General features: G+C 33.5%; 6 protein-coding genes across 11 annotated transcripts; 2 read left to right on the top strand and 4 right to left on the bottom strand.

Annotated features, from left to right (window-relative positions):
- Window positions 1-7,659: 7,659 nt before the first annotated feature.
- Window positions 7,660-28,933, bottom strand: LOC110997019 (proline-rich extensin-like protein EPR1). Of its 6 annotated transcripts, XM_022264953.2 has the most exons (9): window positions 28,809-28,933; window positions 22,608-22,785; window positions 19,794-19,925; window positions 15,382-15,561; window positions 14,044-14,303; window positions 10,407-12,726; window positions 9,640-9,846; window positions 9,176-9,300; window positions 7,660-8,647 (listed from the first exon to the last, which is right to left on the bottom strand). In XM_022264953.2, exons 2-9 carry the CDS (start codon window positions 22,711-22,713, stop codon window positions 7,970-7,972), a joined length of 4,008 nt encoding a protein of 1,335 aa, XP_022120645.2. In that variant the 5' UTR covers window positions 22,714-22,785; window positions 28,809-28,933; the 3' UTR covers window positions 7,660-7,969. The 6 variants fall into 6 exon arrangements, with proteins under 6 accessions (XP_022120645.2, XP_022120646.2, XP_045489042.1 ...); XM_022264954.2 differs by lacking the exon at window positions 15,382-15,561; XM_045633086.1 differs by lacking the exons at window positions 22,608-22,785; window positions 28,809-28,933 and adding an exon at window positions 21,264-21,337.
- A 2,531-nt stretch (window positions 28,934-31,464) lies between these two features.
- LOC110997029 lies at window positions 31,465-39,301 on the bottom strand. Its single transcript, XM_022264973.2, has 10 exons — window positions 39,182-39,301; window positions 38,912-39,103; window positions 38,356-38,460; window positions 37,851-38,106; window positions 35,501-35,628; window positions 34,115-34,309; window positions 33,227-33,555; window positions 32,446-32,515; window positions 32,072-32,239; window positions 31,465-31,632 (listed from the first exon to the last, which is right to left on the bottom strand). The coding sequence occupies exons 1-10, from the start codon at window positions 39,212-39,214 to the stop codon at window positions 31,465-31,467; spliced, it is 1,644 nt and encodes a 547-aa protein (XP_022120665.2). The 5' UTR covers window positions 39,215-39,301.
- Window positions 39,302-41,278: 1,977 nt separating this feature from the next.
- LOC110997022 (myb/SANT-like DNA-binding domain-containing protein 3) lies at window positions 41,279-42,767 on the top strand. Its single transcript, XM_022264960.2, has 5 exons — window positions 41,279-41,630; window positions 41,740-41,895; window positions 41,965-42,067; window positions 42,233-42,420; window positions 42,534-42,767. The coding sequence occupies exons 1-5, from the start codon at window positions 41,445-41,447 to the stop codon at window positions 42,657-42,659; spliced, it is 759 nt and encodes a 252-aa protein (XP_022120652.2). The 5' UTR covers window positions 41,279-41,444; the 3' UTR covers window positions 42,660-42,767.
- Window positions 42,768-42,834: 67 nt separating this feature from the next.
- Window positions 42,835-44,051, bottom strand: LOC110997021 (putative nuclease HARBI1; the record flags this gene model as incomplete). The annotated part of the gene is given in 3 exon segments (XM_022264958.2): window positions 42,835-43,480; window positions 43,576-43,712; window positions 43,794-44,051. Coding segments are annotated over 3 exon segments (1,017 nt in total), but the record flags the coding sequence as incomplete, so codon positions are not given.
- A 550-nt stretch (window positions 44,052-44,601) lies between these two features.
- LOC110997036 (proteasome maturation protein) lies at window positions 44,602-45,815 on the top strand. The gene is made up of 4 exons (XM_022264981.2): window positions 44,602-44,778; window positions 44,854-45,018; window positions 45,436-45,537; window positions 45,608-45,815. The coding sequence occupies exons 1-4, from the start codon at window positions 44,776-44,778 to the stop codon at window positions 45,767-45,769; spliced, it is 432 nt and encodes a 143-aa protein (XP_022120673.1). The 5' UTR covers window positions 44,602-44,775; the 3' UTR covers window positions 45,770-45,815.
- LOC110997035 (2-oxo-4-hydroxy-4-carboxy-5-ureidoimidazoline decarboxylase-like) lies at window positions 45,810-47,373 on the bottom strand. The gene is made up of 3 exons (XM_022264980.2): window positions 47,101-47,373; window positions 46,572-46,725; window positions 45,810-45,996 (listed from the first exon to the last, which is right to left on the bottom strand). Exons 1-3 carry the CDS (start codon window positions 47,327-47,329, stop codon window positions 45,816-45,818), a joined length of 564 nt encoding a protein of 187 aa, XP_022120672.2. The 5' UTR covers window positions 47,330-47,373; the 3' UTR covers window positions 45,810-45,815.
- Window positions 47,374-52,972: the final 5,599 nt, after the last annotated feature.

The following is a 52,972-nucleotide window of genomic DNA, read 5'->3' as shown; positions in this document are numbered from 1 at the left end:
TCGAACGGTGGAGGTAAACATCGTGAGGAAACCGACATATCTTAGACCCAAAAAGTCGACGGCATGCGTGATTTAAAAATGATCATGAAACAGATTCAGATATCTGAGGCCAAGACCTAAAGAGGTTGTAGGGCCACTGATAATTGTTGATGAAATTCAATTCATTTACAGAATCGTCTTACTGCTGTTAATTTCAAATGAAATGTTGTTTATAATTACTTTTGTGTATCGTATATTTTGCCAATCGTTGTAGCATACAATTGAGAGCAATTGAAACATAATATATCCAAAGAGTTATATTTGGATTAGTGCAGTTTCCCGGTATCATTACTGCCACGTAAACATTATACACAGAAATACATGAATTATATCGAGTCACTAGTGTTCCTTATTTTCCTATAAGGCTCTGAACATTGGCCTGCGCGAGCATCTGAAAGGAAAAGGATAGATGTTCTTGAAGTAAAGTCTTGAGAGAGTTGGAGGTTTTCCTCCCTGACAGCCAATAACAGGTGACTACCCGCATTTTTTAAAATTAGAATCTCTTCGTAGTGAATGACATATCCACTTGCGTCGCTTGATCTGCTAATTAATTCTCGACAGTGTATTAAATAAAACTTAATTCCGTGAATTTCTTTTTTAATATCGTGAGACAGATCCTTGTCTTTTCTCAGTTATTATCGATTTCGCAGTATCAGTGTAACGCAATCGTTATCAGTGATAACATTTATGGTCACACTATTCGCAAGGATTAGCCTTAAATCGAAGTTAAGTGCTGTCAGAATATTTTACACATTGTTCGTCGTGGATTTCTGCACAAATTATAATTATTATAGCCAACAAATGCTATCTTAATCAGCATCACTACTATTTGGAACTAGCTGCCCACTAAAGTAGTTACGAAACAATTCGAGTAACTAAGGGTCCTTGTATAACGTAACTCTTAAAAGGCCGGCAACGCACTTGTGATCCCTCTGGCATTGAGAGAGTCTATGGGCGGCGGTATTATTAAACATCAGTTGCGCCTCCTGCCTCTTTACCCAGTGTTCTATAAAAAAAACTTTGCTTTGACTTTGACTCGACTGGAAAGAGCCAAAAGAAAACCTGTCCAAAGCATGCCAACGAAGCAATGCAGAGATGAAAAATGCTGGTAAACTTCCATATTCTAGTGTAAAAGAGCCAGTTCACCGTCCTCCAACCTCTAATCCATTTTATTTCACATATATTTCCCTCTTTCCTCCTCCACCTACCGACTTATATAATAAATACATGTCAATGCTACTACTGATGGTAGTATTATGAATGTTTGTATGTTTATATTAATGTGCTCATAAATCAATCCGAAAAACTTTACGTGCAATTTTACTGAAATCGTTAGATTGTTAAAATAATCTAGGTTGATGACAATTTAATTATTTATTTATTGAATACAGGAATGCCAATACGACAATGACGAGAAACATTTAATAAAATATAATAAAGTACATATATAAAATTAAACACATAATATACCGCTACTGTGAATTCACTCTGCGAACATACAAATACGTCGATAGTGTCGGAGACAGCATTCAAGAGTGGCGGAGAGTTTATTGCCAGTTCTTCTCTTCCGTTCTACGCCCTTGATCTGAGAACTGGCAGTAAATTTAAAATTAGAAGCGTTTAAATACATTAAATTTCTTTATTTTGACGTTCATAAGTGTACATTATGTTACCAACATGAATAAATGATTTATGATTTGATAGGCGCAACGTCCGGGATTACGGGGATCTGTGCAACAGAATGGTTCTTTCCCTTGGTATCGCAAAAAACCTAGGCCTTCGCCGTCGCACATATCCCATAGTTCTCGGAGTACACACAATTGTAGGTACCTCACAGCCTCCGAAAATCCGCCACTGCTCGTACATAGTTATAAAATTTTAAAGTAATGTTTTGTAACCGCAATCATTATCTTAACTTTAAAATATATTCGTTAATTTTTTCGACAACTGAACCCAAGAACAAACAAGCTTTTTTAGTGCTACTGATGTTTATTGCTCCAATGACGCAAGTTCACTATTTCGTAATCAAGTCAGTTGTAATGAAGGGGGGCATGACACCCTCTGATTGACGTAACCACCTCACCTTTCTCCCATAATCAAAGTAAATATTTGCGCTAGCCAATTTCACTCCAAGGTGGTGACTGGGCGTCCAGTACTCCCTCAACACAATATTAATTCAATCCAAAATAATTCAAGTATCAGTCTTGTATAATATTTTTTTATAAAAATTAATTAAAACCATTATGTGAAAGTAGTCTCGCGCAAAATTGTCTTTGACGTTATAATAAAAAAGTTGTTTCAGTGTTATCTACTGACTTAAAAGACATTTTATCCATAAAAAAATATATTAAGGTTGGGAAAAAAGTTTCTTCGCATTTATTAAGAAAATCCACAGTAATTTTTAATTTAGTTTATTTATTTATATATTTCGTAATCCTACAGTTAACATAAATTATATATAATTACAAACAAATACACTGAAAATATAGCCAAAGATGGAATACATGATACAAGATTTACAAAAGGGAACAAACAATCAAAAAGGATTGAATACATTTAACTATGTAATTGTGATTTAATTTATTTTACTATGCCTACTTTGGTTGTGTTGTGTGATGGTGTAAAAGTGTGGGTATGTACGTGATGGTGATGGATTATTATTTAACTAAACTATGTAGGTAACATTTTGTTCGTTATGTTTTCGTTGTATGTACGGACATGATCCCATATATCAAAATAAAAATCACACATTTTCTTAATTTGAATTTGGAATTATGTTCATTAAAATCTTAACTTTTATTGTTACCAAAACCAGCCAGATACAAATAGAATAAAATTTCCCCTCAACCTAATATAATATGTACAAATATTCTGTTGACACTCAATGTATTGATAGTTCGGTGGTAATAAACCGTTTGGTTCAATTTACAGCTCTGTCATTACTTGGATAAAGCCCAAACATCGTTAACGCACTTTATAGTTACAGTGAATTATCGTAAACTAGAAACAATAATATTTTCGCTTTACTTATCTTTAAGGGGCTGATAAGAGAAATTCTGGGATAGTAACAGGACACTTCCCTGAATTGTTATTGTTTTTCAAGATAGTTTAAACGTATGTTTTTAATCATTGATATATTATAATCAAAAATAAAATAAGAAAAGATGGGGTAGCCACCAATCATTTCTTTGAAAATAAAGGTGCTATTTATTATTATTAAAAATAAAATATCTAAAAGATTGAAAGTCATGATAGCAAATTAAATAAACGAAGACACCAATGACGTAAATGTTAAATGACTTCAGTGCAAGTGCAAGTTTCCCTCAGAATCGAAGCTGTATAAAAATCCTTAAATACCGAGTTGTTAGTGTTACTGGTTGAGATTAAATATCGAAAACTAATATTACTAGGTAGCTTTTGCAAATGTATGTTATATTTTCTGATACTCCCCTGATTTTCTCTCTCCCAGGTCTGGCGTCATATCTGAGCTGTTTAGTAGGGTAACACCTGGAGTGGATTACTGAGCGGTGAGCGATCTTTTGTCCTAAGTTCTCAGTCAAATCTGTTTACCCAAGTTCTCGTCACCATCATTGTATGGTCGGTTGTCACGCAAACAGGCGAGTCTCATGAAGTTGGGTCAAGATGCATTTGTGGGTCAGGTCAGGTCAGGTCACATCCTTAGTATTCGTTTTGGATAACCCATTACTTTAAAAATTATGTTCTAAACACTACGATACGATTCAACATAAATACTTATGACCGACTCACTCGAGCATGCAACACAGCTGGTAAAACTATAGAATTGTTAAATATGTCAGATGAATAGCTAGCGGTCTCGCCAGCCAGTGGATTATCATGAGGATAATTCCAGAGTAGTTGTCGCCCGGGCCCGCCAGGAGGCGCCATGCCCACCACACATAAAGTACGCAAATAAAGAACGAAAGGGGAGGTTTGACACTTCTCTACTGTCTTCTCGGTCACATATCTGCCTGATCGAGTGCCTGATATTAAGTTAAAAAACACATATATTTTTGAAGGTTTTTAATACGTTTGATAAGGGCATTTCTAATAAAGTCAGTACGTTTGCGACATTTAACAGAACACGCGACAGGTCAAGGTTATAAACGGTGTTTACAGCGCCTTTGCGTAATAATTTTCATTTGTGGAATTAATGTCCAATGCTACATATTATCTGATTTAATTGTCGTAATGTTTTGTTAAGTAGATTAAATTTGCTAGAACCACCCGTGAGTTATTGAACGTGTTGTGACAATTGACATAAAAGGTAATTACTTTGTTACTGTAATCGATACCATATACTATGTTATGTAAACATGTTAAAAGTTAGTAATTCTTTTTTTATAGAAAAGGCGGTAAACGGGCAGGAGGTTAACCTGATGTTAAGTGATACCGCCGCCCATGGACACTCTCAATTCCAGAGGGCTCGCGAGTGCGTAGCCGGCCTTTTAAGAATTGGTATTAATTTATCCGGCTAAAGCCGAAACAGCCCGCATTAATTTAATTCAACGTCGACAGGAAGTATCAAATTATGATGAACGACGGGAATTGCGTATTAAGATGACGGAATACGAGCTACGTAGGAGTACTAACAAATGACTTGTTACGTATAGTCGTTTATATACATCGCATATATACTATATACTTGTAATAGGCACGGCACGGCATTTCTTAATATTTCGAATAAAACTCCAGTTACCGAAGACCATCCAATGGTAAAAAATAATTATAAATAAGTTCTTAAGGGCCTGTTTCACAATGTCCGAATAAGTTCCAAATAAGCTATTTGTTACTTATTTGTAGGATAAACAGTATTTTTGCGTTTCACGACTGTCAGATAGCGCTATACGTCATGAAATGTGAAGTATCTTATTTGGAACTTTTATCTTTCGAATAATTTATGTGTTGCATAGCTATTTGGCACTTTATCCATACATTGTGAAACAGGCCCTTAGAGTTGAGTTTATTTGTTAAATACAAATCTAGCTGTTTTAGATATGGACCGATATCCTTTCCGGGCTCGAAGTAGTATGAAACCACTACTACGTCCCAGCTCTGTGTGCTAAATCCGCCGTTTCCGTTTCGTTATCCAAAAAATCTGAGATCCAAAGCTGTAAGCATATTGAAATTAAATAGACTTTTCTCAATAGCAACTTACAAATCAAATTAATTGGTACTTTTTTGAAATCCGTAAATAATATTAAACGACCAAAACTGTAGATGCCATAACGATAAGCATTGATGTGCCTATTATTTTGATTGTTCCATTTTTACGTAGACCATCGTCCAATTTGTGGGCTTTTACGAAAATAAAGGCAAAATAACAAAGCCGTTAACGATCCTGCTATGAATAGGTACCTTTACCTGAAAGGCAAGTCATATTAGATGTTACAAAGAAATTCAAATTTAAAAATTTGCTTTACTTTGAATACTCTTCTAAATTTATCCTAGTAATCCCATCTCATAACTCTTCAATCTCTCAATCCTTCGCGTAGCTCCTTCTCTAACTTTAAATCTCTACTCTAATGGCACTCGCGAGCCCTCGAGCATCGAGAGTGTCCATGGACGGCGGTATCACTTAACATCAGGTGAGCCTCCTGCCCGTTTGCCCCCTGTTCTATAAAAAAAATATTTTTTTCTATGCAACGTAGTGTTAACAATTAATAAAAGCTTATAAATAAATGATTGCAATCCAGTTATGCCTCTATAGTAGTGCTTACCAACCTTCATTGTGATTATAAACTTATTATGCTTTTGATCTTCTGAAAATCAAATTCCAAATAAATTTTGAATAGCCCCCTTAATAACAAGATTGCCCCCTGTAGGACTTGGCCCCCACGTTCTGAAACCCCGTTTAGAATTAACATATCAATCGCATCTCCGATTATTCACCAAACCATAGATTATTTAGTTATTCCATAAGGAAACATGGCAGACACATCACAAATACAATATATATAAAGGAAATATACAATTTATAATTATTGACCTGTTTTACAGATAAGAAAAACAATTTACAATTTATTAATGTTTAAAGAACTTTATTTCTCATTACAAAACAGAAATATTTTATTTACATGAGAAACTTAATATTAATATGTGTATATTATATACGAGCGAGATACACGTCGCCATTAGCCGTAACAATTTTAGTCAGCTATGTTCATTCTAACATGCATCTTTAATGCCTTTTTGAATTGAATTTGTCAAACACTCCAATATTACGAATTTGAGATGGTAATTGGTTAAATAATTGCACACCTTCATACCTAATAGATTTCTTCAAATAATTTGTACGCGGCTTCGGTAAGATAAGCAAACTCGCTCGACGAGTATTGCGTGTCGTTGTGTGTTTGATTTTTTTAAACGACAATTTATTAATTACAATAATAATAAGCACTAAGTGTAAACAGAAATTTAGAGTACATACATGCAAGGCAAAACGATTACAACAATGATATTAAAGGTTGGATGAAAGCAGTATGGGCACGAAAACATATCAACGAAAACATAAAACATATGGGCACGAAAACATAAAAACGAAGAGATCTGGCTCGACCAGGAAATTTTATGAGACCAACTAGTTCCGAGGATGTCAGCTCTCTAGTGCTTTGTATAGTAGTGCAATCAATTAATATTCGGCGTTGATTTAGCGTCAGATAATTTAGACAATAACTAAACGGTAGTAAAACAAATGATGGTTATCAATCTTTTCTTTTTTTCTTTTTTTCTTTACCCCGTATATAAATAAATGATAAATAGATTTAAAACATTTAACTATCGTGAATAAGAGGAATCAATACAAATAAAAATTTATTACCTTTATTGCATTTTGGTGTCGGTAAATTTTTATAAGTTTTAATAATTCATTAATATATTTTTGAAAGTTGGTTTAGGGGTCGGCAACTAAAACAGGGATATAATTATTAGCTGTTTATGATTAACAGTTATTTTTACTGATACCACAAATACAGAACTTTATTATAATTCACTCATTGTTTATACATATAAAATAAATTATTTATTTTGACAGCCTATACTGATTGACACAAATATTGATAACATTAACACTGGCATGTGTCAAAGATAGTAGCTTTTGTTCCTATTCAAAGAATGATAAAATAACTGTGTGGGCGCACAATAGTTCAGTGACCATTTTTATCCGCCGCGAACTTCCGGTTCGAACAAAACCCCACTTAATTGTCACAAAAACATCCGTTCCCTTGACAATTAATATTTTTAATTGATAAATATATATCGAAAAGTGTTGCCTTAGTGGTTTGAACGTGCACTTCACAACCGTGAGGTCATGCGTTCAAATCCGGGCACACCAATCAAGTTTTATAAGTAGATAATTACCACTTTCTCGTACGGTGATGAGAGAAGAGAGAGATTATGAGATAAGCGACTACTATTCTACTAAGAAAATAATATATTTGTCAGACACACATTTCTAATCACCTACTTGTTTATCAGTTAAAGAAACAACCAAAGAAATTGATGCAATCTCACGCCAAGCTGTCTGTAGAGCAGGAAACTTCTTCGTTAAAAATATTTTTCTTTTAATTCAGGAAATAAAATAGGTTTTAATAAAACACATAATTAAACAATATATTTATTAAATAATTAGTAAAATTGTAAATAACGATAAATAAAAAAAACAGTTAACAAGGTAAAAAGCAGCGTTTTAATAAATTAATGTAAGCTTTAGTGGGAATGTACGTGTTGATAGGAACTGGCGGACGCACGTACTCAATGGCAAGCTCAACGTATACGCGTACAACGTATACATTGATATTTCTAGATTTTTATTTTATTTTCTGTATTAAGTAGACTTGCTTTAAGTCCGATCCATCTATACCAAAATTACATAGAAAACTCATTTTCAATATTAGGATTGTTAATTATATTATTACTTCGTCCCAACAGATGTTACAGCTGTTTTAGTGCGTGTTACAGCAGTTGAAGAGTTCGCTGTTCTAGCAGTGGTGCCCACTTTCTTCACCGTCGTTGTTGTAGTAGTCTTCGATATTCCATTTGGAAGTTGTTTAACATCAGAGTCCACGTAAACTTCTTCCGACGCCTTTTGACTCTTTTCATGCGCGTTAGCGTTGTGAACTCTTTTATCGACACTTTGTACAAATCCTTCCTTCTGAATTATTTCACTGCTGTGTTCTTCATTGGAACAGGCACCACGTTCTCCGCTGTCTGATACTCGGATAACGCCATTTTCAACTGGCATCACTTCACTATTCCCATATCGTTCATAGAAATTGTTTTCATCGGCTTTCTCAATGGTATATGAACCACGCCTTTGGGTTTGTTCGGGTACCCATACGATGTCTTGGGTCAATTTCTCTTGAACGGGCTCAGGTGTTGCTGTGTTACTTCTGATCTCGTGAGACCTCACTTGCGTAACATGACTCCGGGCACCGTCTACTGTTTCTGTTACATTTCTTTCTAATTTGTTATAATTGACGTTAGTGGTATTTCTGACTTCATTAGGACGTGGCTCAATTGGTTTCAACTGTCCGAGTAATGGTGAATGTTTTATGCCAAATGTTATTTTTGTTGACTTGTCTAACTGAACCTGAAATGTTGAATTATATTATTTACGAAGATTGTGTAAATAAGACCTTATATTAGTAATCAATTGTTGATTAATATTAAATAAAATTTTAAATGACACACAGGTCGCTGGTTCAGATCCGACTCGAAGGACCAAAATGTACAGTTTCTGCTTTAAATAATTTTATTTTAACTAATAAACTGCTAGCTATCAACAATAAAATATATTTGAAATAATTAAATGTAATTTAGCTATCAATCGAATGCTAAATTAATGTAATGTAAATATTAAAGCGAGTTCCGTCTGGCTTTATATTTTTATAGGATAGCTGTGAATATATGCTGTATATTCATCAGTATATTTTAAATGTAACGCGGAGGTTCTAAAATTAATTAACATTAATTTGATAAATGAAAAAATTAGATTTCGATTGATATGGCGAAAATTGCTCAGAAACTTGTAAAATTATAACATATACATTTTGTTCGCCTCGATTTATCAACCGATTTTCCACCATTTATTTTCATTGTTAAGCATAGTATTAGATACCTTTTCTGGTGAATATGTTCCCGGAGCTGGTACTTTAGCACGATCATCAACGGGTATCTTGTGACGACCGGCAAATGTGTACACAGGAGAATCCAGGACTGAAGGTACACGATATGTGTTGGGCGCTACAAAATATAATTAAATATAGTTTATTGATAGGCGTATTATTGCTTCTAAATAAACTCATCTATACATTTACAACATATACATTTCGGAAAATTTAACTAACGTTAGCCAGGAAGTAACTTTAATTGTGTTTTTCTTTAATATAAAAAAAATATTAAGCGCCATATTTATAAAATTAATACAATATTCTAATCACGTTTAACTACTACATAACAATTTGAGTTTCTGAACCTTAAAACATACATATTTTATGTCTGTCTTCAAGTTCGGTAATCGTTTAGATTTACAATTTCATGTTGTTTTTTTTTTTATTTAAAATTTACATGACGAGAACCGACCTGGTGTTTCTGCATATTTGTCCGTCTGTATTTTAACTCCAAAAGTGTATTGCGGTGAATACGTCAAGACGAAATTGTAACTTTTCTCTGGGTCATAACTACCAGGCGCTGGAACCTTCATACGCTCATCGATCGGCTCCTTATGCCTTCCAGATATTGTATACAATGGCGTCTTCACGGGCGTAGGGATAGTGTAACTATTGGGCGCTGAAAATTTCAAATATTGAGATTTTTTTTAAACGATATTTTATACTAGGGGGTTCTTTGATTTTCTTCTTTTGTTATTAGATATAAGTTTTGTTATTAGAATAACTTTATTTCTCATATGAATTATGTACAAAAGTAAAGTTCGCTTACTGAGAAAACAATATAAACTAAGATTAATAATTATTATTAGAACGCACAGATGTAGGTACGTATATAAAATTAATAAAACAAAAACAGCAACAAAAATGTATCTAAATGTATACATATTACCCACACATTGTCTATGCTTGAGAACAAAATACATTTTCGAGGATTCCTACAAAAAATTAATAAGTTTTTGTACTTTATATATATATGTGTATCTTTGGTAGCTTTACTTACTTTTGCTGACAAGAGGAAGGAGAATAAAATTCATTAAATCTGCTTACGTAATGCTTACTTGAACGGCCCCATAACAATTCGAAAGTATGTAATCATAATGACAATGAATTCACTCAAAAAGATACTGAATTTATAAAGTAATTGTCATTGCGGATAGATAAATGTAAAAATTAACTCACCTGGGGTATCAGGGACTTTTAAGTTATCCGATTTTATCCTAAACGTGTACTGAGGTGAGCTGTGCATCAATACTTTGTCCGCTTTATCAGGGTTGTACGAATTAGGGGCAGGAACATTGTCGGGCTTCGGAGGTTTCGTTTTAATCCTAAATGAGTATCGAGGTGAATTGTCCAATAATATTTTATCGGCTTTTTCTGGACTGTACACGTTAGGGGCAGGAAAATCACTGGTCTTAGCATCTTTCCCTTTCGGGTACAAAGAGTACATTGGTTTCTTCTCAAATATCACTGTGTTTGCAGTTTCAGGATTGTAGGCGTTGGGTGCAGGATTATTAGCAAGTTTGCTATTCTCTATTTTTGGACGAAACGTGTACGCTGGTCCTGCGTGATGTGTGATTTTATCTCCCTTTTCGTGGTCGTAACAATTAGGTGCCGGGGTATCTGCAATCTTTCCGTTTTCTGGTTTTTGACGGAAGGTAAAGGCTGGAGAATGGCCATGAATTACGTTATCCGCTTTTTCAGGGTTATAAGCGTTAGGAGATGGGTTATTTGAAGGTTTGTCGGCTGGACCTTTCACTCCGAAGCTGTACTTTGGGGCTTCGCTATGCATATTTGGATCATAGGCAGTCGGTCCAGGAGTGTCAGATATTTTATCTGGTTTACCTTTACCTGCTATTGTAAACTTAGGTGTGTTATCTAATACATGAGGGTCATAAACATTAGGGGCTGGTACATCAGATACCTTTGAATCAGGCCCTTTGCCAGACATAGTATATCTGGGGGAATTTGTAGGCAGATGCGGATCATAAGCTGCTGGCCCAGGTGTCTCTGAAGGTTTGAATGTCAATCCTTTTCCTAACATAGAAAATTTAGGTGTACCATTTGGCAAATGAGGATCATAGGCATTGGGGCCTGGAACATCAGGGAATTTCCCATCAGGGCCTTTTCCAGACATCGTATATTTTGGAGTACTACTTGGTATCTGAGGGTCGTAGTGATTGGGTCCTGGCGTAGGCATAGGCTTGCCGTCGTGGCCCTTTCCTCCTAAACTGAATTTTGGAGAATCTTCTGGTAAATGTGGATCATATTTATTGGGTGCAGGTACATCTGATGGTTTTTCAGATGGTGCCTTTCCTTGCATTGTAAACTTTGGCGATCCGTCTAAAATCCTCGGGTCATACGCGTTTGGAGCAGGTGTATCAGACGGTTTTGGATCAAGGCCTCTTCCGTATAAGCTAAATTTGGTACTTCCATCTAGTAAATGTGGATCGTATACATTAGGCGCAGGAGTGTCGCTGACTTTATCGATTATATTCCTAGGGCGAAATGTATATGCAGGTGTACTTTCCAGAAGTAATTTATCGGCTTTATCAGGAGAATACGCGTTAGGAGCTGGCAAATTATCAACTTTTGAAGGTGGCGCTTTTCCAGCAATCGTAAACTTGGGTGAACTATCCAACATATGAATTGATTTTTCTGGTGCATAGACATTTGGTGCTGGTGTATCATTGATTCTTACGATCTCTTCCTTGGTGCGAAATGTGTAAGAAGGTGATGACTCGTGCAATAGTCTATCAGCTTTTTCCAGGTTATATATATTTGGAGCCGGATTATTAGAGATTTTTTCCGATGGACCTTTTCCGCTAATCGTGAACTTAGGAGCGCCATCTAAGGCATGAATAGATTTCTCCGGTGCATAGACATTTGGTGCCGGTGATTCACTCCTAACAATGTAGTTATCTTTGGTTCTGAAGGAATATGATGGAGTACTTTCGTGCAATACTTTGTCTGCTTTCTCAGGTTTATAGCTGTTTGGAGCTGGGGTTTGTTCAATTTTTGTAGAATAACCTTTGCCCGATAAGCTGAACTTAGGCGTGCTATGAAGTACTTGAATGGACTTTTCTGGTGCGTACAAATTAGGTGCTGGCGTCTGTTCTATTTTCTCTACAACTTCTTTGGAACGCATAGTGTAAGCAGGTGATTTTTCATGCAAAACCTTGTCTGCCTTTTGGGGATCGTATGAATTGGGTGCTGGTGTCGTGTCATGTTTCTCAGCTAATCCCTTTCCAGCTAGGGTATACTTTGGTCCATTTTTAAGTGCATGAAGGGACTTTTCAGGTGAATAAATGTTTGGTGCTGGAGCATCGCCAGTTTTAACTGTCACGGATTTCGTTCGGAATGTAAAAGCTGGAGATTTTTCCCTTAAAAACCGTTCAGCTTTCTCTGGATTATAAGAATTTGGTGCGGGCAATTGCTCGCGATGCTCACTCTTCATTCTGCTCGAAAATGTATGTTTAGTTTCGATACGTTGGCACTCAACCTGAAATCCACAATTAATGTAATAAGTAAACCCAAGAAATCCTGGATAATATATTGCTAGGTCTGATTGAATTTATACCTTTTTAAACTTTCTGTTCCATCCAACCCAGAACAATTGTTTTTCCAGATACCACGTATGCATACAAAATTACAAAACAATATACCTCTTCAGCCATTTTCCGTCAAACGTGAACAAATTAAAATCAATGTAAATAAACATACTTCAATTTAATAATAATCTTAGAACTTAGCGAAAGTCTTCATTAGCTTGTTAGTAGGATGATAAGTTAGGTGATGATTTCTTCAGGCGCCGCGTAATAGGCCGACTGACCGGCGAATGGTGAATGACGAATGCCGAACGTATGCGCCGGAGCCCATGGCAAATTCACGCAGACCTGTTATTCGCACCCATATTAGTATAATGATATTGTTAATTAAGCATGGATATAAGTTAGATAATTATGTGTACTGATAATAGCCAAAGATTCATGGAGAAAAATTTATTTATAGATCAGGGGAAACCAGCAGAAGGCTCATATGATGTTAAGTGATACTGCCAATAGACACTCAATGCCAGAAGCTTCGCAAGTGCGTTGGCGACCTTTTCATAATTAGAATGCTAATATTATGTAAGTCTAGACTCTGAATCTTATTGATGTGATTAGATTTTTAATGTGACTTTATAATGTGTGAGAGTATTATATAGATTATAATATAATATTATAAGATCATAAGTTTGGACAACAATTATTAACTTTAACTGTTCTTGTTACGATGACATTATGATAATTATATAATTTTTATATGGCAAATAGTGCGGGTGTTTTTTTTAAATTATTAATCTGATTGTATCACTTTCTTTGAAAATAAATAATTTATTATTATCAGTCATCTCTATATTACGTATATAAAAAAAGTTTCGTTTTCGTTCGTTTCGTTAAGTCTTTGTTAAGGAACCCGTGAAAATCTCGTAAAAAAATAGTAATAATTGAAGGTACCCTTGTTAGCAACTGGGAAATACAATCAAAACAAAGAAATCGTACACATCAAAAGAAATTTATAACGCAAACAGTTATTCTGATTTTTTATTTAAATATAAGCCTCAGATGAAAATGAAAATTACAAGCACCTGTAACCAACTTAAGAGAAAAATCCAAAAGAAATATAAAATTAGTATAACTTTTACACACAAACCCAAAAAATATGGTGAAATAAATTAATTTACAGAAATACCAATAATTACCTTTTCTGGGTTTTACTCACAAACCCAAAAAATATGGTTAAATAAATCAATTTATAAAAAATTATAATTAATTACCTTTTCTGGGCAATAGACACCCGGGCCAGGCACAGATGCAGATGGTGGCTTAACTTCTCTTCTTGGAGCCATTGTATAAGCTGGTTGCCTCCTCGTCGTTGCAGTAGTCGCCTTGTCCGTTGTATAACTCCCAGGGCCAGGCAAAGGTGTTTTCGACTCAAAAGCTCTTCCTCTTCCGGTGATGCTGAAGGCAGGCGCTGCCCGTTTGCTTCCCTCTCGCGCCTCACCGAGCACCGGGGGCATCGAATATATATTCGGAGCTGGAAAGACATATATAAAAATCCATACAAACGCTGTGTTTTTTTTTTTAAACATCGTCACAAATAAAAACAAAAAACAAGCGATATCTTCCTGGCAACCCTAGTAAGGGAAATAAAAAAATACTAAGGGTCTGTTTCACAATGTATGGATAAAGTACCAAATGCAACATATAAATTATTCGGAGGATAAAAGTTCCGAATAGGAAAATACGCGTTTCATGACGAATAGCGCTATCTGACAGTCGTGAAACGCAAAAATACTGTTTATCCTACCAATAAGTAATAAATAGCTTATTCGGAACTTATCCGGACAGTGTGAGACAGACCCTAAGTGTAAAGTGCAAGATGTGCATAACCATATTAACATATAAAATTAAAATTCCAAGTAACACTAATAATACAATTACAAAATAACTAAGTATTAATTATTTATATATAATTTCAAAACAAACTAAAAGCAAATCTTACGGTCCAAGAATCACAATTCAAAAGCAGTACAAAAGAATAATTATATTTTTTGTTATCTACAATTCTGACAATATATTTACAAAAAATACCATCACATCGCAGCAAACAATCACTAACTTATGTATTCTATATGTCAGATGTGTTATAAAATAAGCCGATAATAAAATAAATATTTACAACCAACCCTCAATTTCATTTCGTCTTAATATTTTTCAATGAAAGTGGTTTTTCATTCTTGAAATTTTTCTCACCATAAAACATCCATCATAAAAAAACTCGAATTTGTACATATTTTGCGATTCAGATAAAAGATGTGAACATCAAAAAAAAATTTGCAAAACAATCGTTCTTAGTTACAAGGAACAATGTCAGTGCTATATCCGGAAGTAGTCACGACCTTGTCAAGCAAATCTAGCCACATCGCTAATAATACGTCATAATCTATTATGTTTACAACAAATAAAACGAACATCAAAACATGCAAAGAACATACGACAAACCAACCAGTTGCTAATGAGTGAACGAATACAAAAACAATTGACAACAACTAGTGAACGTTGCTAAGTGAATGAGAGTGAACTACAATTTGGCGAATGATGTAACCGGCCACCTGGTGTTTTACTGCCAGCTTGAGGCATACTGACGCGAAGGCCTATTGAAAACGCTGGTGCGTGGTCAAGCACCGCTTTCGCCGCCTTACTGGGCTCGTAATCACATGGGGCAGGCGTAGGTGCCAACTTCGGTGGAGGCCATCTTCCATGTAAAGATACCGCAGGGCCCAGTGCCCTTCCTATTGCACAAACAGCTCATAACTCTAAATGTTAAAAATTTCATGAAACATTTTTCATATAAAAATATATTTAATCCAAAATTAAATTTTTCATATGCTAAAAAAATGAAATATGTTTATTATGGAACATAAGATAGGCAGGTATCACTAATTCTACGTCGTTAAATTAGAAACTATAGGCATATGGATACCGATCGGCAAATAAGACAGATGATGTAGGCCGAGAGAAAAAGCCGGCGTAAATAACTCTCGGTACTCTTATAAAGAAACAATTAACAATACTTATTTTAAAACTAATATAGCAAATTAATTAGAAGTAGCTATTAAATTTTTAACCAGGTTCTTGTTTAAAAATCCCTCCTGCAAGATATACACAATTGTTCCATGCCCCTCGTACGAACACAAATTATATGCGCCAATATAAGGGTTTTAGCTCACTACAATACAATTTATAAATATGTAGCTATTTCCTACCTTACTTAAGACGGTGTGAGGAAAAATAGACGAAAAAAAATTGTTTTTCTTTATAATATTAAGTTGTCGTTTATTAGTGTTTAATTACAGTTTTCTTTTTTTACTTATATAGTTAATTGACTTTGTTTACTGTTTCGTATATATTTGTTTGTTTGCATATTGTCCAAGTAGTACTTATAAATAAATAAAAACTCACAGATATATGAAATTAGTGTATTTTTAAATTTAATTAAGATAACTATCATTTATTTATTTTTACAAAAATACACACATTATCCTTACAGATGCCAATACGATAATGTCGAGAATCATTTAATAAAATATAATGGAGTGCATATATAATATTAAACACAATATCGCCACTAATTCACTTTGCGAACATACAAATAATATGTCGATAGTGTCGGCGACAGCATTCAGTAGCATGTGATTATGTTTTTAATACGTAATGTTAGAACCGAGAAAGAGATATTCCACATACCTATATATTATGACAAGGCTTTTTATCAAGCGCCAAGATAAACCTTTCAACACAGTAACGCACAAACACTGATTATTTTTACTGAATAAAAACACAAGTTTGAAGGCTCGCGGCCACTGTATGAATGTGGATCGAACTGAATCGTCCACCTACACAGCAGTTGACTCATGCGATCACCTTCAAGTATGAGGACTTATTTGGCATCGTATGCACAGGAAATCTGCTCACTCAATGTCAACAAAAGCTCAATGTTACTTCCATTCACAAAATTCGCAATAGCACCAAAATTGTGCTATAATCTAAATATAGCATCCTGTCACGATGTTTGTCCGGGATGTACTCCTAAACTACTTAACCGATTTTAAATTAAATTAGCACACCGTGAGCAGTCTGGTCCAACTTAAGAGATAGGATAGCTCAGATCTTTAATTATAGTCGCAATTTTATTTTATTGCAAATGATTTGTTTATTATTTGATACAATTCTAACAGATGGCGCTGTGTTAAAAGTACCAACGTTTCACAGACACAGCTATCTACCTTTCATAGAAGTTCTCCTACCATTTCCCTTAAATACTACTATGTAATAACAACCTTAGCCACAGCAACGCTTGGCCGAGTCTGCTAGTAATTATATAATGATAAATCCTTTTTATTGCGGATCCGATCTGCCCATATGCAGTTTAAATTTTCATTCGCTTCCTGCTATCGATTCTATATATGTTATATTCGTCTTCTCCTTCTTCCTCTTCTCCTTTTCATATAGTTACCTTTAGTCCCTGTTCACTCATTGCCACTTCTCTCTGTTTCAGGTCATAGTGTAAGATGTGTATATTTCTTGATTTTTGTCTTTTTGTTTTTAGTACACTTTCATGATAGTTGAGTTTTTAATTTTGTATTGTCTACATAGCAGCCGTATAGGCGTAGGTAAAATAAATTGTAATAATATCTACCTTGGCGTCAGAATTTATCATCGGTTTTTTATAAATAAACTTTTTCAGCGTCTAAGGCGCCGATTTCATCGCAATGTTAACGGTTTACACCGTACGAGCAAGGATTAATTGTAGTTGATTTGCTACTCGCCTGACATACCACTCTCGCCACCCTTCATCTACCCACTTTCACTTATAACTGACGAGTTATGGGTTTTGACCTGTCCCTTCTCTAGTACCTGACTTCTGGATTTAGTCCAGGTATGTACGACCTACCCGACTGGACCTCACTGTCTACTGTTGCTTTGTAGAGCCTACTCTCTTAGTATTCTTGCCACTACTCCTCTTCGATACCACCACTTAACATAAAGATTCTACCATAGCATGTTCTCTCATAAATATATCTTATAATTGAGTAATCATTAATTTTCACTAACTATGTGGAAGTGCCCACTCAAGTATTTCCGAACCAAATCGACGTAGGTCCTTTAAGAAAAGAGCGTACAAATTCTTCAAAGGCCGGCAGCGCGCTTGCGAGCCTTCTGGCAGAGCGAGTGTCCATGGGCGGCAGTATCACTGAGCAAAGCATAGCACTTGGAAACCGGGCTTTACTTTTACGCTTTAGAATTGCATTTATATCCGGCTCCGTACGTAAAACGGAAATAAAGCACTGCAGATGTTTATGTAAATAAGACTGCAATGACCTACATACATAGGACTACACGTAAGTATTTAAAATAACATTTCACGCAATTCTTTGAATCCAAATCATATAGGCCCTGTCCTGAATTTACATGTTTACCTGATACAAATACATATTTATTTTGAAACAAAACAGATAAATCTTTACAATAAAAACAAAGTTAAAAATAAACAGATTGGATGTATCCACAAAAGGTTTCGCTAATAAAGGACATACATGATGACACAACAACTCAACAGACTATGATGTACGCGATCTTTTTTTTAAAGATTAAACCTTTTAATAGAGTTATATAATATGTCGCTGCCAGCTAGCTTATTTAGCCGTTCAATCATAGCCTAGCCTCTATGCTAAAAAGCGCTTCTCTAGCGGCCCTAAGTATAATAAGCCATAAATTATTTATTAAATATATTTACAATGAAACTAAATTTTTTTTTGCCTACTCATTACACTCTTCCATACTATTTTTTTATTAAACTTTGGAAAACATTTTTTTTTTTTTGTTGACAATTTGGAGTGGGTGGCAGAAAGTGGATTCAAATTGAAATGATATGGATAGGCAAGTTGTAACGTCATCGATTCAAGCCTTTACCAAGCCGTTAGATCAAATGCCGAGTATTCAGGCTGTTAATTGAACGGCTAATTTAGCTAATTGGCTGCGACATGCATAACATTGGTCGTATAAAGTTTTAAATCTATGTTCATTGGGACTTTGGACATAAAGTCTAAATATATATACTGCAGACAATTTGTGAGGGTAATTTCAATTATTTAATTGAACGAAATAGTTGACGTTATTGAATAATTGTTTCGTAGTTAATTGGTATCAAACAAATAATTAATAGAAGAACTATACATATAGTGTGTATACTAAAAGGCTTTGGTTAAACTAGGTTTTAAAATATTAACACCGCTATTACTTTGTAGCAGCGACGTTAGTAATTTCGATGTTGTCCTATCAACCTCCGAGTGGTGATAGAATCGCGCCACACAAATCAAGATCGCAATAGTTATTTGAAATTACAGAGTAACAACGCAGATTTGATAGTTCTTCAATAACACTAAGCAACAGTATGAGCAGCAACCTAACCTAGCGATTCCAATTACAATAGTATATGTTTTTGTACGTCCAAGTTTTTTTACCTCGTAATTTCAAGTTTATGATGTCAGCTACAACATAACTTGTGCATCAAAACTGTTTTTGCGTAGTTGCGTTATTATTTTGAAAATTATTACCTTTTTAATAAAGAAAATTTATACATTTTGACATACTTAGCGTATTGACATATTAGATTTTGACATACGTCATATCAAATCTCGCTTCTAGAGAATCCCTATACAATTACATTCTAAAACCTATAATATAAATTAACTCGTTCTTAAACTAACATTACTAAACATAAATTTCACCAACATCACCTTCTCTTCCACACTTCGTTTCACAATGCATTTTCTTTTGCGAACTAGCGAACTGTGGCATCGACTACCGAGTCTACGTCTTCCCTAAGAGACGAGAGAGAGACACCCTTAAAGACCGGCAACGCATCCACTAAACATCGGTGTCTATGGGCTGCGATGACTGCCTTATTGGGCGTCCCGCAGGCTCGTTTGTTCCCCCTATTATATAAAAAAACATGACGTACCTTTTGCGGTCATCCCCTCAGTGTTGTATGAAGCGGGGCCCGGTCCTGTCTTTTCCTTCCCTGCTGGATCCAACTTTTGCCCAAATGTGAATGCTGGTGCACGGCTCTTACGAGATTCTTGTGGTGGCTTGCCTATTTAAAGAAACTTTCATATATATTTCTATCTTACTTACAAAAGACGGCTTTTGTATTAAGAGCCGAGAATTATTCTAAATTACCTCCCAATTTAAAAACTAATATGTTCTTGACATGCGGAAGTCATACTTAACGCTAAATATCGACTGTGAGTATGACGGTCAGATACATAATATATATATGTACTGTATATCTGTCATTTGATTTTGCATTGCCATTATAGACCAGGGTCTCAAGCATACCAACTTTTTGATATATTGACGGGTGAATTATAGATTGAAAATTATTCTTATTTTTCGATATTAATTAAAAATAAGGTGAACAAATATCGTTAATTTTTCACATAAATTTTGAGGTTATATTAAAAAAAGTGTAAATTTAAATCTTTTTATTATCTACAACTTCGCCATTAGATTTTTTTCTATAGGACTTTTGGTTTTGCTTTTGGAACTTTTGTTTTTGGAATCGATATAAAACCTTAAAAACTCACCCCCTTCCCCATCCCAAACTCAGACGTAAATTTTTGCTTTCATTTTTTACATTCCCCTCCTTTTACAATTGCTTTCATCCTACTATTTTTTTAGTATAAATAATTATCGACCGTGGTCTGTTACGCTAACGTTAACGTTAAGTTTTTAGTCCTATAAATACAGGCAAATAAATTTTCTGTATTAACTAAAATTAAAAAAAAAACTTAGTGGCGAAGCCATCAATCAAGAATAAAAAAAGCGATAAGCCTCTTTTAGGTGTTCGTAGGTGTCGTTCCTTCCATTTCCGGAACGCTCTCCTTCAAACCAGATTATACCTGCCCATATTTGACCGAGTGGTTTTTAATTTAAACAATCTGACTTTCATTTCTCGCATTCATCTGTTTTATTATAATGCTTGTGAAAACAATATGGAAATAAAATTGAATTCAAATCTATTTTTATTCTATAGTCGTTCCAATAATGCGGCACAGGGCAGTTGCTAGTTTTGTACTTAAAATTTCTATTTAATCGACCATGTTTATATGAAAAATGGCTTAGGCGAATATTGGCATATTGCAAAAAACCTCCTGCCCATTGACGCCCTATTCTATAAAAAAAAATGACAGTCATGACAGCTGTCAACCTCCACGCGTTTCATTCACTACGACGTCATATGTCAAAACGTTCATTGTTTTTTAATAATGTTAATATTTAGACTTTTTACAAACCCATTTTAAAAAATGATTTTCATTTACTGTTCTATGTAAAAAAAAATATTCTAAACATTTTTTTAATGTTACTAAAACATTACTAATTACTTACTTTGTAGTTTGGTCGAACAATCAATTGATGCATATTTATTAACCTTGTATACGAAACATCACATCGCGGCGATTCGATTTATTATGAATTATTTACTTAAAAACAAGACCACGAATACAGTTCGCCGAACATAATATTATGATGTCACCTTGTTTATGAACAAGGCCAATGTTAGCCGTGTAATCTCACACAGAAAGGTGATGTCAGCGTTCAATACTATATTTAGTATTGAAAGTTGACGAAATTATCGAATCATTCAAGGAAGATATTTTTATTAGCTATATAGTTGTAGCAGTAACATCTTTATGAAATATTTCCTATCCCATTTCTTCCTTTAAATGTATTATTAATTAGGGTTGTACATAAATTGACTGTATTATAATTATTGTTGAAGTGGTCCTTAATATATATATACATAAAACCCATAATGGATACGAGCGCAGACGGAAGTAAACAACTCCCCCAACATAGTTCAAACATAATACGAAAATATATGCATATCGAACAATTAAAACGAAAAAAATACCTAACAAATGGTGCCTTGGAAACCAAAGTTTTACAATCCGACGTAGTTTATACCTCAACGCTCTGAGAACACATTGTGAATTTTAACACAGATGTAGGTGTGAATTTATGCAGACGTGTCTGCATAGTCCTATTTCACAGGTTTTAATATAAACATTCTGGCTGCCTCATATGAAAAATAAAATTTTTGAATACAACTTCGTCAACATTCGTTGAATTCTGCAAGGTTTTATGTTAATTCGCCAATATGGCAGTATTTCATGTCGCGTCATTCATCATATACCACGACATAGCAATGGAAAAATATTTTTATTTATCACATAATAGAACTGAAATTTGGCGTAAACCTGTATAGCTAACTAAATATATTTATGATCGCTTGTAATAAATCGTAAATGAGATTTATTGACCCGTAACAATCCACACTGTTCCAGAATACATGGGGCATGAAGCGGGCTACGTCATTGTTAATTATGTATTTTGTATTGTCTCGTATACAAAATCTTTATTGACTGTAATCGAACCTATTTTTATTTATTTATTAAAGACACTAAACAGAAACATCTCTATATACTACAAATTAAAAATAAACCATAAAATAAATACATTGGACATAGCACAAAAAGTTTCACTGATAATAAATATAACGCAAAACATGATAACAAAAATAGGGAAGCTATAATAAAGAAGAGAGATACAAACCTTAGGATATTAATAGTTTTATCTTATACTTAAATGAAGCAGTAGTGGAGTGCGAAAAGGGTTCGATATTAGTGGCAGAATCCAGATGGCAGAAATGGTGGTTCTGGGAGTCGGAAGGTTAAAGTGAACCTAGCTTATTAATAAACGTCATGAGGCTTACCGATAAGTGATGGCAAAGAAACAACGGCTGGACCGGGGCTGGCTGCTTCAGCTGCAATTGGACCACGTCGTTTTGTTGGTGTCCAGGGATTCTGACGAATTCCCATCAGACTGTCACAAGCAAAAACTCTCTTCGATAGAGATGTACGCGAAACACCGAAACTAGATGTATGATATGCCTGTGAAAATATTGAATATAAATTTTTGATTCCGTTATAAATTTCAACACTAAAAACACATCTTTATAAAACTCTATAGATAGGATGTGTATTGTACAGGAATTACTATTATATTTTTTCATTTATAATCAATCTGCAATCAGCCTCTTTGCTTTTATAAGATTTTATGATAAGAACGCAAATCCAATATTTTTTTATTACCTCCGTAATTCGTAAACTGTCAGACTGCGGCAAGTTTCGTCCTTTCAGCCGTAATGATTAAATATGATATTCTTTATAATATAATAAATATAGATATTCTATATTTATTATATTATATAGAATATCAATATCATATAAATTAGTGAAACTTTTACTAAGTTTATAACGTAATTTAATTATGCAACTTTCAATGCAAATGTGGTGAAAACATCGTGAGCAGTGAGCATAAATTAAGGACTAAACTCATCTAAAGAGCAGTGTTGGCCTAGTGGCTTCAGCCTGCGACTCTCATACCTGAGGTCCTAGGTTCGATCCCCGGCTGTGCACCAATGGACTTTCTAAGTGCGCATTTAACATTGCAGGTGACAACTTAACAGGTGAAGGAAAACATCCTGAGGAAACCGACATCTCTTAGACCCAAAAAGTCGACGTGTGTCACTGGAGGCTGATCACCTACTTGCCTATTAGATTTAAATATGATCATGAAACAGATTCAGAATTCTTAGGCCAAGACCTAAAGAGGTTGTAGCGCCACTGATTTATTTTTTATTTTTTAAACTCATCTAAAGATAAAACATTATTGTAAAAACTAGATGTTTAGCAATACTTAATAGTAATAATATGTTTCAAAGAAATTATTATAGAATTACCGATTTTGCCGTACTGATGGTAGATTTTGTTCTTTTCATGATTGAGGCTTTTGATTCTTTACCGCATAAATAAATAACAATTCTTACGATTATATCCAATACAAAATATCTAAAAAATTATATGATTTGGTGACAGTTTATCATAAAATGACGGATTTCATGTCAATGTCAGTTACGATTTTTTATATGTTATGTACGCTGAATTCAACGAGTTTATATAAAAAATAACCTAACCTAATATACACTAGTTTATTTTTTTTTATTTATCACTAAACATTTAGTTTAAACACTCACACTTAGTCCTGCAAGTGAAAGTTCTAATGCTAAAGTTTTTTATATAAATCTTAAGGTTTAGGTAATCTTATATTAATTTAGTATTTTTTTTATTTAGTATAAAATTATTTAGATTGGTCGCAGCGGACTGATTACATTCAAACATTTTGAAAGTTTGGAACGTATTCGCTCGTATTTTCACGCATTTGATCCTATTTAGACTAATCTTTTAGAGTGCAAAGATTTGTTTGACATGTTTATAAGGAATAAACTGAAGCGATTTCAAAACTCTTTCACTAAAACTCCTACATTATAAGTATCATTAGCTATATAGTCTCAAAATATTAAGAAAAGTGCCCATCTGAGTCCGCACCAAAGTTTAGATTTATTTATCCATCTTGGATCTTAGTTTAGCATTCAACAAGAAAACAGGTTTCATCAAGAATCTAGAATTAGAAAGCTGTATTTTCCTTGTCAATACTATGTCGATACTCTATAAAAAGTATATGTTTATGTATAATATATTGAATAATCTGCGACAATAAAAGAACGGAGAGGGCTAATGTAACCTTTTGCTGGTAACTGCTTGAACGATGTAGTTATCTACACTAATATTATAAAGAGGAAAACTTTGTTTGTTTGTAATGAATAGGCTCATAAACTACTGAACCGATTTTAAATATTCTTTCACCATTTGAAAGCTACATTATCCACGAGTAATATAGGCTATATTTAATTTTGAACAAAAATAGGGTTCCGTAAGATATTAGGGTTTTTCGGACACAAGGTGTAAAAAATCAACCAAAAAATTAAAAAAGGGGGTAGCATAGCAAAATGTTCCATGTTGGCATGTACTAAAAAGGTAGGCTAGGCATTAAGGAGAAACGAAGTTCGCGGAAGCAGATACTATTTGAATATAGCTGTATATACAATATTGTCTTTGCTTATATAAAAAGTATGTAATTGATATTCGAAACAGAAAGATTCACTTTCTTTTTATTTCGATTAATGTACCTTTGAACCCAAATACCTACCTATACTTAACAAAAATACAAACAATAGATTATTTGCTTGTTTATTTTTACTTCGTGATGTATCGTATTCGGGAGACATATTTCGTGGACAACTTTGATGACTTGTATTAATCTAAAAACGATAAACACGACATCTAAAACAATACCAATAAAATTGGATTTTAACGTATATAACAAACATTATCTACATCAATTGCACCATACTTCCAAGTATTTTTGCTACAACTGCGGAACATGACCTTGCAATGACCCCCAGAGACCAGTGCGATGAAACTAGGGTTTCGTACTAATGATCAAAAATTGAATCCCATTCATTTTAATTTTTTCAAGTTAATTTTACCGATTTTTGATTACTGAACCACACTTGCTGACGGCCTTCTTTCAGAAAAGATGCGTACCACTTCTTAGGAGGCCGGCAATGCACTTGTGAACATTCTGGCTGTAGTGTGAAGTGTGTGTGAAGTGTGTGTGTCTGTGAAGTGACTGTACCTATCACTTAATATCAGGTGAGCCACCCGTTTGCCTCTCAATTCTCCCAATACTTCGATATTATGTACTTGCAACTACCTATCGTAAGAAGCAATTAGAATTACAATTCTCAACCCACATTTTGATTCCTTTTAGCGACTTAATACGCCCACTTCATCCAGTTATGTGACGGAACTGATTAATTATTCTTTGTTTAGATCAGGGTTATAATTGAGTCAATGATACAAGTTTATTCTAGATATGATTGAATATAGACAACGTTATTTCATATGACGTACAATTTCTCTAACAAAATTAAATAAGTAAGGAAATTGTATTTTCATCGCTCAACGAATAAGTATCGTAATACAGCGATGATTTAGCATGAGATTAAACTTTTTAAATTTGTTTTTATTGTCTATTACACTGTGATCTGAGCCAAAAGGCGAGAAGCGGTATTGAGCAGTGTTGGCCTAGTGACTTCAGCGTGTGACTCTCATACCTGAGGTCGTAGTTTCGATCCCCGGTTGTGTACCAGTGGACTTTCTTTCTATGTGCGCATTTAACATTTGCTCGAACAGTGAAGGAAAACATCGTGAGGAAACCCACATGTCTTAGACACAAAAAGACGACGACGTGTGTCAGGCACTGGAGACTAATCACCTACATGCGTATTAGATTTAAATATGATCATGAAACAGATTCAGAATTCTGAGGCCAAGACCTAAAAGAGGTTGTTTTCTTTGGGCCTCTGTTTTTTTTTAACTGTCTATTATTCAATTTTTATTTTTGATTAAGTAGTATTTAGTGATATTTCTAAGTTTATGTGAGCAAAATACGTGTGTCCTTTCGAGGACTTTATAAAATATCACTTACAAAAGTTCTCAAAAGAAAGTGCGAAGAAATATATTAAAGCAAAAGCTGTGTAAAAGGCTTTCTATAAAATTAAAAACTATCTCGATGATGGAAATGGCCTGGGACTAGGCTCTTCTAATTAATTTGTGACATTTGTTTTAAAATAAGTGGTGTTTGATGAGTTGCTATTTTAAAAGAGTACCGAGAGTTTTTTATGCCGGCTTTTTCTCTCGACCTACACCTACTATTTTCGTGTGTATGAGATACCGCACTTATATTTTCTATATAGTTTTAATTAATTACTTTTTACTGTATTTGAATGAGTAATTAATTAAGACGCATTACAAAGTTAGAAATATTAAGTTTATGGCTTTGCAAATCTAGAGCGATGAAACGAATGGCCCAAATAGGATTTTATTCATTTTTCACGACAGTGACTCGTACGACCTGGCACTAAACCGTTTTTCGTGTGACGAAATTGTTCTTTTTCATATTGCGACGTCATTTTTGCTGGTAAATTTATTATTATAGTATGTCTATGAAGGACTTCACAACATATGTATACACGAGCAATATGTATACTCGAATAATTATAATCTGTTTCGTGATTAGTTTCATGTCTGATAGGCCAGTTATAACAAGGTTCGTTTCCGTTTGTTTAGGTTTTTTATATAAATTGTATTTTTTTTAATCTTTAGTTAATAAGGAATTTAAAATTTGTACTGCGTTGTAGCCCTTCAGGCACCAAGATTAATTTTACACTAAATTTTTTTAGTAAAAATTTTGTGCATATCGGTTAAGTCTGCTTATCAGACAAAATCTATTTTTCATCCCACTAAATGTTACAAGTGATCCGGTCCACCCCTAATTTTTGTTTTTTATAATTGATCCATTTTTTATTTGTTCATCATACAAAAATACGTACAACCCTTAATTTTCACCCCTCTACGATCATAAGTTTTTATTATAGTAGATATTTATTTTAAAAAAAACCTACAAATAATATGTACATGGCAAAAGAACGTCTACGCCGGATCAGCTAGTAATAATATAATAAAAAAGATATTTACTTAAAAAGGAAGTGCACTAGCCCGTTGATAGCTGATATTAGTATATCCGGGGCTAACTCCGGCCGACGTGGGCCTCTTCCATTTGACATATTATACGGTACTTAACTACATATCACTTACATTTAATAACTAAACTATTGTTGCACAATAAGATTATTTTACGTCTCAGCAGGACAGGTTGAGATGTTATTTAAGATTATAATTGAATGAATAAATTTCAATATTATTGTAATTTTAAGAAACTGGTTAAAGATGAATACATCTCCAACTTGGTTATATAGTTAACTAGATATAGATGTATAAATTAAGACTTAATTCACGATAACCTGCAAAGTTATAAATAAAGCGTCATTGCTTGGTCGTGACCTTAGCGATAAATATTGCATTTTAAAGGTCATTTTGATTGGACTCCAACCATCCAACTCCAGTGGCTCGTCTGTGTTGGATATTGGTGTATCGTTGTAATATAATAAACAAATAAAATAAAGCGCTGTAAGCGCTAGATTGTTTGGGCTATAGGTCAGGGGCTAGGCCTTCTAGACTTTATGAAAAATATCGAAATCTAGCGCTTTTTTGGATGCTTCAGCGCACTTTCGTTACTTTAAACATTGGTTATGTTTATTGTCCAGTTTGACAATTATCGGATGGTTTGGAGCTTGATAGACGCCCATAGGTCTAAGATCGATTCCTAGATAGTCTATCACTGAAACTGTAATTACGTATTCAATTATAAGCTTATGCTTATCTATGATCGAATGTACTCTATGATCCACAGATTATATCATATATATATGATTACAAGGTTTTAAGCCAATCTATCTGTTTCGGTTTTTTTGCGTCGTACTTGCAAAACATTTATCCATATTCGGCTTACAAGTTTAAAGTGGCGTAAACGAAAAGGAATGTTTGGTAATTTACGAACAGAAACGATTAACTTTAGATTTTTCTTTATAAAGCCTATTTAAGAAACAAGATTTATTCACCCATTTTATTTTAATTAGTAATTTAACCATAGACTATTTATTAGGTGTATATATTATGTAAGCCACGGATTAAAATATGTGAAAGAAAGAATCTATGTAAATAAATAAATCACGTTTTTCTCTCACAGAAAAGTAAAAACTTTTCTTATTTACTAAATTACTAGTCATTATACAACGGACATTCGAAAATCCTCATTATTTAACCTATAATATATTCTGTAAAAATGTTGCAATTGTTTTACAGAATCTATTAAATATAAAACATGATATCATTTTTATTGTCATGCCATTTGTCATGTTTTCTGACCTTCGTTTTTGATTATTATTATCTAAATAATGCACAAAAAATTTAAGAAATTTTAATACAGTACATATAATATATATGTATTATAACATATATGGTCATAACGTTAAATTGTGTAATAAAAGTATTTATATATTTAACAAGCCAAAAACCTCATAACAAAAAGCATCTCTAATAACACTTACCTTACTGATGAATGAAACAATTGATTATTATTAAATAAACGAGTTTATAGTTAATTTCGATCAGCCAAGGCTGTCGTCGTAATATCACAAAACACGCCCGATCGTCGCGTTGTACTGCGGTCGAATTATACTTTCATAGTGTATACTGTATACTGTATACCGATGTCGCGTGGGTTCTCTTCCCGCCAAAACCGGTCGCCTTGGTTACATGACGCGTACAAATAAATGTCGTCATCGCTATTAATCTTTAGATTTGCTAAGTTTTAGAGATGAACACATATTAATATTGAAAATCTAAGGTAAGATCCATATGTCGTATCTTAAAATATCTCTATTATATGAATGGACTGAGTTTGACTGTTTGTTTATTGCGAATGAGTTTTCTGAATGATTCTAGAAAAAAACAACAACAACAGAAGACTGCTTTAACTGCGTGTAAATGGAGTTTTCTTTTTAAGTTAATACATATAATATATTATTTAGTAATTATTTAAATTGTTTTTGGTTAGTATACGTAATGATTAGTTCATATTTTTTTAATAGTGCTTCAATAATAAAATTAGTAGAGTAGAAGAAGTAGCTGGCCACTACATTGCAAAGCAATTTAAGAATATGCAAAACTGATTCTATACTTATACGATTATGGGAACAATCTCTGGACCTTCTTAATTGATTCAGAAAATTCTTTTACCGATAAAAATCACGTTGTTACCTCGAAAAATGCTAATACTGTTTCGTGGTAAGTAGACAGAACATGATAAATGAGTGGGATAACTTTGACAAGCTTCATAAAAAGTTTTAAAAGCGCTCATAAGCTACTCAGTTCAGTTCCTCAATGGTACAAATTCCAACAGAACTCTGACCTTGAAGTCCAAGAAAGAGTATTAAACCTTATTCTAGAATGTTAGATGTTAGGATCTAGACCGAAACGGCGGCCCCTTCCGTTTGATTTGAATTGATCAACAGACTAATTCCTTGACACGTGACACGTCATAATATGCTTGCCGAAGTTCTGCAGTGCGGCAGATATGTTTTTAATGGCGTCACTCGGAAATAGTCCTTGAAGTGAAATAGTCCTTTGTAGTGAAATCGTGTTCGGCCTTGTCATCCTAAATGTGTTGATCACATAGAAGGATAACTTAAAATATTGGTGTTGACCATAACTATGACATTTGTTTTTTAGTGTGTAATAATTAATACTATAAGATAAGATAAGTAATAATATGAAAAAAACGTTGCTGTAGAATGATTAACTCGTATGTCCAGAGAACCGAACATTACAAGAAACGAAAAAATGTTTATTTTTGTCAATGTTCGTAAAATATTATTATCTGCTTTTGTCCATGGTTTATGATGATAAAAAGAACTAACTTATTAATAACATAAATACTATATATATCACCAGTAACATGACATATGTCTAAGAATAAAAAATACTTAAATATTTTTTTGGTCATTTTTCACTGACGAATGCAGTTATTAAAATTAAAACTATTTCTAATTCCTCGGTCTAATACAAACTATTTACGTAACTCAGTCATGTATCGTATTATACCTTCAGATTATAACAGAAATTACCAGCAAATAGGATATATTTAATGTAACTAAAAATGTTTTTAAAATTATTTAAGAATCTATATATTTTATTAAAAATGTATTTGCTATTCGAATATTAGATCTTAGAATTCAGAATTTATTATAATAATAATATATGCTTAGTTATATTTTTTGTTTAAATAGGTAAAACTGTGCTTTATTTTTATGTTTGAATGTGTATTCGGTTTTTAGCTTTTGTGTATAATGTAATTGTTTGGATATTGTTAATGAGTAGGTATTGTTGAGCAAATTATTATGTATTTAAAAAATTACGTAAGTTTCTTTAATTAACGAACCCAACGTTTCATCTTGTTGTTTCACATTCTCAGCAACCAATTTACACTGTTTTAACTAAACCACCTGTATATGGCTACAGTCACTGAGATGACGTCATACTAGCGCCAATACAGAATGATTCCGACCGTAGTATACAATTTCTCAACCTTGGCCTTCAGGCCAGTCAGTGGTAAGTCGAGGATCCTCCCTTTAGTTGAGAGGAATAGCAGCACCACGATCCACTCACTGGAACATCCGGTCCTTGATTGTTCCTTGTTGAAATTGTGGGGCTTTGGGCTTTTATGGGGAAAACCCTGCTAATAAAACAACCTCATTTAATTTTTAAAATATCAGACATTTTTATTTCAAAACATCACCTTTCGTTTCCAGTGGGGACTGGGGGCCCTTTGTATAAACGGGCTCCTTGGCTGCAGGCCAAAAAGCCTTTAAGTAGATCCGCCGTTGCTTTCTCCACATCACGAAACCAATGCGTACTTCACATAAAATCAAGATTATGACGACGACAAGCGACCTCATCGCTTTCAAGCGGGTCCTTAAAAGGCCAGCAACGCCCTCGCGAGGCCTCTTATATTGACAGTGTCCATGGGCGGCGGAAAAAAGCAATCTCCTATTAATAATATAGTTTATAGACCTATTTAATTTTGATCAATGTAAACAAACTACATATTTATTTTTATTACTACGGAGGTTTAGAATAACGTAAATACTGTATTATATTGGTGTGTTGGAAATAAAAAATATGTTTAAATATATATATATTTCTCTATATATCCAACATTTCCTCCATCCGAATGGAATATGGTACATCATGAACTGATGTCCAATTCACAGTGTTAGAACGTGCAATGACGTCATCTACTAATTCTTCTCTAAACTCCTGCCATCTTCTTTGTGATGTAAACTCCTTAAAGAGCTGCTTCTTTGTTGGTATCTGTGTAAGAAATAAATTAAATTATCAACGTATAGATAGATAACTTTCTGGTGAAGAAGTGTCAAAAATGTTTACATAAAAACATTTTTTCTGAAAAAAAACCATAATTTGGGATTGTACCATAATTTGGAATATAACAAATTCTTTAACTGTTTAAGTTGACTTTTGAATCTCGGGTTCCCTCACGATATTTTCCTTCACTCACGCTAGTGTCAAAAGCGCACAAAAAAGTCTATTTGTGCTGTCGGGGCTCAAACCTACGACCGACCTCAGGATCGCACGCTGACTTTAACTTGGAATATATCCTAGAATATTTTTTTGAATTTTTTGGTTAATTAAACGCTTTAAATCATGTAAATTGTATCTCTTCTATTAAAAAAAAAGTACCATGAGGACACATATGTATTAGTTTAAACCCGTGACGCCCTCTTGAACATACCTTTTTCTCCAAGTAATGTTCAATCCTTGTCCATATATTAGCTGTGTTTCGCTGTAAGAGCCAAATTTTTGGTAGAAGCATACAGTCAACAGGCGTAAGCGCGACAATTCTTCTATCACGCATATTCTCACCAAAACCAAAACTCGAACCTGGGTTTAGCTGGCAAACCTAACAAAACAAGACCAAATTAGGCAGAGAGTTTTCGCAAATAGCACCACCAAATGCTAAAAGTTATACAGATGTTTTTTTTCTATAGGAATTGCGATGTAATTCTTAAAATATCTTACGATACAAAGGTATAGAGAATAGAACAAAATAGTCTTAGAGACAATTACAAAATTATCCTTAAAATTATTAAGTTTTTTTAGAGTCACCTGCATAAAATATGTACGAAGATTTTGTGGTGGACGTGGTAATCCTATTTTCTCAGAAATAACACTTAACCTGTGAATTATATGTAATTATGGGTACATACATACTGTCAGTTTATTTTTTAATATCTTATATTATATAAACATGGTTTAGAAATAGTTTTCAAGATATAAAACCTTTTTATTTTTTAGTTTCCAATTTTTTTAAGCCAAAATACTTTTAAAAAAAATTGTATTTGACTCAAGTAATTATTATTTTTGCCATAAGCCAGCATTAAGTAATAACATTTTTATAATTCGTCGTGTTAATTATTTATAGATTATGAATAATAGAAAATCAAAGGAAACTAATCGCAACATAATAAAAATGATTAAAAACAAAATAAATTTACAAAACAATCAGAATTGTACACATGGGGAAAGATAAATATATAAACAAATCGAAGTAAACAATGACGGTTTTACATCTTAAAAAATAAATTTACCTTATTTTTAAGTACACAATTTAAATAAGAATTTAATATATATGACATTAATTGGTAACAAATTTTCTGTCAACTGAAACGTCATTGTCATAAATTTTTATAAACTGTTCGATTAGAAGATTCCAGACCTGGCTGTATGGACTAAAGTTCTTTGCCTTTCCCATTAGGGATAAATTAATATAATCATCATCATATAAACTGTTGGCATGAAATTATTTCAGTGGTGTCCTCGTCTTACAAAATCTATTTGACTTGGGTCATTATTACAATTAATAATTTACATTATAACAAGAAAATACCTCACTGAAGGCCTTAATACTCCCTCTCCATATCCCGACGGAGTCAGAAAATCGCGTGATTTAGTTTCAGTAGATGCACTTTCTCTGCTTGTTCTAGGTTTATCTTCTACAATTTGTACACTATCGTGTCTTTCGGAATCTTGAGATCCTCTTTTTGTAGTACTCGAATGTTTTAAAATGCTGGCTTTCGCGTCACTTTTAGCGTTTGGGTCTATGGCTTTGCTTTCAACTGAATCGCGACCTTCCGTACTCTTGCTCTCTGCTTTTAAATTCTTGTACGCCCCAAAATATTTTGTGTCGAAATCTTGTTCGCTCTCTTCTTTAGGTACCTTTTAAGAGGTTTCCGGTTAAACTCTTGTTACGTACGCTTTATTGCTATTCAGATTTCGATGAATATTGGTAAAAATCGTGGAGTAAAATTTTAGACTTGGTTTAAACGTACTAGCAGTTCAGAGTTTTTCTAGGAGACTCTTAATGAGGTCGTGGTTCGATCCCCGGCTCTGCATCAATGGATGTTTATGGGTGCATTCAAACGATGAAGGAAAACATCGCGAAGAAACCGGCATGTCTTAAACCCAAAAAGTTGACGGCGTGTGTACTGCTATACTGAAGCGTGTGATATACTGAAGACTGATCACCTACTAGCGTATTAGAAAAAAAGAATCACGAAATAGATTCATAAAATTCCCACCCAGACCTCAAAAAATGTTGCGCCACTGTTTTTTTTCTTTGTTTGACTAGACGAGTTTATATGTTTTAATATGTGCCATTTTCACATTACATACACTACATTAACTGTATCATAAATATGCCTAAGCCCCATAGATAATAAGAATAAAAAGTTCTTAGTAGTCTATAAAGTATTGTAATCTGTGCAATAATACATACATATGGATCGTATAGTGAATAATAATTGCGACCTAGACGCCTCGTAACAATCACTTGTAGAGACTCAATCATCTGACATCGGCCTGATAGGATGAAGTAGACAAAATTGGCCACACCCACGCCATCGCCGAGTAATGTCTCGTTTACTTCATAGGACTTCATCTTCGCAACTATGCAACCTTCACGACGAGCCACCTACCAAAAATAATTTAATTCAAGGAGACTCAAACTCACTATTCGCGAAATGAGTTGACAGACACAGATGACGGTTTTTTTAAATATTGTTTACAGTTCACGAAATTCCCTTGCAAACGGTATCTGTCATATTCTCGCGTTGGTCATCAATATCTCTATTAATTATTTATCAACGCTAATATTAGGGAGGATGATTCAGTTGAAATCTTTCAACAATTAGCCTACACAAACATGTAACCCAAGATGTAAATAAAATATCAATAAAATTCACTATATGGTGTACACTGTGGACACTGTTGATGATAAAGAAAACTGATGTACTAGCTTATAGTAGACATCTAAAAAATATTTAATAAAATAAATACCCAAGCGTAAAAAGCCGGGTTTGAACTCTAGTTATACATAGAGATCGAGGTATTATTTATTCTTTTTTTTTTAACAAAAAACCAGTTTATTGACAGTCCTTCTCTTCCGTTCTATGCCCTTGATTTGAGAACCAGCAGTAAATGTTAGAAGCATTTCGTGTATATTAATTTTTTGACGTTCGTTACGTCGTTCGTACGTTAAGATTTCGTAGAATTCCAGAATATATTCCAAAATACGTGAATTTATTTTCAATTAAATTATTTATTAATTGAGCATTGTTGTTTTACAGAACCTGGTAAGGAAGATAGTGGGGAAATTATGTACAAATATCTCTACAATAAAAGAAAAACTATTAAACGAAAGATTTGACTATGTATGCCACATATGCATATATAAAGATAGGTCCAGCCCAAATAAATCAAATTTTAGTCTGTGTAGCTACTTAGGGTACATCAAACATTTTTATTTTATTTATTAACACTTCGTCGCAGAAAGATAATTGACATAATTAAATGAAAAGAGAGACAACTGGCGGCCTTATCGCTTTCGAGCGATCTCTTCCAGGAAATTACTGTTGCAAAAAAATGCAAAAAAATTAGATAAGGTAAGCAAGAAGTGCAGTACATAATATTCAATTCAAATGTAAAACAATTTTAGATCAGTTTCAGGAGAGGTAATGTTTGTACATAGGATATTTAAATAGAGGAGCTAAGCTAATAGAGACAAGAAGTGAGCCTCCTGCCCGTTTGCCCCCTGTTCTATAAAAAAAAAGTGAATTGCTTACAAAAATATATACAAACAAATGAAAACACTTAGTCACCTTACCTCATCAAGGGCATCAAAATAAGTAAACGCTGACATTGCGCGACGCACTTCGTCCCACTGCTTCTGAACAGATGCTTGCAGAACATTCTTGAAGTCTTCCTTCATCAATGCAAGGAATTCGCAATGACCTAGAATATTAAACTCGATTGCATACGAAACTTAGAGCTAAGCCTGACTTACAAACGTCATAAATGTATTAGATTTTGACATACAGAAGTCAGAATCTCGTTTCTGAATCTCACCTTAAGTCTTACTGTCAGTGGATTAATGAAAGGAGCTCAGAGTCAAGAGCTTAACCAAATGCAATACGTGGTAGTACTGGTATAACAATATACGGTTACTAAGATACAATATCGAAATAAACAACGTATAGCTGGGTGGCTAAACACGCAATTTTGTATGAAACGACTCACAATTAATAAGTAATTAGCCAAATAGACGATATAACCCAAAAAATAACACGTTTTCATGGTAGCAAATTTGCGAAGTAAAAAAAGCGATCAAACGAAAACGTTTCATACGAAATGTTACCTTTTCGATTGCTGGTTCATCGGGGTGATTTTAATTACAGAACATTAGTTAGTAGTGGATATAAATGAAATAATGAAATGTTAATTGCGATGTAAGGAATGAATTAACAGTCGAAGAGAGTGCCTGCGTCTGGGGTATACGGTCGGGGCGTAACTCCCATGGTTTAGTTAATTACTATGAAACGAATGACTGCAAAGTAACAGTTAAAGGAAGTTCCTATGTCTGGCTATACTCTGAGGCGTAGCTCCCATGATTTAGTTAATTACTATGAAACGTATGACTGCAAAGTAACATTTAAAGAGAGTGCCTGCGTATGGCTATACTCTCGGGGCGTAACTCCGACTATTTCCTAATTCTAAGAAAGCCTGTGTGAGGAAAATGTACAGCCTTGGCAATACGTAGGCGTACAATACGCGTAGTAAGCTATATTGCTAACCTTTGCCTAATACGCTAGGTAATTAAGGGAAAGGCTTATAAGTATACATAGCACGCAGAGGCAGTCGATTCTCGGTCCAGTTAAAAGAATTTTCTGTTTTCATTATTTTTCCATATATATATTTTTTAAATTTATAAAATTACAAGATGCGAGTCCCCTACGAGATATAATATATGATTGTGTTCTAGAGAAAACAATATTTTTCCAAAGTCAGCGACAACATGTCTAACTTTTGTATTATATAAAACCAGCCCTTCCAAAACTACAGCAACGAATTTATTGCGATTTTCTATATATATATATATCTATAATCTTAATATACCTATATAAATATCTTATATGTAGGATGCTTAATGAGGAAAGTTTATAATTTTCAAGGTTCACGGGTCACGCAGGAAGTCGCTTGTATTTTTATTTATAGAACTAGCAAATTATGACGTTCGCTTCTTTCTTGAAGGCCTAAGTAACTGGTAGCTATAAAGAGGTTGTGCGCGGCAGAAAGTGTATTAAAAGCATTGTCAAAGGCCAGGTGTCGAGATGGAGAGAATGTATTTTTTTTATAGAACAATAAGCTCACCTGATGTTAAGTCATACCGCCGCCCATGGACACTCTCAATGCCTCGCTAGTGTATGGCCGGCCTATTATGAATTGTACTATAAGGTTTATATTTAAAGCTTTAGAGTATGAACGGTATTACTTTATACCATATAGCGGACTCGGCCAAGCGTTGCTGTGGCTAAGGTTTTTGTTATATTACATAGTAGTAAATCAATCAAGGGAAGCCGTAGGAGAACTTATGTGAAACGTTGGTACCACGACACGGACCTAAACTAAACTACCTTTAACTCAGCGCCATCTGTTAGAATTGTATCAAATAATAAACAAATGTTATATAATGTTATCGTAATTTTAGTAAGGATGCCTATTTTTTTTGAAAATGAAATATAGCCTATGTCACTCAGGAATGATGTAGCTTTCCAACAGTGAAAGAATTTTTCAAATCTGCCAAGTAGTTTCGGAGCCTATTCAATTCATACAAACAAACAAAAAATCAAACCTTTCCTCTTTATAATATTAGTATAGATAGGGGGGAAAACGGGCAGGAGGCTCACATGATATTAAGTGATACCGCCGCCCATGGACACTCAATGCCAGAGGCTCGCAAGTGCGTTGCGGGCCTTTTAAGGATTTATAAAATCATCACCTATAAAATAAATAATCAAAAATATAATTGTCTTGTAGGTATAGAATAATTTGATATAAAAATCGGCGACGTATTCGTGAGCCCTCTGGCAGCGAGTGTCCAAATGCGGCCATGTCATCTGCCATCAGATAAACGTCCTGCCTTATTGCCATGTATTCGATAAAAAAGTATAACATACCACTGGTAGTAACTGTCGCGGTTCTGGGTATATTATGCAGCAGAGACACTTCACCAAACATATCCCCTGAGTGCATCACACCCACTTCTATAGACACATATTGCTGTAACAGCTCGTCAAACACCATTTGACTGACTACAACATCGCCAGTGATGATGAAATAGAGGGCGTGAGCTTCCTGATGTTGGCGAACGATAGGTCTGCCTGGACCATAATACTTGAAATATGTGACGGCAGCTAACTTTTTTTTCACATGCTGTAATGCAAATAGAATAGGTTAACCATAGAATCTAGAACCGTGTTAAAATATTTATTAGTTAAAATTTATATACATTGAATATCCTATTTTCAATTATACAATTTTAAAATAAACATGACTAATTCTAATTTTTAATGCATGCACATATGTAATAAATAATCATATAACATACTTGTTTAAAATATATTAATCAATATGGAAATAAAGAGGCTATAATAATAATAATAATCTAAGCAACAGACTCACATTGGGATACCGTTTAAAGCATTTCAAACCTCCAATAATGCGAAATATATACTTCTTCTCTTGGTCAGTCCTCTCCTCTGCAGGCTTATTTAGAAGAGCTTTGTCCTAAATGAAACGCGAGACAAGAATGAATAACGAAAACGGCGCGAAACGAGGAAATACCTCACGCTTTGTCACGTGATCATTTTCATACAGATTCGATAAGCGTTAGTGGGTCACGCTAGTCAAAAAGTGGTTTTGTCTAAATTCGTTAACTTGTGACGAATTTAAATATGTGGTGATATCACAGAGTAAGTTGATAGAAATTAACTATTCCCACTATAATAGTAGATATGTTATCGTAATTTAGGTCCAATCCCTTGTAAGATTATTTGATATATTTTACCTTTAAGAGAGCATATAGAGAGTAAAACCAAAAATATTTGTTAAAATATTATAAGATATTGTTTTGGCGGGGTTGAACCTTTTGGTAGCTAGAATTGCAGCTAACGTATTATATGACGTATTATAGTTAGTTAACTCGACAATCGTATTTAAGATATTAATTGAAAATCACGTGTATGGTCAATAACTGTTTCTTCTTAGCCTTCCCGCGCACAGCTTGTTCGACCCTTCGTTTGACGTCATCCAGACCTTCGTAATGATCCACAGCCTCAATCAGCCAATAGGCATTTGACATAACCATTCGACCCAATGCGCGAAACAAACATTTTGCGCGAAACTTCCTTTTCATTAATTCTTCAGGATCCTAAAAGTTCATTTTTTATTATTACCATGGATATTAATTATCCAATAATCCATTTTTTTTTTTAATTTAAGTAATCACCAATTCCTTCTTTGGTCCACCACGTGCAGCCATTTTTAGAAAAATCTAGCGTTGTGAGTTAATAATAAAAATAAGAATTGTGTTTAATTAATAAATATTCTCAAAAATAATAATTATTGCGTACAGAAATTGAAACTGTCATATGTCAAACCCATAACCCATTACCCATAGAGGAAGGAATCTATTAATTTATTTATTGTCATAATTAACCATGGGAGTTATAAATTAATAACGAATATGTCCGTGTATGAATGAAAACACCAGGAAGAGACACCTTATTCACAGTCTTTCTTTTTTCTTTTGACGTAAACTTATTTTTCAAGTTATGATACTAGATGCCTATGACATTTAAAATTTAAATAACAGTAGTTTGTGTATCGTTTCAATCGATTATGTAACGTTATTTGGTCGCATTATAATAACAAGATTATAAATTATTATTTTGTGTAAATGGTGGTAATATTTTTTTAATATATACTTTTTGTAATTCATTGCTTATTTTGGCATCAATTAAAGTAATAAAAGAAATGATTTTTAAGAATGTTTCAAAGAAACATTAAAAACCACAAACAAATAAAAGAACAATATTATTTTGACACATAGTCCAAAATAAAGAAATTATTATAAAGTGTATAAGTAATTCGCTTTAAGTGACTCAAATCGCGAAATGCAACGTGGTCCAATCGTATAATTATCTTGGGGCTCAGATTTCAAGTAATGGCGGCTGCATCGACGTGGTCAAAAGACGTATGGGCGTCACAAGAACGGCGATGGACAAGATGCAAAAGATATGGAGAAACAGGAATATAACAAAAGCCACGAGTCGTCCAGGGGAAGGCGCGGCAGGTCACCTACGCGTTGGACTGATCAGATCAAGTCAGCCTGAGAGTCACTGAATCAGTATAGCAGGATCACCTCTAATAGGCAACGATGGCGGAATGTCGTGAAGCGCATCACATCTGCCTCCTTCTATTACCACTACTACATAACGATCACGACCGCTCTGTCAAGAGAATGAGAAAAAGAATTGTAAAGTGTACTCTAAGTGGTGTTTTATTTCAAATTATTCAATAAAATTTTGCACATAAAATAGAGAAGAAAACATCGACTGTGCTACAAAGAGGCAGAACAAATTGAGAACACAAATTACGATTAAATTACAAATAGACAGAGATAATCTTTAGCAATGGCAATTGGCACCGGATGGGTGGGTTTTGGGTTATATTAAGGTTGAGTGTAATTTAATAGTAAGTAAAGAATTGATGTAAGTCATAAAAATGTAATACGAAATATAACAAGATTATAAAACGTGCATCTTATGCATTACATGGGCATTTTGTCATATTTTATATCCGTATACCCTGTACATTGTCCCTGAGTCCTTCTAAATTTGCTTGTGCTTGTAAGCACAGAGGGCCGAAATTCGACTTGGACAAGAGCTCGATATTATGAGGAATTACAAAAATAATTTTTATTTTGACACGCTCTGCTACCCACTTTTTAGAATTTATTTATTACATATGTGTTTTTTATTACAATAGTTATAACATTTTTAGGTAAAAATTACTCGACTCGAAAAAAGTTTCATATTTCGAATATGAAACAGTGTCAATTTTTTTTCTTTCTTAACCTTTAAATGAGACGGGGCTTAAATAAAATCCATTTTCGACAATCGTACCCTACTAACGCCAAATGAATTTGTAGGAAGATAGTCACGTGACAAAACATGAGTCCTTAGTGGGTCACGCCAGTCGCAGAGTGATTTTGATTCGTCGATTCAAACTCCCTTTAAAAGATGTGTATTATCCCAACAATGTCTTACAGGTAGTGCCTAGCATTTTGTGGACCAATTGGGATATCAAAATATTTTTCTAACGATTATTGAGTCTTCAATAATTTACTATATCTCTAGATATTGTTGCGCAAATTTCAATAATAATAATAATGAAAAGTGTGGTAGTAATCGTCTTTAAGAACTAAAAATATTAAGTTGATACGCGAAATAATAAACAACAGACTACGAAGCAGACTGCAATACTTAAAAACCTCATGTTGGTTAATAGTCTTAACTCTTAAACGACAATCGACAACTATATGTTTACTCTGTGACTTTTGTATACACACAACAACCTGCAAAGTGAGGCTTCAAAATAATAAAAAAATCCAATTGTAATTAATGGTAGTGTGGGCTCGTTAGGGTATTTACTTTATTAGATTGTAAATTATTAAGACAAGTATAGTCGTTTTCATTTTAACTAATTTAATGGCGAAAATGTCTCGCAAGCGTGTGGCTAATTTCACACCCGATGAAAAGGCAGTGTTAGCTCAATTAGTACATAACAGGCCCGTAATTGAATCCAAACATACCGATGGTAAAACGATACAAAAGAAAAAAGCAGCTTGGGAGACATTAACAGTGGAGTTTAATTGCAAAACACATGTGCATCAGGTTTGTCTTTCAGTCACGTAGAAAGTGTTTCCCAACTTTGTAACAACGGATTAACTTTAAGTAGATAAAAAAAACGTTTGTTTCTAAACGTTGTAAATATCTTTTACAGCGTGATACTGGTACTTTGAAAAGGGCTTGGGACAATATGAAAGCCCACGCTCGAAAAGTAAGAGCTAGCCAATGTGGGGAATTAAATGAGACTGGTGGGCTACCAGATTTTAAGAAGTCACCCAAAGAGGAAATCATCTATCCCATGGTTGACGAGGTAATATATTAATTATTACAATGAATAAATAAAAATGTCTATATAAAATTAATTATTTTAATCTTTCAGGTGGAACCCCTGAAATTTTGTGAAATTACCAACTCTGTTGATAGTGATGGAGTTTTATTAAGTTCTAATGATGAGTCACAAAATGAAAATATTGACCTGATAGGTTAATTCCTTATTAATAACTATGTAGTAGGACATGCATGTAGTACCTATTAGCATTTGAATTCTGAGTAGAGTAGATTAATATTTTAGGATAAATGATTTTTATTATGTAAAATCAATTTTCTTTTTTAAATATTCATTATGTAATGTCTGCTAACATTTTTAGAACCCAATGATTTGGATATAACAAACCATCAAGACCAGGAAACTAGTCCTGAGTTTACGCAAAGTTATTCTAATGATGTGAAGAGTAAGCATTTGAAAACAGCAGACTATATCAGGAAAGAAGCTATAATAAGAATCAAACACTATGAAAAAAAGAAGAAAATGGAAATGAAAATTTTAGAAGCACAAGTAATTATTATCCCATTATTATTAATTTTAATATAAGTACCCTATAAAAAAGTCTCCAAACTCAAACAAGATTGAAAAAATTGTTGCCTAAATTTATGACATATTTTTTATAGTTGGAGACAGCTGAATCGGAGAAAAGAGCTGCTATCATGGAAGAAGAAAGAAGTAGAATACGTTTAGAGATATCTAAAAAGGAACTAGACAATTTAATGCAGACTACAAGAACTTTCCCTATGTAGGCAAGTAGTAGGTCAACCTTATGTGCCTTTCAACTCAAAACAATTATTGTTTTTCAGGAATCAAACCAAGAGCCTCAAGTCACATACTATGTATGTTACTAAATTTTATATAATACTTTTATTTTTTAAGAATTACATTATGTGTAAGAAGTATTTTAAGAAAAAAAAATATGAATTAATTTAATCTTATTTCTTTTATTTACTCAAAATATTTGTCCACAAGTGACTGTCTAAACAATGTGCCGGAGTCATTATTTTCTTGTGACAAATCCACATCAACTAATTCCTCATCACGATTTAATGTTTCACATATTTGCAAAGAAATATTATGCAGTGTTGCACATGCACAAACAACAGCAACCACAGTTTCAATTTTTATTGCCATGCCCTCTTGGAGGCATGGAAACTTTTTTTTCCAGTCATCAAATGCCCTTTCCACAACATTTCTTGTCATGTTATGACTCTCATTGTATTTTTCTTGTGCATGTGAAGTTGGTGTCAGAAATGGCGTAAGTAGCACATTACTTACAGAATAGTCATTGTCGCCAAGTAAAATACCCTTAATTTTCCCCAAATTAAGTTGTTGCTTAAGAGCACTGTGGTTATAAATAAAACTATCATGAGTGCTTCCAGGCCATCAAGCAACCATATTATAGAATTCCAAACTTGGTCCTACTACTGCCTGCACATTGATTGAGAAGTACCCTGAGCTATTTCTGAAAACCTCAGAAGACAATCCACCAGGGTTTTTTATTTTGATATGTGTACAGTCTATACACCCAATTACTCCAGGAAAATTAGCAATATTGTAAAACATGCGTCTGAAACAATGTAATTTGTCGAATTACATTAATTTCTTTCAACAAAATAAATATAAATGCATAAATTGTGAGGGTGTAAACTAAATAATACATACTTCACTTTGTTAACATCTTCAAAGCTTGAAGGAAATTTAACAAATTTTTTCATTTTCTTTGCTAAAGCATTTGCAACTCTAGTGACTATACGAGACATAGACTGTTGGCAAATATTCATATCATTGCTATCGAGTTTCTGTGAAGATTAAATACAATACTTGAAACATGTCAAATGTTTAAACGTTAAACATTCTTTATTAGACTATAATGAATTAACCTGAAAACTACCAGTTGCGAAATATCGTAATGTTAATAAAACCATAATTTCAGGAGGAAAAGGCAAGCCCCTTCTGGAGGTGGCTTTAAGATCAGGCTCTAATAAAGGTATTAAAATATTTTTCACAGAATTTTGCGTGAACCCAAATCGAGAATGAAATTCAGCAACTCTATATTTTATACTGATATTTAATTTACAATTCACGACTAAATGGCTATAAGAATTTCGCTTATAAATTATATTTAATATTAGAGTATTTTAATTAATCATTATCTCTACTGGTGTAAAAATGTAAACAATCATAGATAATAAACTATACACTATATAAACAAAGGGCACTAGCCAAATAGTCATGATTTCATCAATATACACAACATGTGAACACACATCTGTGGTCATCAACCGATTTCCTAATTATTCTGGATCAACTTTCTTTCAGCAGTGAATTAAGTACGTTCTGGAACTTTAGTTTCTGTATATTTCAATGGCACTACTTATTACTAAATGTCTAAATTTCTGTAACTGTAATACTTATTAAAAAAAAATGTTTTCTAAGAACAAACTTTGTTTAGCTATAACTGCAAATCAAATTAAGAAAATCCCATGGCGTATGCTAGGCAATATAAAAATCTGAAATAAATTTTGATGCTGTTGTTTTTTTCGTTAATCCTTTTGATAGGCCAATCAAATTTGCATTGAAATCATCACGTGACCAAGAGGGAGCACATAATATAGAATATATTTTTATTCTTGAATCTTGGCTAGATTTTCTAATCTCAAGCGCAACAGTATTTTGACAGTGTCAAATTGTGAAATGTGAATTATCATTTGTCAGCGTCTGTTTAAGTGTATTCAATGAGTTGCTAAAAATTAAAAATTAAGTTCCAAAATCTCAATTGCTGAATTCCAACTGTTGTATTTACTTTACAGATAGTACAAGTTTTATATCAATTATTTCTACAATACTGCAGCAACAGACATCATGGTAGGACTAATTATAAATGTCACTTGAATTTTTTGTAACTTACCTTTTTTTCTAATGAGATATTAACTTTTTTAGAGTTTCGGACTTCCCTCTGTGAAAGTCAAAGCAGAGCACGATGCTAATTTGTGCAAACCTATTAATGAGGGATCTTTTGGTGTACCTGATCCAATGATCGCCGGCTTGACATCAACCCGACACAAGTTGGCTGTGGCACATCCTCTTCAAGTATCAGAGAAAAATGTAAGCCCTAGAGAATGAAAGATTTTCGCTAGTAAATTATTTTGCAAAGTCCTATACTATATACAACTCAGGGGGGGGCTCATAACCCAGTGAGTTGGTTCCAAGACTTAGGTGTACCACTAATTGAACATGTTGATTGATTTTATTTCAATATTTAGTCACCATAAAGATTTTATGTAACCACATACCTTCAATATTTAATTAATATAATATAATAACTTTGCATGGTGGCAAATGTATAAGTTCTTGACTTGAACAAGACTATGTGACCCCCTCCTGGTGCCAAAGCTGTATCCGCCCTTGTATTACATACTACTATGTCAGTGGATAGGGGTAATTTAGTGAATAAATTATTGTATACAATTTTAAAATGATTCTAATTCATGTTAGAGAATGAAATATGGTTCTGGCTTTCAGTATTACCTAAATGAAGAAAAGATGAACATGGCAATGCTCAGAAACATACAAGGTCTTCATGCTCCTTTGAAGTTGTCTATGGAGAAAAAGTTTTCCAGCAAGGTAAAGACTAGCTATGCTCTTGATGCAATTGTAGAAAACTTGTATTTCTATACTTTGAATTTTATTACAGGTTGGTCGATTGCCATTCTTGTCAAGCTCTAATTTTCAGTCAGAAGTGCTGACTGGAAGGTACTTAGACATTGGTTTTGAAGATATCCTCAATGTACCCGAGCTCTGTGAGGTCGCTGGACAACCACATGCAGTTGTTGAAAGATCTTTAGGCTTACTGTAATTCTGATATAGGGTATACATTTTAAATAAAACAATTAAAAAGAAAACTAATTTTCATTTACTATATCTAGAATTCTTAGTTTACATATTTTTTTGACTTCATTTATTCCAGTTTCGATTTCTTGATCTCGGGAATTCAGTATACGACTATTTAGTCCATCGATGATTGATTGTACCTTATTTTCCCTTGCGCAAATTATAAACGGAAATCCGAATTTTAATTTGTACCTAAAAAAAAATAACCACTCCTGAATCCCATAAAATTTACTAGAATTGCATTTTTAGTAATACCTACCTTTTACAACATAACATACAGTAGACATTTCTAATAAAATTACCATAATTAACATCAGTGCTGTATATTGCATGATAGATATATTATAAAGTATCATCAAAATATGGCTGGCAAATAAGCTGTAAAACAATTTATTGACAATATTATGTAAGACTGATGTTAAGGATCAATAAGTGGCGGCTGTGTCCAATTATTTAGCATGAATGTAGCGCCATCTTGTATAATTTTGTTGTATCACGGCCCTTATTTGAAATTGAAATCTAATAACGTGTAACACGCCATCTATTGATAGTAATTATAAAACTCGACAAACTGATAATTATAGTTAATTACATTGTATATTAATAGATTGTGCTTGTTGCCATTTCGCGCTAACATGATTTGGTCGATTAATGAAAATTATGCCCACTCTGGAGACATCTGACGTAAATCAAATTTTTCTTTTGAGAACAATGGTTTGTTATTTATTCCTGACATATTTTATATTCTTAGCCAAGTGATTACTAACCGTTCGTTACATGCATTTATAATTGATTTCTGTTCTGCATTTATTTTATCCAATCCAGCACTTTTTTGTTCTTCTATAGACTCTTTCGTTAGCTCACCGAGAGCTGCAAGGCGTCCTGCCAGATCTGGATGTGATTTGAGTATACCTAGCTTTTCTAAAACAAATAGTTAATTATGGATATATTAAACAATATTAACCTATTTAGTTATTTCAGGAATTTCCCTTTTATTTTGTATCACAGAACTAAAATCAAATTAATATAAATAAAACTTTGTCTTGTCGATTAAATATATACAGATATGTTTACTCAAAGCATGGCTACCGGAAAAACATTTTGTTATTAACTACATCTTAAAGTGACTTATTAATAGTATAGAATAACTACATACAGAAGCATCCCAGACACGTTTGACATTCGATATTTAAAATCTCAAACAATATAAAAATAATAATCTACAGCTACGTTTTTCTCTATTATCTTTTCTCAGTGTTGTCGTGTTACAATTATGACAGAGTTATAAATATTCACCTTCAACACTAAGATTGTCCAAATATTTGTGGAACTCGGTACAAAGGTCGGCTAATCTGTTGAAAGGGCGTTTTTTCTTTACCCACACGGCGGCGTCTTTACACAACTCTATGACATTCCCAAACACCCACACAAAACGGTCATCAGGCATAGAATTCACTTCAGGCACACTATACATTTTGGATCTGAATGCGTACTGAGATCGACATGGTAGCAAACATTGACTCATAGGTCATTAGTTTAAATGATAGTGGACGGAGATAATGCTTATTACTCGACTCTTTAGTGTGATAATAATGAATACTACGTCACCGACATTTATGGGTAAATCTCTGTAGTCTATGATATGTATGAAAGCCGCCAATGAGATATGGATTGAACATATTCTGTCTGAAGCTTTTAATTATCTATGACATCAAACATGCCGGTTTCCTTTACATTTATAGAAAGAAAAATCGCAACTACATAGGTACTTCATTCTGCATACTTCTGCAACTAAATGTTTTTGAGGGTTACCACTATGGAACCATCTATATTGAAGTTTTTCCGAATCAATTCGCATTTCCCTTAAAAGAAAGAGCAATGCATTTACCTAATTTTTGAGGTAGTGTCAATGGGCACCCAACATTAGGTGAGCCGCAACTGTTCGAACGAAGTAAATTATTTACTTATTGTGAGCGGAATTCAAAAAATACTAATGTTTATGTTTCAAATCAAGTTCTACCAACAAAGCCAAATCATGTATAATGGTAACTTCAAATTATATTTGGTAGTTTGCGCACTGATAGCACACGGTAGCACCTCGCCAAGAAAAGCGCAAGAGTACCTACCTACCTAACTTTTGTCGTTTTTCAACCCTAATAATATAATATACTTACACTTAGGATAATACTATATATGTAGATGTTTTAACTTTTGATTTTGAGACTATGGATTGACAACTGTTCATTAATTTTATTGTCTTTGGCCATATTATCTATATCACTCAGGATTCTTAGTTTTTCAGTTAAAAGTAATAAAAGTCAAGCGTATTACTTGTTTTAAATGATAAGTTGTTTTTCGGTTGGTAATGTATGGGAATTTCCATTTATGGAGATTGGCGGGTAAGAATAGACGCTAAATTACAATTTTTTTTGCTTCACTCACAGTGGTTGCCTGGAAGAGATCGCTCGGAAGCGATAAGGCCGCCAGTTGCTCACATTTTTATTTAACTATGTTCAATTTTTATAATGTAATGTAATGAAGTGTTAATAAATATTTTTTTATCATAATGGTAATTGGCATATTGCATTCATAATTTACGTGTAATTAGACTGTATTTCTTTTCTGTATTTACAAAATGTTATATAGTCTACAAAAGAATTATCAGCTTCCCACTGAAATTTATTCAAAAAACCGATTTTCCTTTCGTAAATCATAGAGTAAAGAGGAACAAACGCGACATTTATGTGTCAGTTGTATTGCGCGGGGGATAAATCACATTGCTAAACCGAGATGGCGCTAACTGCCCCTTGGGGAACGCGACGCGGCAAATTGTCGCGGGGGAGCACTCAACACCACTCGCTGTATGAATGCATAACCAATTTCTCTGTTTCAAATTACAAACCCAGATACGAGTTTAAAATTTAACCAAAGTTTTAAACGGTATTTATGTTACAGATTTTTTCAACATATATTACAATTTCATATTGAAACTGTCCTTGTTTATAGCCTCGTGGTATCAATGTATGACTCAGAGGCAGTAGCTTCGAAACCTGGCAGTACACCAATGGACTTTCTATATGCGCATTTATAACTTACTCGCTCGGTGAAGGTAAACATGGTGTGGAAACCGGCATAACTTTGACTCAATGTCGACGGGTGTTAGGCATTGAAGGAAGATAATCTGCAAGCCTACTAGAAAAAGCCAATGATCATCTAACACAAACAGAAAACACCATCATCGTCATGAATTATCATGATAAAGAAAATCATTTGTGATGTAGTATTCAATTTAAAACATCTAGTAGTAAAAATCACTTTCCTGTGGTGAAAGTAATATAAGAAACATAATAATAACTTTAATGCAATACATAATATATATTATACATAATTACCTCATCAATAAGAATTGAACAATTTATAAGACTAATAAAAAAAATCCTTTAGGGACAATTTTGCGCGCCATTGTGTGGCAGAATATGAGAACGATTGTACCTTACATATATTTGTACCATATTCTTGCAATATATTATTATTAGTAAGGGTAGGTTCTGATTGCTAGACTCCTATTGTAACATTTAATGACTGTTTAAATTACGTTTTTTTTTAATTTTACTTGCCAATTACCAAAATCAATATAAATTGATGGTTTTTAGCCTATTACATTACGTAACAAACACGTTACAATGAGGAAAATCAGACTTATGAGAACTTATGAAGGCGCAGCGCTAATCAGATCAATGCAACTTCCTCACAATCGAGTAGCATGCAATATCGTAGCATACAAATTACGCGGGCACTGTTTGTACTCAAGAAGTTGCATGGGTTTGCCGAGTATCCAAGAATATGCAATGTAAATACATCATTATTAAGGATTTAAAAAAATATATAATATACGTATATGCTGTGAAAAAGCGGCAGCGACAAAAATGGCTTTCAAAACTTAGTACTTATTGTTTTTATCACTGATATGACAGTAGTATGACAATAGTAGGTAATAATAAGGTATGATTGAGCCACATGGTGTATATGCCCCAGCCGGGTACCAAGTTCTTTTGTTCATGGTGAACAAAACCTTCGTGAGGAAACCAACACATCTTCACATCAATAACAAATAGCCGAAGGCACAGACTAAGAGTTGTAGCGCCACTTCTAGATTAGCTTAGTTAATTAATAGATAATAAATTATATATTGTGTCTGTTCGCGCGCTTTATTCTATTAGTCAGTAATTATCAAACACTTTGTAAGAATATAAATGAAACATTTGATATAAGGCCCTTCCCAGTCCCCAGGGGATTTGTGACCCCATGACCCCTTTGCCAATATATGAATTATATTAATTTATGAGTCCTCAAATTGCAATGAGCGCCGGAAATTGCGTCAAAGCTTAATTGTGACGCAAACGAGCACTAACTGTATTTTTTATCGAGACTTCATAATTTAAATATCTATCATATCCTGGCCTAAGTTTATATAAGAACTGACGTAATATAATCGTATTTTAAACCTATTTATAAAAATCAAATAGCTATTTTCTTATAATATGCCCCATATTGGGCAATGGCATTTAAATGGGCAAGAGGCTCACCTGATGATAAGTAATATTATACAAGCTTTTATTATTAATCTTAATAAAATAAAATAATATTAATCTGAATTAATCTTGTATTTACTAGACACGCTTCACGAGACTGAAACACGACCTGTGTTAATGGCACTAAAAGAAGAAATGAATTCTATATTACTTTAATAATTCAAACAAAAGTGTCTGATTGGGCCCAAAAATACAAACAACTCCCAGATTTGTCTTTACTATAAAAAAATGCACTCTTTATTTCATAACTAATCTACAGTGGGACTACAATCAAAAATCCTGTGCTTGCACATCATCAAATACGGCCATACCGTCATTCAATTTACTTTTAAAATCGTTATGGCGTATTCATATTTGTCTAATCCGAATATTATACAAATAAACTACAAAGCGAGTAATATTTGTATAAAATTTAATTCGTAAAGGAAAATTAATTGATGTGATATTTATGAATGTATATTGATTGCCCCGCCCTAACTAAATTTAGAAACTGTATGACGTAAACCTTTTTATATCTAATGAGTTATTATGAATCCTCTCAGGTCACCAACACGCCACGCATAAACCAAATTTAGTCTCCAACTAGATTCAAAATAGTAAGTCGTACCTACCACAGAATTGGACCATTTTGGGAAATCTAGAGCGACATCCAAGAGAGCTTCCAGGACAGATCAGCTTCTGGATCTGGTCTTCTTCGTTGGATACCCTCTGCCCCACTTGGGGGACACCGGACTTCAAGTCAAGCCAGTACCTAAGAGCTTCTACCCTCGAAGGCTAAATATATAAATATAGAATGAATGTCGTAAGAGAATATTTACGGTAATAATAATATTTAAAACAGTATACTTTGGTACGTGGTTAAGTTTATATGTTTTAAATGTCTGTCATCTGTATCGTATATGTGTGAGCAAGATCACTAGATAACTAATATGAGGGTGAGTTGCAAGAAAGTAAAACCCCAAGGATTCCTAAGCCCTACAGACGTACCTTAACACATAAATAAAAATCAGCGGCGCTACAGCCTCTTTAGGTTCTGGCCTCAGATTTCTGAATCTGTTTCATGATCATTGTTATAAGGTGGGTGGACCATAGAACGCCACCGTAACGAATAAACAGTTTTTATTCATTAATTTACTAGATAAATGAAAGAAACAAATTATTAATTAACACTATGTTTTATTGTGGTATATAAAATATATATGTATATATATATTTGTTATAAATTATTAATCAACACTCTGGCTTTTAGTCAGAGATAGATAGTTAAACGTTTTTGACCCTACTTTATTTAAATAGAAATGCTAACATCATTATTGGATATCGATCTTTAATCAACTGTCTAGAGATTCAATTAACTCTCTGATTTACTATACTGCGACATATCTAATAGTTCTTAATTTACGTTCAAGAATGTAAGGGACAATGTATGAAAATAAATGTATTAATCCAACACTTACGTAATTAGGTGTATCTAATAAAACGACACAATAGTTATTTAAATTAAAAACGGACACGGAAATAAACTTTGACTACTACTAACCTTAGTTACTTCATAATTGGCCACCTGGCTTAATTTTAACAATTAGAAAAATTAGTTTTATGAAGCTTCACGCGGCATTGTTATTAAAACGTGTGTCAATTCCTGTCTTTATAATTACTTTTATTTGCCACATAACATTACGACTGTGACACTCTAGAGAAATCAAATGTAGCTTTAAAATTATATGGAAACAATAAACATAAAAGCTTTGGTGTGCGCGTCGCATGTGATTGCTGTGAATTAATTAAATGTGCTTTTCATTAGGTCTAATAAATGCCGCGCTGTCCGCCATCTTGTTTATAAGCGCGGCAACGCTGACGTTAGGGCGGAGCCATGAGCACAGATAACACAAAGCTCTAAGCCCTGAGCCGATTGAGTCACCGCCTTGCATACCTGCCTTTTAATCCTCAAATATTCGGATTTTTCTTAATCTGTCGATCAAGCCGCATCACATGCGCCGCTCGACCGTTTTATTATGTATTTAATCATTAATTCTTTCTGTGTATCTTTTTAATGGGGTGCTAAAATTTTCTTTATCTGTGAGTTGTAAACTTTGAATATTTTAATACGTCGTCGAGCTTCTTAAATTACCGTGAACTTTCCAACAAAACAATTAAAAGAAAAAATACTACAACGTTAAAAATATTTTCGTTTCTTTCAATAGTGCTACTTACTTTACAGTAATATGATGTGTTGGATGTACTTTTTTCTTTATATCTAAAGTAATCTTAAATTTTACACAGACACACCTAACCATTCAATAGGCACAATTTATAGAATGTACGCACAAATATCTAGGTAAGTATATTGTAATAAAAACTGAAATAGTTTAAAAAAATACCAAGTTTTAAATATATAGGAATTCTAATCTGCATTGATTGGTTAGTATATTAACATCCACAACAGCCTGCGGAAGACATAGTTTTTTTTAATACTGATAAATACACTACGATCATAGATAACATGGTAAACAAGATGCTCGCCTTGAATAAAAAACCTCTAAGTACAAATAAAAAAATTAATACAAATTTTATCC

This window comes from Pieris rapae, chromosome 22, assembly GCF_905147795.1.
Source record: "Pieris rapae chromosome 22, ilPieRapa1.1, whole genome shotgun sequence".
Taxonomy (NCBI): domain Eukaryota; kingdom Metazoa; phylum Arthropoda; class Insecta; order Lepidoptera; family Pieridae; genus Pieris; species Pieris rapae.
The sequence above is the reverse complement of the archived record's forward strand: the minus strand, read 5'-3'. Positions and strand labels throughout refer to the sequence as shown.

Excerpts from the sequence above, each read along its gene's own strand:
- LOC110997019 (XM_022264953.2), bottom strand. The coding sequence starts at position 22,713 with ATGGGAATTCGTCAGAATCCCTGGACACCAACAAAACGACGTGGTCCA. Across the intron at positions 14,304-15,381 it reads AGCTGGCAGTAAAACACCAG|CTCCGAATATATATTCGATG; the intron begins GTGGCCGGTTAC and ends ATGTCTTTCCAG. Across the intron at positions 9,847-10,406 it reads AAAAGTCCCTGATACCCCAG|CGCCCAATAGTTACACTATC; the intron begins GTGAGTTAATTT and ends TGAAATTTTCAG.
- LOC110997029 (XM_022264973.2), bottom strand. The coding sequence starts at position 39,214 with ATGGCTGCACGTGGTGGACCAAAGAAGGAATTG. Across the intron at positions 38,461-38,911 it reads AACAGTTATTGACCATACAC|GACAAAGCTCTTCTAAATAA; the intron begins GTGATTTTCAAT and ends CGTTTCATTTAG. Across the intron at positions 34,310-35,500 it reads ATTTTGATGCCCTTGATGAG|GTGGCTCGTCGTGAAGGTTG; the intron begins GTAAGGTGACTA and ends TATTTTTGGTAG.
- LOC110997022 (XM_022264960.2), top strand. The coding sequence starts at position 41,445 with ATGGCGAAAATGTCTCGCAAGCGTGTGGCTAATTTCACACCCGATGAA. Across the intron at positions 41,896-41,964 it reads TCTATCCCATGGTTGACGAG|GTGGAACCCCTGAAATTTTG; the intron begins GTAATATATTAA and ends TTAATCTTTCAG. Across the intron at positions 42,068-42,232 it reads TGAAAATATTGACCTGATAG|AACCCAATGATTTGGATATA; the intron begins GTTAATTCCTTA and ends TAACATTTTTAG.
- LOC110997036 (XM_022264981.2), top strand. Across the intron at positions 45,019-45,435 it reads TTCAAGTATCAGAGAAAAAT|TATTACCTAAATGAAGAAAA; the intron begins GTAAGCCCTAGA and ends TCTGGCTTTCAG. Across the intron at positions 45,538-45,607 it reads AGAAAAAGTTTTCCAGCAAG|GTTGGTCGATTGCCATTCTT; the intron begins GTAAAGACTAGC and ends ATTTTATTACAG.
- LOC110997035 (XM_022264980.2), bottom strand. The coding sequence starts at position 47,329 with ATGAGTCAATGTTTGCTACCATGTCGATCTCAGTACGCATTCAGATCC. Across the intron at positions 46,726-47,100 it reads GGACAATCTTAGTGTTGAAG|AAAAGCTAGGTATACTCAAA; the intron begins GTGAATATTTAT and ends TATTTGTTTTAG. Across the intron at positions 45,997-46,571 it reads ATAAATGCATGTAACGAACG|GTACAAATTAAAATTCGGAT; the intron begins GTTAGTAATCAC and ends ATTTTTTTTTAG.